The 72,089-nt window shown below is 44.0% G+C and overlaps 2 protein-coding genes across 2 annotated transcripts in view; both read left to right on the top strand.

Moving 5' to 3' along the window:
* Nucleotides 1-2,427, top strand: part of H2AZ1 (H2A.Z variant histone 1) — a 6,037-nt gene extending 3,610 nt beyond the window's left edge. The window contains exon 5 of the mRNA XM_088453217.1: nt 1,926-2,427. Coding sequence (XP_088309343.1) covers nt 1,926-1,987 — 62 coding nt within the window. The 3' untranslated portion in view covers nt 1,988-2,427. The remainder of the gene's footprint in view (nt 1-1,925) is intronic.
* Nucleotides 2,428-23,532: 21,105 nt separating this feature from the next.
* Nucleotides 23,533-59,355, top strand: DNAJB14 (DnaJ heat shock protein family (Hsp40) member B14). The gene is made up of 8 exons (XM_088453216.1): nt 23,533-23,926; nt 32,358-32,523; nt 38,053-38,198; nt 44,986-45,171; nt 47,842-47,936; nt 48,643-48,752; nt 54,130-54,302; nt 57,953-59,355. Exons 1-8 carry the CDS (start codon nt 23,794-23,796, stop codon nt 58,075-58,077), a joined length of 1,134 nt encoding a protein of 377 aa, XP_088309342.1. The 5' UTR covers nt 23,533-23,793; the 3' UTR covers nt 58,078-59,355.
* The last annotated feature ends 12,734 nt before the right edge of the window (nt 59,356-72,089 follow it).

Raw genomic sequence — 72,089 nt, 5'->3', positions numbered from 1 at the left:
AGGTACTAATTAAAACACCTGTGCTAAAGCATGGCTAGCCTTAAAATGTGGAGTGTAGTGGCAGTTTGTGAACCTCTGCTATAATGTGTACCAGTGGTTCCCAAACTTTCACTTCACAGCACCCTTAAGGGGGGCATCCACTACACGATTTTAGCAGGCGATTGAATGATAACGACGTCGTTATCGTTCAATAGTTTAAAAATCGTTTATAAATCGTGCATTGTTAGGTTAACGATCAACGATGCGCGCTCCCGCTGGTTGTTTGATCGTCTCGTCAGTCGACTGAACATGCTGGTCAATTTCACTTTATCTTTTAAAGATAGTTTGCAAATCTTTCAGACTGAACGATAAAATTTCAAGGGAAAATCGTTTAGAGCTTGAACAGGGAGTAGATCGTCTAGTGGATGTGCCCCTTTAGTTTTTCACAGCACCCCTATGCCAAAAGAAAATACCTAACTTTCTATCCTAACGAAGTAGCCTTTATAAATGATCTAAATAAAAAAACTAAAAAGTAAGATAATCCTGCAGATATTTGGAAAGATGAGACCCAAAAAGCAAGCTTATTAAAAAAGTCTGAATGATTTTCTCTCCATATTATGGTATGGCAATGTCAAAATCATTAGATGTTTGCAGATAATGCAGAGAAAAATCACTTCTAAGTTATCTGCTTTCATACATACTGATGTTGGTTTGTGTCAAATAGCACTGGTTAATAGTGCGTTTGGCACTTACCACCTCTTACATCTCCCCCCAGTGTTACTGACTATATTTAGCATTGGTGTAGGGTGGAAGGTGTTTTGAGGACTATGGTAATATTACGTTGTTATAGACATTTTAACTTAAGACCAAGTGTATAAGAAAAAAAAGTAAGTCTTATGCACTTTCTCTAGTTAAAATATCTATAACCATGTAATAAGTTTACCATGGTCTGTCATACACACCCCACACCAGTGCTAAATATAGAGATTATTTACTGATTAAAAACATGATAAGTAGGGGTGAAATATTAAATTACATATATTCAATTTTAATAAAGAATAACTACACTACCTCAAAACTTCAGACATACTGTATCACAATGTCACTAACCTATGTACAGGAGGGTCCAGGAGTCACACTAAGGTGCAGTCTACCCAGCAGGAGAAGAGTAGGAGGGAGTTGGGGCTGCACTGCTCTGACAGTCTGAGAGGCAACAGCACAGCATGGGGCAGTGGTGTGTGTAAATGGCCGCAGGCTGCTTAGAGAGGTAGTGCGCAGCCTGACCAATTTACTAGCTGAGCGGTTGTGGCGCAGACTTTGGGAACCGCAGATGTATGACAATGTGTGTCAAAAAAAATAGGGGATAGCCATTCTGTTTTCTAAATGTAATACATTACAAGATCACTTGCAGAAACTATTATTCCAGCTATACTGAAAATGTGCAATTCTCATTGGTCTAAGAATCGTGCTGATGCTTCAGCTTCCTTTTGTAGTGTGACCAGTACCAAACATCAGCTTGTACCCAGCTGCACTGCAAGTGTAGAAATTAAAACTTTCTCTGAATTAGTCTTATACTCTGAATGTTAAGTTCTTTCATAGTAGAAACTTGCACTTCAGTATGTTCAGCTGTTAACCTTATTTGATCCCATGGTCTTGCTTAAGTTGGCTTCTAGGGGTATATTTACTAAAGTGTGGATTTATAAAAGTGAAGTTGTTGCCCATAGCAAACAAGCAGATTCTAGTTCTCTACTATCCTGCTAGATAAGTAGCATTTGGTTGCTATGGGCAACACCTCTACTTCCATAAATATACTGTACTGCTATTGTCTGCAGTGCTAATCCAGATAAATTGGAGAATTGAAGCATAAAACCGTATTTTCTTTTCCCTGTAAATTGGCTAATTTGTGTGGTAATTGGTTTAAGTTCTAAAATGTAATCTTGTTTCAGGTGTCATTCCTCATATTCACAAATCTCTAATTGGCAAGAAAGGACAACAGAAGACTGTTTAGATGAACAATTAACTTTGCAACATGGCTATGGACTTAAGATTTACTTGACTTGTCATTGGAGTTACAAGAAGACATCTGGAATTTAATTGTAAACAATTAAGTTTTGGCTTCAAAGAAGCCAGCTTTGCATGGTCAGTTAGGGTTTTAAACTTTTTTTAAATTCTGACTATTTACTTTTTGTATGCATTGATTTTGTAATGGTTTTGTTATTGCTAGGTAATCTATTGAATAAATCTACAAACAAGAATGTCATTGTGATTCATTTGATCTATTCCCACTTTGAGTAGCTAATTGGGAAAACATAAAACATTTGGAGAGATTAAAAATGTTCCCTTACCACATGCTTGCTAGATTGCATACATAAAACGTAAAATGCCTCATAAATGATGTACCAATATTCATGTATTGAAATTAAATTTGCCTTTGTTGTAGACCTTTCATTACTGTGGTGTATAACTGATTTAAAAGCCCCAAAAATCCCCAATTTACAAGAAATATCAAATGGTATTGCAATATATCAAGTTGTACTTAATTGTGAAAATTGAATTATATTGCTGTAATCTGTATAAATCATGTAAACCACTTTTAAGGACATGCCTACTCCTGTTAAAGGGGTTATGTTGGTGTGCTATATAAATGGTAATCCTATAACTGACAGGAGGAACACAAGTGACTAGACCAGGCATTTTTCTGGGATTATGATGGTTCAGGGAAGGGGTACTGCATCTGAGTGCATCCAGGTACCTTCTAAAGATATTTAATTGATGTAACAATATTTCTAGAATCAGATTTTTAAATTTTTGTATAATTTCCAATGTGTTTAAACATAATAGCATAAGATGCGTCTCTAGAGGGTATGCAGTCGGGAAGCCGGCGAACCTAATCCCGACAGCCGGCTTCCCGACTGTCATATCCAGACAAGGGTGTGGACAAGAGTCGATATTCTGACTCCTGTCATTAGACATATGCCGGGAGCCCGGCATCCGGATCAGGGGGGAGGGTTAGGTTTAGGGTTCCGGGGGGGACTAAGGGTTAGGCACCCCCCTGGGAGGTTAGGTTTAGGCTAGGGGAAGAAGGGGGGGTTAGGGTTAGGCTTTCCCCCCGGGAGACTTGGGTTTAGGTGGCGGAAGGGGGATTAGGGTTAGGCAGCCTAAAGGAGAGTTAGGGGGTAAAATTAGGTTAGTACTTTTAGGACGATCAGTATTTCCTCTGCCGGAATGCCGCTGTTAGGATTCCAACTGCCGGGCATGGGTCCAGCGGTAAATCATACAGATTCCCTCTAGAATGCATATCAAATGTTTAACTAGTACAAAAAAAGCAAATGCCTATCTAAATTAAATGAAAATGCACACTTGGGCATAATCTGTCCTAGCAAAATAGTCTTGTGTGACATTCAGAGCTGATCAGTTTTTAATGTCTACAATAGCTTAATTTAAAGTTTAAAATTTGTCGCAACACAATTGGCCATTACAAAATACAGTTTCACTGGTTAACTTGTAGGAGATGCAACCTTGGTCACCCTAACTGCAGAGCCTTGTGGTTAGTGTTGGGAAAACTACTGCACTGCACAATCTGCCAATTGAAAACCAGGATGGGTGGGAGAACCATATATCAGTATTTAAATGGTCCTTCAGATAACATCCTCTACTTCTAAAGCTGGGCATACACTGCCTGATAAAATGCCTCAGACCGACAGACATTTTATCTGGGAGCCTGCCAGCCGCTGATGTCCGCGGCATACAGTGATTTCTCAGTGTATTCGCCTGACTTCAGAGCTCCGCTCCTGGGGGAGGAGACCTTTCCCTGTTCCTTCTAGGGGAAGGCACACAGGAAATGTTGGCCGTGACTGGGCATACACTGCCTGATGCGGCTGACAGTTTACCCCTTAAATATCGCATCGAACGGGCATGCTGGACAATCTGGCATACCTGACCGAGCAATATTTAACAGTCACCCGCACGCTACAATTTTAAGGGCGAACCAGATATTGGGCGGATCTCCTTGGTAATTGTAGTATGGCCAGCTTAAGGATTATAGCTGGTTTATTATATAAAACTAGGAGAGCCTTGGAGGGTGCTACATGCAAACTTTTCCCCCTTGGGCTAGGAATGTTCATCTCGAGGTGAACTATATAAAGATGCACATGACTTGAAGAGAACTGAAATTGGAAGTCTGCAAAGCCATGTGATTGCATGTGTTCCCTCCACTGAGATTCTCTATTTTCTCATATTTGTTGTATGCTAGGAGTTGAAAGCGGATTTGAACAAAGCCGTAAAGCAGCAATTTGATTTATAGATAAATTCCTTCAAATCTGTGCTCTGTCTGGCCTGGTATAGGAAGTGTCCTGTCATTTTGGTTGGTTTTTGTAAATGTGGTGGGAACCGGCATTTCCAAATAAGCCGTTATGCAAAGAATATTATTATCCTTTATTTATATGGTGCCACAAGGGTTCTACAGCGCTTTACAATGTACATAAACAAATGAGCACAAGAAAACAGTTATTAACAGTACAAACAATGCAGGACAGATACATGATCAATACATTGCTACATAACACTAAAGCTGCATACACACAACGATTGAGTTAATGAACGATTTTAGTAAACTATTTTCTACCTTGAAAAAAATGAACAAATCGTTTACTAAAGTTGATCTAAATGTAATAAACGATTTTTGCATATTAACTTAATGAAAATCGTTGAGTTGACAAGTCTGACTGAACTACAACCGTGAACGCGCATGAACATTAATCGTTCATCGTTTGACTCAGAGTGAATGATTTTTTCAAACGATATCGTTTAACGATAATCATTCAAACTATCGTGTGTATGCACCTTTTAGATAAGCAGCATGGTGTCGGCAACCGAGGGTGGGGTACTGTTGTATATTAAAGTATAATCAAGTGAAGGAGAAGCACATGAGGGAAGAGGGCCCTGCTTGTGAGAGCTTACATTCTAAGGGGAGGGGGCAGACGGGTGACGCAGATGGGCTGGATACAAGGGTGACCGTAATATAACATTTATGGAAAGCTAATTCTACAATGCACTTCTATAATTACTCTTAATTGCAAATGTTATTCCAAAAAGTATTTATTTAATTGGGTCTAGAACATATCTTAAATTTATGCAATGTGATTATTTTTGATATAACATTTATGTTCAAGGGAGTACCTACAGCAAGGATATTAATATTGAATTCTCCAGCATGGCTTCCTGCAAACTTGCAGTCTAATGTAGTGGATATTTATTGGTAGATGCAATTAGTTCGTACCCCTTCAGCTCTTTGAAACACTGTTTCATTCCTTCTGAAAATTAAAAACTATTGTCTCATGCTCGTATACCTGTATGATATTGCTATGTCGTAGAATAAAGCAATTACACTGAAAAGAGAAATGATTGCTTATTCTCCAAAGATATTCTAAAATACCTTGGACAGATATTTTGTTACACCTTAAGCTGGGCATGCACTATACAATTCTGTCAGATATCTGTCCAATCTGGCTGGTTGAAATGAAAATCTGGTAATGTATGCGGAGCAAATGACAATTGACCATTTGTTCACAACCACTGGAAAACACACATTTAACCAATTTGAACAATTTGTTTTTTTTTGTCTGTTTTCCAGTGTTTAAATCCATATGATCAACTAATTTGCTCCCATACATTACCAAGTTTTCATTCCAGCCAGCCAGATTGGACAGATAGCTGACAGATAATTGTATAGTGTATGCCCAGCATTTGATAAGGTAATAAAAAATTGGATTATAGATATATTTCAAACGCATCTTGAATTGGCATCACACATCTAAATCTAATCAGTCAATTTGCTAAAATGCATTCTGACAAACCACACCAGCTCTGATTTCAGACAAGAAGAAAAAAAAAAAAAAAAAAAAGATACTTTCAAAGAAAAGAACACCATATGTACTGTGAAACTTGGAGGCGGCTCACTTATATTTTGGGGTGGCTTTGCGGCACCTGGACAGGGTTGTCTTGTATCTGTGCAGGGCACAAGTAAATTTCAAGACTATTAAGGCATTCACTAGCAAAATACACTTCTCGTTGTCAGGCTGCTTATTCGAAGTCCCTAGGTAGCTCTCCTAGGGGTCCACAACACCCTAAACCCGAAGGTAGGAATATAAAGTAAATGATCATGCCAATAGGCCTATAATGGACCCAAGGGACACATCAACTCTATATAGATATGAATTTATTGCACTGTATATAGTAAATTTTGTGATCTAAATAGACGAGCAAATATTCAACACCTATATATAGTCAAAAGGTTTTTATAGGTGTGGATCATGCAGTATGTGTAAGGCATGTAAAAGTTCCACTTCCAAAATCACAGAATATAAATCATTGCAGACAAATAAGGTGTTCCAAATAGATGATTTTATTACGTGTCATACCAAGTATTGCATTTACTTACTTGAGTGCTCCTGTGGGAGCCAATATGTAGGCAAGACCACTAGAAGTTTGAAAGATCGCTTGGCTGAACATGTGAGAAATGTTAAAAAAGGCTTGGAATCACACAATGTGTCATTACACTTTAAAATGAAACATCAGTGTGATATCAAACATCTAGTATCTTTCTGTGGAATTCAGGTGGCCAAATCAGATTGGAGAACAAACAATAGGGATAATGTTTTGGCTAAAATGGAGATGAAAACTATTTATTTGTTGAGATCTTTAACTCCAAAAGGTCTCAACGTGGACTTTGAGATGAAGTGGTTTTTATAACACACTTTTAGTATTTTTCTGTCTACATTATTATGCATCGTTCTCTATTTTAATTATTGTCTTTTTATTTTTTACATATACATCTGTATCGCTCTGAGGAATATTGATGAATTTTGTCACCAAATTCTTAATATTGGAAGCCTCTTCATTATAATGGGACTTCCGTTTGGCATCTATATCGTATTGCGTTCCACTGTGGTGCGTTCCAAAAGATGGGAGGATCACCCTGATGCATCATAGAAATGTGTTGTCCGTGTGTGCCTGAGAGGGAACCATCCTCTCTACCCTGGTGGCAGGTCGGACTACATAAGGAGCGCACTGCCGGAATGACAACATCCGGTTGAGCCGCGATGATGACTTCCTGTCGCCGCGTGATGACCATTTCCGGGAAAGCGGATGATGAATAGGCTGTTTCCGCTCAAGCGACCAGATCAAGTTTTGTCACGTTGGTCTGCTGTTTGGCACGCAAATGAACATTATAAATTTAAGGAGAGATCCAAAATATGGACTGGATGCCAAAAATTAATTATTGTTTTTATTTTTTTATTTTTTTTAATTTTTTCATTATTATTATTTTTTTATTTTTTTTATTTTGTTTTTATTATGTTCTTATGTATGATTCAGTTGATTTATATTTTGATATATATTGTGGATGTACATGAATTCATATTAATGGAATGTGTGATTTATTAAGGGCTTTTTAAGGATTGATGCCATTTTTTACTTATCCAGAGTTTGTGGATTACTCAATATTGAGGTTAATCAATTAGTGTGAGTTAGGGTATATATACCCTGGCTGTTCAGTCAGAATTTACACCCTGAGGAAGGACCTATGGTCAGAAACGCGTTGGTGGTACTGTGGCAAGTTTTCTTTTTGCTGCTATTTTTTTATTCTTTTACTGGTTGGTTCTCCATACTCATTCATTTGGGGTTTCAGGAGAGAATTTCTATTACTTACCTGTAATAAGGAAAGAGGACTCTATGCTTGGATTTTATCTATTTTTTATTTTTTATTTGTTCCTGTATTGTACCAATAAACTTTGGACTTTTATATGATTTTTGGATCATTGTATTGAAAGGATTGCTTCCAGCTTTTGGAATGAGGAGTGCTCTGTTGGACCTAAAGAAACCCTGATGGGAACGTTTATACCTGGTCCCAGGTGAGTGTTTTTACATAGGGGAGGTCCAATTGGGAATATATGAATACCTGTATTTCCACTGTAAGCTGACGCAAGACAGATACCTTTATGTGAACATATTTCTCCATTTGGAGGTGAGTCGGAGGCGGAGGATTTTGAAGCCCTAAAAGGGGTCCATGTACTTTGGATTTAATTTCTTGTGTATCTCCTTCCACTTCGACAGAATCAATTAATAGAAGATCGCGCTTTTGGATCACTCTATTTTTCTCTGTGCATTTGACTTGGAGGTGTGGTGCCCCTAAGAGTGGACTAAGCAGCGGTTTGTGGGGCGCTGGTTGCCTTTACATTTTTTTGTATCTATATATAGTCTGCATGCAGAAAATTATACTCATGTAATAAAAGCAAATAGAATTAAAAGTGAGATATGATAATCTCAAATATACAGTCCAAAATATCATCCCAAATTATATATGAGGAGCACCAGCTCTGTTCTCCAATATTATGCAGATTAAGCTGTTCTTTAGTGTCAGTCAATCCTTGGGTGAAGATACAGGTTAGAAAGTGGCATATGGATATGACAATATATCACTTCAGGATTCTCTCCTGGTTCTGCCTGTCACCTCCAGAGCTGCCAAGAGAAATTCTGGGCCTAGATACAGCAACATCCTGTGGGACCACAGCATGTTGGGCATGGCTGCACCTTTTTGTGGGTGGGTCTAGCATGGCATAGCACCCAGCAGCTGGGACTAATGTATTCACTACTGTATTAGGATGGTGGGACAGTCCCATAATAGCTGAATTTTTAGCAGGATGTACAGTATGTAGATGCTAAAATGGAACACACAAAGTTAAACCACTACATCTCTCAAGTAACACATAAACAATCTATTTTCTGTCATAGAGATAGATGTATGAAGAATTTAAGTTTGCCATAACATCAGGTCATCTTATACACACACATTCCGCAGCACATATCCACTGCTCCAAGCTCCTTCCTCACTATCTACCCCATCTGTGTCACCCCTGTCTGTCTTCCCCTCCCCTTTAGAATGTAAGCTCTCGCGAGCAGGGCCCTCATTCCTCACGTGCTTCTCTTCCCCCTACTTATAGTATCTTTTACTCCTAATTCCCCAATTGGCACCTAACATTTGGTTGCTAAGGCCCTGCTGCTTGTGTTATGCAGCTATGTGCATAAACCATGTCCTTATCCTGTATTGTTTTATATTACTATTAACTGTTCTTTTTGTGTGCTCATTTATGTACTGTGGAAGGTGCTGCGGAACCTTTGTGGCGCCATATAAATAAAGGATAATAATAACTGTGTGTGTGGGAATCACTGCACACACTGTAGCGGCTCTCCTAGTGAAGGCGGCGGGCGGTGAATGCCGGGTCCCAGCCACAGATGAATAGCAGGCTGATTGGAGCACACATTGATGCACCTGCTTCTTGAGAAAGCCGTGTTATACGGAGAGGCGTGTGAAGTTGAAGGTGCGGGTGCTGTTCCTGCTGCACTGTGCTATACTTTCCCCCACTGTCCTTTGGATCAAAATCTCGCTCAGGATTTACCAGCGTGGACTTTTAATCTTTCTGGTTGACCCACCTAAGCTTGGCCTGATTCATTTACTCTGCTGCCGCATGTCAGCCGGAACACTGTAACTGTACCAGTTTACCAGCTACAGCGCGATCAACCAACCCGTGAGCGAAGCTCCCTTTCACAGTGTGACCATTGCTGGAGCTTCCATCTGCTGCCAGCGTCATTGCAGCGGGTCTGCTGCTCGCTGACACAGACAAATATTGGAGCGGCACGCTTCCACATTCCCAGCGAGACCCTTTCGGCAGCGCAAATCACCTGGAGCTGCTCCCGCTTGCCGTAGATTTGTTTGCTCCACACTTTTGTTATCCAAGGACAGTAATCAAGTGTGGATATTGGATACTTACAGTCAGGTCCATAAATATTGGGACATTGACAGAATTTTCAGATTTTGGCCTCTATTCACCACCACAATGGTTTAGAAATGAAACAAACAAGATGTGCTTTAACTGCAGACTTTCAGATTTAATTTGAGGGTAATTACATCCAAATCGGGTGAACGGTGTAGGAATTACAACAGTTTCAATATGTGCCTCCCACTTTTTAAGGGACCAAAAGTAATGGGACTATCAACTCAAAAGCTATTTCATTGACAGGTGTGAGCTATTCCCTCATTATTTCATTATCAATTAAGCAGGTAAAAGGTCTGGAGTTGATTCTAGGTGTGACATTTGCATTTGGAATCAGTTGCTATCATCTCTCAATATGAGATCCAAAGAGCTGTCACTATCAGTGAAGCAAGCCATCATTAGGCTGAAAAATCAAAACAAACCCATCAGAGAGATAGCAAAAACATTAGGTGTGGCCAAATCAACTGTTTGGAACATTCTTAAAAAGAAAGAACGCACCGGAGAGCTCAGCAACACCAAAAGACCCGGAAGACCACGGAAAACAACTGTGGTGGATGACAAAAGAATTATTTCCCTGGTGAAGAAAAACCCCTTCACAACAGTTGGCCAAATCAAGAACACTCTCCAGGAGGTAGATGTATATGTGTCAAAGTCAACAATCAAGAGAAGACTTCACAAGAGTGAATATAGAGGGTTCACCACAAGATGCAAACCATTGGTGAGCCACAAAAACAGGAAGACCAGATTAGAGTTTGCCAAACAACATCTAAAAAAGTCATTACAGTTCTGGAACAACATCCTATGGACAGATGAGACAAAGATCAACTTGTACCAGAGTGATGGGAAGAGAAGAGAAGTAAAGAAACTGCTCATGATCCAAAACATACCACCTCATCAGTGAAGCATGGTGGTGGTAGTGTCATGGCGTGGGCATGTATGGCTGCCAATGGAACTGGTTCCCTTGTATTTATTGATGATGTGACTGCTGACAAAAGCAGCAGAATGAATTCTGAAATGTTTTGGGCAATATTATATGCTCATATTCAGTCAAATACTTCAGAACTCATTGGACGGCGCTTCACAGTGCAGATGGACAATGACCTGAAGCATACTGCAATAGCAAACAAAGTATTTTAAGGCTAAAAAGTGGAATGTTATGCAATGGCCAAGTCAATCCCCTGACCTGAATCCGATTGAGCATGCATTTCACTTGATGAAGACAAAACTGAAGGGAAAATGCCCCAAGAAGAAGCAGGAACTGAAGACATTTGCAGTAGAGGCCTGGCAGAGCATCACCAGGGATGAAACCCAGCGTCTGGTGATGTCTATGCGTTCCAGACTTCAGGCTGTAATTGCCTGCAAAGGATTTGCAACAAAGTATTAAAAAGTGAAAGTTAGATTTAGGATTGTTTAGTTTGTCCCATTACTTTTGGCCCCTTAAAAAGTGGAAGGCACATATAGAAACCGTTGTAATTTCTACACAGTTCACCTGATTTGGATGTAATTACCCTCAAATTAAATCTGAAAGTCTGTAGTTAAAGAACATCTTGTTTGTTTCATTTCAAAGCTATTGTGGTGGTGAATAGAGGCAAAAATATGAAAATTCTGTCAATGTCCCAATATTTATGGACCTGACTGTATATCCTACATTTGTGAGTATATTATCTCAGCATTTAATTAAAAAAAATAAGAGTCCAGAGATCTATCAAGTTTAGTACACACGAGCAATACTGTGTCCTTTAAATGTGTTCAGCATCCATGGAACTTTAAGAAAAGGCTGACCTTTTAGATTTGTGTTTCTGGACTGATACTAGTAAATTTGCTACTTTGTTTATCTTGAGCTCCCTTACATAGTATTGTTATAACCATTGCTAAACAGTACAACCTTTGCTTCTGTGAAGGATCTGATTGCTCTTTATATCTATGTTATTTGTATTTTGATATGTGCATTGTTTCATTTTAATATCATCTATCACATGTACTCCCGGGAGCCATTTATATTGTGGATGAATTTATAAATTTATATATTAAATATTTTTTTCTGGAATATGTACTTCTTGTATTTTTGAGCGCTACTAAGTACTACACATATTCTTTGGTTCAATTTGATTGGAGCATTCGTCCACGCTGATAACTACAGAGAGCTGGCAGCAGCAAAAGTTCAGTCTCCCATATGTAAGTGCAGATGTAGGGAGTTGCAACTTTAATCGACACAGACTCCCACAAGGATATTATTGGTCAAGTATGCAGGCTTTCTCCGGGGACACCCTTAACGCGTTTCTTTCTCACTGAGAACTTCTTCAGAAGGCTAAGTTGCAGCTCATGGGATGCCAGATGGAGGCTGTGGGAGAGGAGTCGGAAGATCCCCTCTCCTACGAGAATACCTCCCAGGGCCGTATCTACCCATTGGCCAGGATGGCACTCACAAGGGGCGCCGACCAAAGGGGGAGCGCCATCCGGCAGTGCCACCAGTAGCCAAGGGGTTGACAAGTCCCCCAGCCCCACAAGTGTAGGGCAGACCGCAGTGATAGCGGTCTGCCCTACACCGTTTACAAACACACAGCTGCCGCCGCCGGCTGTGTGTTTGTAATAGCAGCCAGCTAATGAGAGTCAGACAGACTCTCATTTGCTGCTGCATCGTCCGCGGAGGGAGCCGGCTGGAGCTCACTAATGAGCTCCATGTGCCGGCTCCCCCCGCAGCATGTGATGGGAGAGATGTCATACGTCATGATGTCTCTCCCATGCAGTAGAAGAGCGTCCGGGACTCAGAGCAGACAGCAGCGGTCGCGTCAGGAGCGGGGATCAGGTAAGTTGAATTTTTTGTTCTTTGTGTGTGTGTTTGTGTTTGTGTGTGTAAGCCTGACACTACAGGGGGGGCACTGAAATAGGGGGTGGCAGCTACTGGGGGCACTTTATGGGGGGTGCACATTACTGGGGGCACTGTCTAGGAGTGGCCACTACTGGGGGCAATTTATGGGGATGGACAATACTGGGAGCACTGTATAGGGGTGGCCTCTACTGGGGGCAATTTAGGGGGTGGGTGGCCACTACTGGGGGCACTGGACAGGGGTGGCCAATACTGGTGGCAATTTAGGGGGGTGGCCACTACTGGGGGCACTATATAGGGGGGACTACTACTGGGAGCACTGTATAGGGGTAGCCTCTACTGGGGGCAATTTACTGGGTGGGTGGCCACTACTGGGGGCACTGGACAGGGGTGGCCAATACCGGTGGCAATTTAGGGGGGTGGCTGTGATCTGCACCGATAGCCTTTTACAGGAGCTTTCTGTACTGTTTCTACATGATACATAAAATTATGCAGAAATTGTAGTTTCTGCATAATTTTATGAAAACCCACCTTGATAAATAGGCCCCATAAAGTGAAAATACATTTTGACAATGCACATGTTTCCCCTTAACTTGATTTCCTTTTTTTTAAAAAAAAACTACCAGTAGGGAGAGTACTTATCAAAGTCAAAAAATATGCAGTCTAGGCTAGTGTAACCCAAACTCTGCCCATAGTTGACTTGATAAGTACCTCATTTTGATTTAACAATCTTTGCTCAAAGATAGATATCATTAAAGCCTGGACTGTTGAAGTGCCTTCAGGACCGAGTTTGGGAAACAGATTATTTCCCAGAACAAGGTTTTCCCAAATTTGCTCCCTCAATGCACCCTAACAGTCTAGGTATTAAGGATATCCATACTTGTGTACAGATGATATAATAACACTGATTGGGGTTCTAATTAAGTCACCTGTGCTTAAACATGGATAGCCTTAAAACCTGCACTGTTAGGGTGCCTTGAGGACCAAGTTTGGGAACCACTGCCCCAGAACATCAAAAAATGCTGCAGGAGGGTTAGTCCCGGCAGCAGTGTCCGAGATTGAAGACTTTTCTTCTCAACACCATTCCTCTTCAATATTGACTGATTGGATCACCAAATGATTGTTGTTAAGAGTAAAGCTAGTTCATAGACAATGAATGAAAATCAGTCAATTGATAAAAGCCTTTAATAAAAAAAATAGACTACTTATTATTACATATAAGGATCTCACTATAGTACAGCAATGTGTGTATTAGAGTAGACATGAACTGATTAGAACAATTGATGAACACAGAGATCCTTTGCTATAACAGCAATGTTCATAAAAGGAAAAATGGTTTGTAGACCAGACAGTGACTGAGGCATGGCCATGCATAATGGGGCATGTTACGTGGACATGGCCTCGCAGGATGCCCTGTCTCTGCATGCCTATCGAGCAGAGTACCTGGAAGTGGAGCCGCGCAAACGGTCCAGCCCATCAATCCAGCCCAGAGAGCGGAAAATAGCCTTCCAACTGGTATTCCTACTGCTATATTATAGTCATGATAGTATCCTGCCTAGCACCACTAGGTTCAAGGACAGCAAGGATATTATCTGTGTTGAATTCAATAGCAAGTCTTCCTGCAATCTTGAAGTCTAATGTAGTGGATTTTTATTGATAGATGCACAAAGGGAAGAATTTATATCACTGCTACAGACTGAAAGTATCATAATCCCACAGTGGCACAGTTGCTAACATGGCTGTCAGTGCATTATCTGTGTGGAGTTTATATGTCCACCCTATGTTTCTGTGGGATTCCTGCCTCCATCAAAAGCTTACACTAGTGGTCTAATGTCACTATGTGGTAGAGAAAGAGAATGGAGATGAATATCCAATGGGACAGAGATTGATACAGAATGAATGATTGAATATTCTCTAAACAACTGCATAATACTGTATGCTGGTAGTTTATCATCTAGTGATATTGTTGCCATCTGCATAGTAAGCCCAGAATTGTCCTCTAAATAAAGGTCACAGTAAGATATCAACAGTGTATCAACCATTTATAACAATTTCTTACTAGGAATACGATGATTTCCAAGAAGCTTTAATTCATCCAAAGCAAGTGTATATGGATCGCAACCAGAAGCTCAATAGATCAGTGACTGGCAGTACTAGCACAAGATGATATTGAAGTACACTATACACTAGGTAATGAATTATACTTGGTGCTGGTAATGAGGCATATTTGAGGATAAAAGCTGTTTATTTTGCCAGGAGGGTTATCAATACAGCAGGTGTGTACCCCTAGATACACCCCTGCTGTCTTTATAACCCTCCATGGGAAGCCTAAAGTCCCGGTTTTCTTCAAAGTGTGTGAAAGGAAATGAAAACTTGATAAGGATAAATTCCACAATCTGGAAGCACTGTTTGCAACAAAGAGTAACTCCCAATTAATAGGTCATCATTTGTTGCATCACACTCTCCTTTGAAATTAAGAGCATAGTTATAGTTTTTTTTTATTTAACAGTAAATGGAAAATAAAAAAAAAGCTGTTGGAATGGTATAAGTTAAGTGTGTGTGGTCTGGGGTACCCGGACAGTGCCCTGCACTGCTACCCATGCTTACACCCTCACTACGCCCCTGGCCGCCAGCAGCTGCCTGGTCCCAGAGCACATACCACAGTAATAATCAGCTGCCCTGATTTCTACCGCCTGGCTGCGGGTGGCACCACCGGGTGGCGCCCCTGGCGAGTGCCATCCTGGCTAAGGGGTAGATACGCCCTGGCAAGACACTGCCAGGCAAAATGGGCGGAAGGTGTAAGAAGAGGTGGTAAGTGCTAAATGCACTAATGGCCTGATTCAGCTTTGGGAATAGAGCAACAATTCTTATGAACGATATGAACGATAACGATATTGTTGAATGATATATCGATCAAATAGTCTAGTGTGTATGAACTTAACGACGAATGATGCACGTTCCCACGGGTCATTAACGATATCCCCTATCCCCAGTCGTCTGTACATGCAGGTCAATCTGGGGATATTGTTAACGATGCCATGCTGCCGAATGCAGCATGGCCTTGCTCCCCCCAGCCATCGTTGCCAGCATCAGCAAGTGTGTATGCACCCCCGCCGGGTCCGTCGCTGACGAGTTCGCTCCCTATACACATCTTGCAGTGTGTATGGGGCTCAGGGGCGGGCTGGGCCGGGGGGCAGGGTGCCATATGCCCCCCGGGCCGGTACACTTTTGCTTCAGTAAGGACCGGTGTCACACTGCATGCGGTATGCATTGCAGGATGGCGCCAGGCTGCCATTAGGTTACAAGCACCCAGCTCTGGCTATCCCCGGGTCTCTTAATACCTCTTTCTAAGTGTTGTCGGCTCGGCTCCTCCTCCCGCAGTCCCTGCCTGTGCACTGCAAACTGAGCCCCGGCCAGTGCTGATTGGGAGCCGGACTAGCCTCATCACATGTTCAATAGAGACGGAGCAGACGAGAGGCCCCAACTCCTGTCCTCATAGCCCTAAGCTCCGTCTTTCACTGACGGCTGCAGCTGCTGCCTGGGCTGGGTGGGCACGCTAGTCTCTTCTACCGAAATGGAGCCGCACCGCCAGGGAAAGGCAGCCACCTCGTAAAACACATGAGATCCTCCCAGTTCCCAGGAGCAGCCAGAGTCAGGAGGCTGCTGTGTTAGCGTGTGTGCTGCAACGAGTATTCGGGGCCAGGCAGAAGGTACAGCAGCAGGGTCAGAGCTCCGCTCTCAGTGTCTGCCCCCCCATCCCTCCTCTACCAGCTCCCTGCTCCTATTTCACTACCCACCCACCTAGAACCCCTCAGCCAGTCACAGTGATCACCCTCATTCAGCCCAGTGTCCCCCCCCCCCTCACACTCCTAACTCTCTGGCTCCTTTCCATCCTGTCCACATCCCTCCCCATCCAGTCCAGTGTCCCCCAACATCTCACTGAAACCAATTGCAGTATCTCTCCCCTTACCTCCCAAACCAGACCAGTGTCCCATCTAACTCCCCCCAACCAGTCTAATCATATCCCCCCCACATTCACCCCAGTGTCCCTCCTGCAGCCTACCCCTATCTCACTGCCCCACTTCCAATACAGCCTAGGACCTCTCCATTCACAATGCCCCCCAATTCAGCCCAGTGTCCCCACCATTTCACTTACCCCTATCCCCGTTTCCCACATTGCCAGCCCAGTGTCTCCTCCCTTAACTCCCCAACCAGCCCACTGCCCCATCTAACTGCCCCTCATCAAGAAACCCCAGTCAGTCCAAGCAGTGCCCCGTCCTACTCAACAATGGTATATAAACCTTGTCCTTGTTCTGCAATGTTTTGTACTGTAATTAACTTTTTTTTGGGGGGGGGGGCTCATACCGTTTATGTATGCTGTTAGGTGCTGCAGAGCCTTTGTGGCACCATATAAATAAACCATAATAATAGACATCAGAATCCTGGCAAGGGACTTAAGATAGGCATCGAAATAACGACATCTATCTTAATCCCGACGCCGGAACGCCGAGGATGCCAGTCCTTAGCATTAGCTGCGGGGGGGGGTGGGGGGTATGGAAGGGTTAGGTTTAGGGAGTCTAGCGGGGTTAGAGTTAGGTTTGGGAGGGAGATTAGGGTTAAGCACCTCTAGGGGGGAGGGTTACGGTTAGGCACCCCAGGGTAGATGTTAGGGTCAGGCACCCCCCGAGAGGGTTAGGTTTAGGGAGCGGTAAAGGGGGTTATGCACCACTAAGAGAGGGTTAGAGGGGGAGAGGGGTAGGGATAGGGTACTTACCTGACCTGTCGGGATCTTCTCCCTTCTGGCTGCCGGTGTCGCGCTACGAACCAGCGGGACTTCATTCCCATTCCCCTCAATCAGTCTCCCTCCTACTCTGCTGTATGGATGCATGTGTGTGTATATATACAGTATACTGTTTGTGAATGGTCTGCAATCACACTTGGAGGGGAGGAGCTAGGGGTATGGCATCTGCCAGGTAGACAGATAAGGGGAGTGACTAGGGGTGTTTCACCCATGGTGGGGGGGTGGCATTGGGGTTAGGGATGATAGGAGGATGAGTTCCACCACCTCCTTAGGACCACTTTAAGCACTGCCCAGCATTGTATAATGGTAGGAATGGTTCCTGTATTGTATATTGGTAAGTAGAATGGTTCCTGCATTGTATATCCGGCACTAGAGTGCTTTGAGCATTTTGTAGGGATCACTAGAATGGTTTCTGGTTTGGGATGGGGCTGGTCGTTGTATTTGTTTATAGCTCTTTGATATAACATTTTTTCAAATATTTCATTGACTAGTTAAAGCACACCCACATTAGATAAACCACACCTACAGAGGCTATTATCATGTGTCTTTCCCCGTTGCAATGCACTGGTGGAAAAACGGGCCACTTACTTGTGTCTGCCCCCAGGGTAAAAGTTGCCCGCCAGTCCCTGATGGGGCTTAAGAAAGAGCAAGTAACTGTGCATCTTGGTAAAATCATGCTAAAATGTAGCATGTGCAGAGATTAGATTTGGGAGGGGTGTGTCTAAAATAAATAAATAAATCTAAAATGCAGGGTAAAACTAAAACTGTTCAGCATTTGTGGGCTACAGGCAAAAGCAGCCAGTATTTACCTCACACACAAAAATAATAAATGTGTTTGCACCCCTGGCATTGCTACATCATTTGTCCAGGTACACAGTTACTTGCTCTATCTTACTCTATTCCCAAACCTGAATCAGGCCCTATAACCAGCACTATTTGACACTTAGGGCAGAGGTTCCCAAAGTCCGCCATTACAGTCCACGTTTTAGGGATATCCGTGCTTGAGCACAGATAACTTAATTAGTACCTCAATCCATTTGATTTAACCATCTGGACTGAAGCTTGGATATCCCTAAAACGTGGACTGTAATAACGGACTTTGGGAACCTCTGACTTATGGGTATATTTACTAAAGTGCAGGTTTTTAGAACTGGAGATGTTGCCCATAGCAACCAATCAGATTCTACTTAACATGTATCTAGCAGCTTCTAGAAGATAATAGCTAGAATCTGATTGGTTGCTATGGGTAACATCTCCACTTCTAAAAACTCTCACTAAATATACCCCTTAGATTGAACCTCTGTATATAAGAAAGCATATAACATAGAGCAAAATCACTTTTCTCTACGTTATCTGCAAGTATCAGATGATTTTACCGTCGCCATATCATTGTATGGTTATGGAAATCATTCAGATGTTATTAAAAAAAATGATAAGCGCAGTTTTGTGGCTTATCGCTTTTTCCACACTTGCCAGTATGTGTACTACCCTGCGTGCGGCGGGCGGCATCCCTAGGGGTCTCAAGCTGCTCACAAGAGCTTGAAATGTTTGCAAATTCTTGCGCTTGCGCAGTGGAACAAGCCAAGAGATAAGACACATCAGCTGAGGGTCTGGCAGCTGAGATGTTAATAAATCTTGGCGTTATTACTTCCTGCTTCACCTCGATAAGAGGCGAAGCAGGAAGGGCTATAGCAGCACGAAAAGTGCTGCTATTGTACATCTGCTCCTGGAATTGTTGGTTACTCCAATTCACAAATGTAGTAACACTGCTGGGACAGAACCTGGCAGAGTAAACTTTTGCTGCGGTCATTAGTGTTAAAACTATAGCTTTTAGCAGAATCGGGATTACATGCCACCGGACCTAAGCCCGGCGGATGTAATACCGACGCCAGAAGGCAGAAGAGTGAAGATCCCAACAGCGTATTTTAACTATTCCTAACCCTTTCACCCCCTAACCCTCCTTTAGGGGTGCCTGACACTAACCTCCCTCCCTAGTGCCTAACACTAACCTCCCCCCAGGTGTGCCTAAACCTAAACCCCCCTTCCCGCACCCTAAACCTAACCCGAACCCCCCCTTTCCCTAGCATAACCCTAACCTTCCCCGGGTGGGTACCTAACCCTAAGTTCCCCCGGGGGTCACTAAACCTAACAGCCCCCATCACCGGACTAAGGGCCTGATTCAGAGCCGCTCGTAAGCGGCCGCTCGTTCGCTCCGAGCGATGTTCGCACATCTGCGCATGCGTATGGGTCGTAATGCGCATGCGCCAACCAGTCATTGCGGTCGGAAATCGTGCGCTCGCAAAACAGCGAGGGCCTGCTAATTTGAGTGACAGAATGAGGCGTTTGTGGGTGGTAACAGAGGAAGGTGCTTGAAAACGGGGAGTGGAGATCCGAACGCAGGCGTGCCAAACGGTCAAAATGGGCGTTTAATGGGAGTGCATAATTAGTAAGGGAGCGTCATCGACCACGTCACTTGGTTGTCTTTTAGCCTGAACTGCTCGCAGTGATTGCGGGAAGTAAACCCTACCACAAGCACTGCGAGCAGTTCAGACGCCTTTCGATGTACTTGATTAATCTAATAAATAGCGGAGATGACGTATGATGCGAACGGCCAGGGGGCGTGTTTACAAAATAGCGAGCGCATGTTTTGTTCGCTCGCTCAGACATAGAGGCGTCAACAGACCGCAAAGAGCGAGCGCTCAATTTAAATAGCCGGCCCCTTTTTCTGAACGACCGTTCGCAAATAGCGCCCGGCTCTGAATCAGGCCCTAAGTGTTCTACTTACCCGTCAAGGATGATCGGGATGGCAGGGGATTACGCTGTCGGGAAGCTGGCGGTCAGCATTTCGACCGCCGTCTTCCTGGCCGCATACCCTTTAAGCATTAAACGGGACAGCTGTTTATTGGAGGATCGCATTCACCAATAGGCCCAAACCTGGATTAGCATTTGCAGTTTGGTACATAGAGGTCACACCATAGTCTCCATTAATAAAGAGGACTGCGGTTTGCAGCGCTAATCTGCCTTTGACATGAGATTTCTGTTAAATCTCCTTCATTAGTATTTATAATGGTGGTTCAATAAATAAGGTAACAAGACCTCTCATTGCGTAAATTTATTCAACTCGTACATATATGTATAATTAATAGTATGACTTTGGAACTTATAGTCCTCATACTTGTCTAAGCATTTGTTCCAAAGGTACACCAAGGCATAGAAGAATCAGTGTCAATCACCTGAAGCCAGGACATGACGGCTTGCTGAACTTCACCGTCGGTTGCGAATCGCCTTCCAAGAGGTGCTTCTTCAATGGTCCAAAGAGATGGAAATCACTAAGTGCCAGTTAAGGCGGTAGGGAGTATGGTCCAGTACCTCCAAATTGTCATCTGTGGTGGCTGTGCATTGGTCAGATCACTGCTCACCTTGAAATTCAGTCCTGCGGTTATCAAAGGCAGTGCACCAAACCCAAACCTGTTTCGGTGACATGGCATTATCACCCAAGTTGGCAATGAAATTCAGCTGCTGATGTGCCCTTTAGATGCAGTTTAATATTTGACCATGTTTCCGCCAGCCCCTCCATCTTACAACTGATGTTGGGACCAGGGCCGTAACAATTTCTGTTTGCCGGGTGTCTGCATGGTACTTGCGGTGCGCCCAGCTTCTTCCAAGCAGTCCGGAGCTCCACCTCCCAGAAAGATCCCTGGGTCGGCAGCAGCTGGGTAGTGGGGCAGAGGCCAATAGCGGTTGGGGAGGGCAGGACAATGGCTGAACGATGCCAGGCATGGACTGGAGGAGTGTGAGGCTGTGAGCAGGACAGAGGAGGACACTAGCGGCTTCAAAAGCGTAGGTAACTGTCATCCCCATACCCCACCCAACGGCCGCCCTCCACGATCACCCCCCCATGAACAGCAGCACCTTCAAAATCTTCCTGATCGCACCCCCCCCGCCCTGTGATCATCACCCACAGGAACAGCAGCCCCTTTAGTATCTTCATGCTCCCACACACACCCCTCATGTTCACGCCCGCCCCTCACCCCGTGATCACCACCTCCCCGACCAGTAGCACCTTGACTATCTCCATGCGGTGTTATTCCCATTTAGACATTTTTATAATTACTGTCCCGGTTGCACTAATGCCCAATGTTATTATCTCTTTTTTTATATGAGACCAGTGTGTGGCATAATGCATATAAGTGCACTACTAATTTGTGGCATAATGTATATAAAGGGCACTACTACAATGTGGCATTATGTGTATAAGGAACATTACTACTGTATGGCATAACGTGAATAAGGGGCTCTATTGTGTGACATAACATGAATAAGGGGTACTACTGTGTGGATTAACGTGAATAAGGAGTACTACGTAACATGAATAAGGGGCTCTACTGTGTGACAATGTGAGTTTGGGGCTCTACTGTGTGACATAATGTGAATAAGGGACTCTGTGTGACCAGGGGCGTAGCAAGGGCAGAGCCAGTGGAGCTCATGCTCCAGAACCTGTTGGGGGCGCCAGCAGGGCAGTTTCCCTGCCGCATCCCTTCTCTGCTCCTCTGGCAGGCTGGTCTATCTTCCCAGATAGCCCGTACTGTGTGTGAGATGGACTGTAGTGAGGGGTCGGGCTGTGATGTCAGCGGTCTGTGACTGTCGACATCAAATGTTGTGTCTGCACCCCATAATGTCTTGCGATCGGCATTCTGGAGGCGCAATTTTCAGCATGGCAAAAGTGTCTAGAGGGGAACTGAAGTTCCCTTCTCTAACCAATGGATCACCGGCTGAAAGCACTCAGAGTGGGCAGATGTGTATCATTAGCCTCTCTGAGTGCTGCTTCTTGTTCAGCGGGGACTGACTGATCGGTCACCTCTGAGCTGCCTGTCACACGCTCTGCTGAGTATATATGGGATGGGGAGCAAGTGGGGTTGGAGGATCTGTAATCAAAGTAGGCAACTGGCGTGAATGGGGTGGGGGAGGAATTATATTACTGGGGAATACAGGAATAAGCCACAGGGGTGGAAACATATCATTACAGGGGGTCGATTATTAAAGGGAACTCTATAAAAAAATAATAAAAAAAATGCTCAAGAATTGGGGTATAATGAAGAAAGGGCTTTCTAGAGACAAATCCACAGAGATGAGCAAGACACCCACTGCTGGTGTGGGGAGTGCCGTGACATGCACTTGCTCCAGGTGCTGTGGCTCCCTACTACGCCTGTGTGCGACGTAACATAAATAAGGAGTACTATATAGCGTGACATAACATGCTTAAGGGGCTCTACTGTGTGACGTAACGCAAATAAAGGCAATACTGTGTGGCATAACAGGAATAAGGGGTACTACTGTGCCGGAGTAATGTGAATAAAGTTGTACTACTGTGTAGTGTCATTTGAATTAGTACTATTGTGTGCCCATGCCCCCACGCTCTGGCCCTGTTTAAAGTATGGGGAAGGGGGGCCAATGGTCGAAGCTCTTTCTGGAAGAGGGCACCAAAATGTCTAGTTACGACTCTGGTTGGGGCAGTATGACTGATATGAGACGCAGTCAAATGGTTTTGAGCGGAAGCAGTCTACCTGCTCTGGCCTGGCGGGAAATTAGAATGAATGAAATGGAGAACATTACACACATGAGAATTCTTATTACCTTACTTACTGAACCACCCTTGTACTCTTAGTACATAGTGGGGATACATAACATTATGCAGAAACTGTAATCTTTGCATAATTTTATGAAAAATATGCCCAAATGGCTTTAGTGGTGTATACTGGTTGGTCCTGTCACCAGAATTACCAGAGAAACTAGTTGCTCTTTGCACGTTTGTTTCGCCTTAATAGTTTGTCGTGCAAAGCCTGACAGCTACAACGTAGCAGTAATGGGCAACACACTCAAAGCCGCTACTTGTGAAAAGCACTCAAAACTAGTGCTAAATGTCACTATGTATGATAAATGGTGTTCCAGCCAATCAGCTCGCAACTGTCATTTTTCTAAAAGATGACAGTTGGGAGCTGATTGGCTGAGCACCATTTATCATATATAGTGACATTTAGCACTAGTTTTGAGTAATAAACTCGTTGATAAATGAGGCCTAGTGCCTGTAAAACCCCGGACGGCTACGGCCCGTTTCATGCCCGACCGGTCGAAACCGGCAAATGTGAAATAGCCCTAAGAGAATAGACTACAAGCACGCTTTTCCGGGCCGGCACGGCAGCAGCTGGGTGTAGCAAGATGGCCGCGGTGCAGCAGTGTGTGTGAGAGGAGGAGCCGCTAACCATCACTCCTTCCCTGCCTGCTCTCCCCACCAACTGAGCTGAACGTACCCGCCGCACACATAGCCGGGGCTGGAGGAGGAGAGGAGCCCCGGGATCATGGAGAGCAACAAGGACGAGGCAAGCCGGTGCCTGCGGATAGCTCAGCTGGCGCTTCTGAGCGGAGACCAGGAGAAAGCCCGGAAATTCCTGAGCAAGGCGCAGAGGCTGTACCCGAGCAGCGAGGCCCAGGGTGAGGAAGGGAGGGTGGCCTATGTACTATACTCCGTGTATCTATCCGTATTATTAGCGTCACGGTGTCATTCCGGGTATGTACGTAGTGTGTACGCATAGAGTACACTGCTGGCTCATGTCTAGTTGTCTACTATGGCGGGGGTTGAGGAGGAAGTGGCATCATGATGGTATCTGTCACCGTGCTGTGTACTAGGCTATGTGAGTGAATTACCGCTGCACTGACATATCTGATTATAACCTATAGTGAAGTCTTAAGCCACTTTTATACTCTGGTACAGAGTACATAGAAGTATGACATAAAGGCTTGTATAGCTCTAGCATTACAACGAATACATTTAAGTGTCAATACTGGAATTAAATGCTGCTTGTCATGTTTTAGTATATTACCTCACAAATGCAAAACGTGAATCATTCATCCTGTTTTGCATTAGAGCATCTATTTTCAAATGTTTACATTGTATTCAATTAGTGGTGATGTGCGGCTAAGATAATATGGAACTTTTTGCCACTTCTTTGGGAACGAGGGAAAAAATGTCAATGTTGTTGGTCTTGAGGCACTGGAGAAATGGTTGCAATGCTGCTAATTAAATATTCCCATAGGGGTTGATTCAATTATACTCGCCCCGCGAGATTGTGCAAGTTAGTGTGGCTATATGCTGCACTTAAGGTTGCTCTAGACTCGCAGATTATTGTTCACTATGCATGCGCACAGTGTGAGCTTCCCGGAGCTGGCGGAGGTTGCGAGAGAGAGAGTTCGGAAGATCTCTCTCCTCCTAAAGGTGCATATCCGCTGTGAAATGAGAGCATGATTACGACAATGTAATTGTGCTGTCATTTCACAGTCTGTGATGTGCCTACACTGAACGTTCAGTGTAGGCACATCTATGATCCCCATACATGCTGAACCTGACGTGATCGTCAGGTTGACCAGCATGTACGGGCGATGATAGATGTCAAAAACAACCAGCGGGCACGTGCATCGCTGGTCGTTTTTGATGTTTACATGGCCGATCGCGGACGATTAACAAGTGATTGAACGATAACGATGTCATTATCGTTCAATCGGCCTGTTTAATCGCCTAGTGGATACGCACCGTAAGGCTCCATAGGCTTAAAGCAGTTTACATGATCTGAAGATGGTGTAAACTACTGGGTCCAAACTCCAAAAAGCTTCACTTTTTGGAGTTTGGTATATAAAGGTCAGATCGTAGTCCCCATTGATAATAATGGGGACTGCGATCTGCAGTGCTAATTAGCACTTTGCTGGAGATTTCTGTGAAATCTCCTGCATTGTGCCATTAGGACATAGCTTCAATACATAAAATTATGTAGAAACTGCAGTTTCTGCATAATTTTCTGTAAAAAAAAAAAAAAAAAAATCCCAGCTTGTAGGCCCCCTTGTAAAAAAAAAAAAAAAAATTGCACCAGTGGCTTTCAATAGACTGTTTAACCATCAGGTTGGCTGTGTACCCCACCAGAGATTTTCATTGTGGCTCCTGATGACTTGCATAGACTACCCCATGACATTTATGATTTTTTTTTTTTTTAAAGCTATTGCACTGTGTGCATATAGCACTGATACTGTATACAGCAGGTATAACAAACTCAAAATCCCAACCGGGCCAAATATTTAAGGTCTAAGAGTGTGTGGGCCGCAAGAAATAAAAAGTCTTGTATGCAATTTTGAAAGGTCCGTATAATGGGAAGCCGATTGACGGAATCCCGACTGCCGGCTTCCCAACTGTCTAATCCCGGCAAGGGTTAAATGACAGGTGTCGAGATCCCGACGCCTGTCATTTTACCTACGCCGGGAGCCCGACACCCGGCTTACCGATCGAAGGTAAGCTGGGCGTGAACACCCGTGCGGGGGGGAGGGTTAGGGGCTCCTGGGCGGGACTTGGGGAGGGGGGGGGAGGTTAGGGTTAGGCACCCCTAAGGGAGGCTTAGGGGGTTAGGTTATTTTATACTTACCTTTGGCGCAGTTGGGATCCTCGCATCTGCCAGGCTTCCGCAGTCGGGATTTAAATCATACCGATCCCCTTATAATATGTGTATTTGGGCCCACACTGTCCGGCCACATAAAATGTGCATTTGGGCCGCATGTTTGACATTTCTGGTATACAGTATATGTTGTCCTCTTCAGGTAGATACTTGAACTGCACTGCTCTAGCAAGTTAAATGATCAGTTACTGTACATTCAGCTTGTGAAAATAAAAGCTGAACTTTCAGATCTTTTTCTGACCTGATTGTATTCTTGTGGGAGAATTTCTGGGTGGTGTTATTTCTGGGTGGTAAATCACTGAAATTTTGATTCCTGCATTTAGTGACTGTTAATACCTGTCTCTGAGTGGACATGCAACTGGAAAAAATCTTGGAGCAGTGAAGTGTGGCAACTGGAGCAGTATATTTAAGGGTATACAATCGGGAAACCAGCTGCCTTAATACCGACAGCCGGCTTCCCGACTGTCCTATCTCGGCGAGGGTGAAATGCCGGGCGTCTAGATGTAGACGCCTGACATTTTCCCGACGCCGGGAGACAGGTGCCCGGCATCCCGATCGAAGGGATGCCGGGCGCCGCGAGCGCACAGCTGCTGGGGGGGAAGGTTAGGTTTAGGGCACCCAGGGGAGGGTTAGGGTTAGGCACCCCCAGGGGGGACTTAGGGTTAGGCAACCCCTGGAGGGTTAGGGTTAGGCTAAGGGGAGGGAGGGTTAGGGTTAGGCACCGCCGGGTGGGACATAGGGTTAGGCACCATCGTGGGGGACTTAGGTTTAGGCAGCGGGGAAGGGGGGGATTAGGGTTAGGCACCCCTAAGGAGGGTTAGGTTAGTTTATACTTACCTTAGCGACGATCGGGATTTCCAGCGCTGTCGGGCTTCCGCTGCCGGGAACTCTGCTTTTGTCGGCCAGGCGCTGCCAGGAATCATACCGATTCCCTTATGATTATTTTTATCCTTTATAATGCACAGCATATTCTCAAGTAATGTACAGATGGAGAATCCAGTAACATTGTGAGACAAAATTACAGCTGCCTTTTAAAATTGGTTCTTTTCGGATTAGTATATATATGTAATTTACAAAATAATTTGCTCTAGATATAACCAATAAATGTTTTTGGGACAATTCTAGTCACTGCTGGAGATGTTATCTTTTTAAATACACAAATGTCCTGACCAAGATATTTGAAAAGGCGGAATTTTCCCAACGTGTGTCTCGGCATCCTTCCTCTTTACCAGTGTGTCCTATCTTACCCCCCTCCAGTTCCACCGCATACTGGCCTGGATGCAATCTCCTGGTCAGCATAATATATCTATACATAGTTGATGTGCATTTTAATTATACATGCCCTCTAGGAGAACGATCCACCTCTGTTGCAGATGGATGACATTATCCTGATACTGGAGGCCTTTATAATATAGATTAATACATATTTATAGAATATAGTTTTAACCTCTCCTAACAGATTAGGAAAGATTGGCTCTTTTTCTATGTGGTTGTAGTAATGAATGTGCGTTTTTGCTGGTGTATGGAACCCGTGGAAGTGGAGGTCAGGCTTGTTGTCAACAAGCTGGAGAAAGTCGGTGGATTCAGGGGTCTTGTTGTTCTTATGAAGTGATTAGAACACATTTTCTGTGGCAGCGATTTTAATAAAGCATTTTTATTTGTCTCATGCACCTCCTACTTTCACCATCCTGAGATGAAGTGGTCAGCCGATGGTACTTGCACCTCTCTCATTACTAACTAACACATTTGAAAAGATCCACAGGTGGAGCTAATTATATCACTTGTGATTCTGTGTGAAGACCTGCAAAACATGTACCGTTGGTAGCTCTTGAGGACCAGGGTTGGCTACCACTGCGTTAGGTGTTCTCAACATGAAAAAAGTAGTAAGGTCTTCAGAATACTGAATTACTTTGAGCTATTTCTGTTGGGTTGAATGGAAACACAGCTTCTCTGGCACCTTTTGAAAAAAAAAAAAAGCTGCTTGCTCGCAGATCATTTTGTCCATCTCATAATATATATTTATGTGTAAGCTGGTGCTCTGCCCTAAGAAATATTTGTTTTTCTTAAACTACGCTGACTACTGGTTATCATGTTTTTATTTTAAGTATATTTATCTTATCTTGTTTTGTGCATATTTACATATGGATCTATTTCATGTATATTTGTCTGTAAACACCATACAATCTTTCAAGAGCTACTGTATTTTGATCCAGCAAGTTCATGTAAGCTCAGACTAGCTGATACTGTCTGTGCTATATGGAATGACTTGACTCCTAAATTAGTAATAGGACCTGGTCCTTTTATTAATTGAGTAACACTTTACCGAGACCCCTTCTTGAGTTCTGTTGAATTGCCTTAGTTCTTAAACTGAGTATTATCATATGAAATAAAGCATTCTTGTTTCCTCTGAATTTAAGTGTTTAAAGTGGTTCGCCACAAAGCAAATAATTTAATGCTTATAATGTTCTGTTAATATATTTTGTGACATATATAAATATAAGCTCCACACTAACTAAAGACTCTTTAGTAATGTCTGTTCTAGCTTTGGTTAACATTTTTTTGATAGTCCCTGTACCAGTCATGTAGTGATGAATACTTTGTTAATAGTACAGCCTAAGTAAACTAGCAGGACAAAGGTAATAATAACACTCTTGGGGAAAAAAAAATTCTGGTTTAAAACTTCCCAGTCATTATCGGCACTGCTATCTATAAGATAGTAGCGCCGACGGCAGGGCCATGTACGAACGGTCATAACGCATGACCGTTCGGCCGGCTGTAGCTGTCGTTATCGAAAGCTACAGCCTGGCGTTAGCCTATCCCCACAGCAGGGACAGCGCTGTCCCTGCTGCGGCGGCTGCCGGCTCCACGCGGGGATCCTGCGCATGCTCAGTGGAGCCGGCCGGGAGAGAGAGACAGCGCATCAGCACTAGGCTGATGCGCTGCTGTCTCTAGCGGGTAGCGCCGGAGGGGGGAGTTAACGCTCCCCTTCTCCGGCCGATGAGATGCAAACAGCGCAGTGTATTGAATAGCTGCGGGAGCTCCCTCTAGCTGCTATTCATCATCGCACTGAATTGAATTCAGCTGGTTGTGTCACAGGTAGAGGCTTTGTATTTCCACCTATTGACATGGAATAGGAGCTGTCAATCAATTCAGAGTTTTGGAGCTTCCACAGTGCTGATGTTATCAGTACTGCTCCTCAGTTGCAGCTGCTACTCAGTTGAAGGAACACAATGGTAACATCGGTGTTTTAGTACATAGACCTATTCATAAGGTGCGTACACACTACACGATATGCTCCCTGAGCGATATCGTGTAGTGTGTCCCCGGCAGGCTGTGCTCAATGTCGTTCATGACATTGAGCACAGCCGCTGAATGATATCATTAACGATATCATTCAGCACCAGGCTCTCTCCCCCATTCCCCGACATGCAGCAACCTGACGAGGTCGTCAGATTGTGCTGCATGTTCAGGCGATGGACAATGTCGGAAACGACCTGCGGGAGTGCGCATCGCTGGTCGTTTCCGACATAAAAGTGCGCGATTTGTGCACTATTACTGAGCGATTGCACGATTACGATGTCGTAATCGTGCAGTCGCTCAGTAATATCGCCCAGTGTGTACCCACCATTAATCCGCAAGGTATAGCAATCAGGAAGTCCTTTTCACAGGACACCAGAGTTGATGCAGCGTCTTAGTACATTCACCTGCTCATAAATCTGCAGTGTATTTTGTCAAGCTCGTATACTGAAAACAGGATATTGCTTATTTTAATATGTTGTATATGTGAATATTTTTATTGTGTGGTTTTGCAATACAATTTATGTAAAATAAATTTTAATTAATTGGTATATATTGAGGCTTTTTTACACAAACAGTATATTTTAGCGCAGTGTTTATTCTTTTTCCTGGTTACATGTGCAGCTGGCAATTACTACTTTTTCTTTAAACTGCTGCAGAACTATACCTATGGTCTCTGGTGACACTCAGCCGCTAGGCTCTCCCTGTTTGCATTAATACTCCTATTATGATGTCAATTAAGTCTCTGTTGGCTAAATGGTATGTTGTGGAGATGTTTATTTATATCCAGTATGGAAAAGAAAATGGACTCAAACACCTTAATTAAAAATTGAATATAAATTTAATCTTTTTCTAAATTGGTAAATGAGGTAATTCTTCTCAACATGTTCTGTTTACTGTAATGTATTTATAAATTATATTCAGTGTAATGTATCTATAAAATCTAAATGCACTTTCATTTTTGTAAATATATGTACATAGGCTTATACTTCACTCCTCTTTTTGAAGAGTGGTTTTGTGTCCCTGGTACAAGCAACATGTGTGCTTTTGGCGCATTTTTGGATTCCAGAAAAGCTAACTTAGTTGGCAGATAGAGAATAAATTCAGTTGATGATACATCCAGCAATGTTGTTTAAGGTCTCAAAAGATAATAATGTTGCTGGCTTAAAATGGCATGGTTGGGTGGCCTATTCATGAATGTGGTCTTCTGAAGGAGGAACCCCCACAATTCGGGTAATAGTCTGGCAGATTAAATTTTTCCAATAGAAGTATAGGGTAATTGAACATTTTCAGGTTTATGACCATATTTAATTCGGTGCAAAAAATCGCGTTTGTCGAAACCCATTCGCCAATGCGAACTTTGCACAACAACCTACGTACCGCGCTATTCAATTGCTGGAGTGTTCACGTGCGAAAACTGCATAGGCAGAAACAGGCGAAAAGTTTTCACCACATCAGAGCAGGTGATAAAATGCGCAAAATCTCCATTATTGGCTAAAAATGTAGGAACTGAGTTCAGAACCCTTTGGACCCCCCCCCCACTAATGACTAGTTAGGCAAAAACAAATTAAAATGAGCTTAATTCCCCCTAATAATGACATGTAATTTTTGGGGAGAAAATGTAGAAAGTGTTGGAAACTGGGTTTAGAGTATTGGGTCAGGTATTTTGGGGGCCGTATGGATGGGACAGGTGTTTTTAGGATTGCGGTTGGCGGCAGCAGGTGTATTTTTTAAAAAATTTGTAAAACTGCACTTTATATACACAAAAATATACTAGCACCCATTTTAATGTACACCCATAACTACAACAGTTATTTTTTTCCAAAAGAAATGGCTTTATATAATTTTTCCACACTTATGCAAATATGCATATAAAAGCCATTTGACTCAACTTAAGAACCCAAGGGTTATTTATATACTTCTATATTGATTTCCAGTGTCCAAAATGTGCTGTACTTTTCGCTAGTTTCGCCATGCGCAATTATTGCACATATGCGTTTTCGGGTGTTTTGCAATTGGATAGGGGAAAAGCGGGAGCGTGCATTGAGAAAGTCCTTGAAAAGCTGGCGAATGCGGCAATAACTTCGCCATGCGAACGTTTTTCACCAAACTCAACTTTTCGCACCTAATTGAATATAGCAGTGCGTTAAATCTTAAGCTGGGCACACACTAAGCTATATATTGTTCTGATGTGGATCACTCAGAGTGTACGGGTGATTTCGCCTCCCCATACGTCGTTCGTCACATTTCTGATCTGCTGTGCATGCACGGCAGATCCGAAGATCCGGCGGCCAGCACTATGTTACCAGATACGGCGGGGGACTGATATCAGGCAGTCATACAGCAGATCGTGCAGTGTGTACGGACCGCCCGATATATCGTGCCGCTGGATACACACATTGTTAACATTGTTCATTTACTGGACTTGTGTGTTCAATCGCTAGTAATTTCTGCACCTCTCCTGTGTTTTGGTTGTTAAATTCTAACTATTCAGTCTTTGAACCAAATATTTATTTTGAAAGTAGACATAGTACATATCTTAAAATAGTTTTAGATTGTATCTTCTACATACACCATCCTCTTAAATAAGAGAATCAATTAACATGTCATCACCGGCCGATTTACCCTAGTTAAAAAGACAAAAGCAGTCTTTAAAGTTTCAATGCAACCCTTCTCTCACTACTTCATTAAAAAAAATCACATGAAAACCATCTTCATTGGTTCTTCATTTGGGTGGAGGTCACAAATACAATGCTGTCAGCGGGAGGAGGTGGACCGCATACCATAGGGCACACATCTATTAATAGGTACTGGGCAATTATAGCCACCAGTAGTAGGCTGTAACTTTTAAGCCTAAAATAAGCATTTATATTAGAGAATTGACCTTAATGCCATATTATTTTAAAGTTTCATAACCTTTTTTGATGCTTATGTTTCATCTTTGTTAGTCATTTATTTCATTTTAATTGATCTCCTTTCGTAACTGTAATGATTAGCAGTTGACAGTACACAGTACTTATGCATACGAAAAAGTAGAAACCTTTTTTGGGTAACATTTGCAAATTTAAACACCTTATTTCAAAGCATTGATGATGCACTCATATGATTTGGTTGTCCTTATTTTTCTTAAGAGCTGCTAGATACACTTGAAAAAGATGGCGGCACAACAGGAAATGGACCACAGAGTGCAAAATTGTCAAATGGAATGGAGCAAAATATGCCCAATGCAGAGAAAGAGACCAACTCTGGAGACAGTGACAAAAGTTTCACTAAAGAACAGATGGAAGATGTACAAAGGTAGTCTACTTATTTTTCCAGTACTTTTGAAAAAAATAAAATAAATGAAAGTAGCAAACATTTTGTTACTCTGTAGCACTTTTTCACAACTTTTAATTACTATAAATATTATATCTGCTAAAAGCTATTTATCAGTAGCACTGTTCTGTTAAGTCCACCTCTAAACCAGGCCCTTTGAGCAGTGTATTTTACTTTTCACTATGTGGGGTGATTCATTTGTTTTGGACGCCGCCCGTTGGGTGTCTATAGGATTGGGCGCCAGATGGAACTATTAAATTCTTGCTCCGGTCAGATGCCTAAAGCTGCAAAAGGAAACATTTCTTCTTGCAGCCTCCTGAGGAAGTTAAACTCATATGCTTTCTATAAACCACAATGACACAATGTACTATAGAGTGAGGGTGAAAATATCACACTCATAAAGAGTAAACAAAATCTTTGTTTCACCATGCGCAATGGTGGAGGGTCCAATAAAAGAGTTCCAAAGGATTCTTCGTTGAGACCCAATGGTTGGATGGTGTTAAATCTCAAAATCCATTTCGCTTCCAGTCTAGAAAGGGCTGCCATTCTATCACCTCCCCTAGGTAGGGGGGGGGGGGTATGATCAATTATTTTATAGCATAATGCAGATAATTTGTGATTCTTTTGTTGAAAATGTTTAGCAACTGGCTGATCCATTTCTCTACCATTGAGGGCTGTGCGTATGGCAAACCTGTGCAAGGCACTTAGGGCCTGATTCAGACCCACTCGCGAGCGGCTGTCCGCTCGCAAGTGGGTCGATGGTGTGCACTGAGCATGCGCACGACGGAGGGAGCTCCGTCATGCGCATGCGCCAGACGCGACGAGCAAAGGAAAGTCCTTCGCTTGTTGTGTCCGATCAAAGGGGGCGTGCTGTCAATGTTGATTGACAGCACGTCCCCTTTGGTAGGCGTGCCGGGGGCGTGCCTCCCTGACGGGGGCGTTCCCACGGGAACGCCTCCCGTCAAAAGCCGGCCCACTGACATCACTGGTGATGTCAGTGGGAGTGATTTTGGCTCTGATAGAGCCAAAATCACTCCGGAGCTTGCGGTTGAAAACCACAACCGCAGGCTCCGGCTCGCAATTTCGATGGTCGCGATGGTCTCGACCATCGCGGCCATCAAAATGCACGCTCGTATAGCCTGTGGGTGGTGACCCACAGCTATACGAGCGTCCAGAAGGACGCTCCATTTTCATGGAGGCCGGCCCTCATTCAGAGCGTGCGCTCTGCTCAGAGCGTACGGCTCTGAATGAGGGCCTTAGTCCCTAAGAGACACTAAAATGACTTCATCAAGCTTCTGGTCTGTGGGCAGAACCCGGTTTGCTGGTCTACTGGCCCAGGAGAGTAGGCAAATATGCTCCTTGTATCTGGCGAAGTTGAAGAATGGCCATGTTTTGGAGCTGTTCCCTGCTGTTTGTATCACAATGATTTTCATAATTTTAGGCCCTATGTTAGAAGGAAACAACAGAACGACACACTAGGACGACTGCGGCTGGTCCGCTGTCCCATCTGACTATTGGTAAGTGCATACTTTCCAATCGTCAGCCCGATGTGTTGTGCCTGTTGTCACAATTGACATGTCCCAGCCCAGTTGTAATGTCAGCCACCGGCGGCCTCTGCAGCAAGTGTACGGGCAGTCGGCTGACCACCTGTACACACAGCATGATGTGCCGATATATATGCAGATATATCGGTCATCGGTTGTGCTGCAGAGCCAACACAAAATGTCTGTGAACGACTGTCACTGCTACATACCCGCCGACGCTCCCACGATATATTGGACGTTCAATTGAATGGCCGATATATCGACCAGTCTGTACCCAGCATAAGCTGCATCCATTTCGAGCCTTTTAACTACTGTCAACAGGAAGATCATTCACCACTTTACTCGCTAAAGAGCAGCACGCACATGAAACAGTACATGCTTAATTTCAGGTGCGCACCGCTATTTAGTGACCTTGCTGGCCAAATTTTATCTTGGAGTTCAGTGATCTCTGAGGTGTGAACTCTAATACAGGTTGAGTTTCCCATATCCAAAATGCTTGGGACCAGGGGTATTTTGGATATCGGAATATTCCGTATTTTGGAATATTTACATAAAATAATTAAATATCTTGGGAATGGGGCCCAAATATACACACAGAATGCATTTGTTTTATATACACCTTATACACATAGCCTGAAGGTCATTTTATACTATATTTTTAATAATTTTGTGCATCAAAAAAAGTTTGTGTAGATACATGAAATTCATTTGTTTCATATATACCTTATACACACAGCCTAGCGTTCCCGCTAGGCTGTTTTAGCGGGGCACGGCGCCCTGCCCTCCAGAAGGAGGGCAAAAAGCGCCCTGCCCTCACAGCCTGCGAGTGCCATCTTCACCCGCGGGACGCAGTGTCCCGCGGGTGGAGAAATGTGCGGTGACCCGGCCACCGCCGGAGAATAGACGCCGGGCGCATGCGCCCGGCATCTATTCTCACTGTCTGCAGCGCTTGGGGACTGCCCGGCGTGTCCGTAAGTGCCGGGCAAGCCCCCAAGTATGACGAAAAGGGGACGCGTCTTATAGGCACGCCCCCTTTTCATGTCCACACCCCTTTTCCAGGCGCGTGCACAAAGTTGCCCTCTCTAGCTCTGGCGCCCTGCCTGCCGCTGGAGCTAGAGTGAACACTACACAGCCTGAAGGTTATTTTATACTATATTTTTAATAATTTGTGCTTTAAACAAAGTTTGTGTACATTGAACCATCAGAAAGCAAAGGTTTCACTTTCTCAGTCATGCTAAAAATATTCCGTATTTCGGAATATTTGGATATGGGAGACTCAACCTGTAGCTGTATCCACTTTACAGTGGGTTTAACTAACTGCACCTGTATTTTATCTATCTGTAATAAAGAAATGTGCAGTTAAGTTGTTGGTGCCCTTTTGGGTATTGGCAGTTGTAATACATCCATAGGTTGCATAATTGGTGTACTTTCTGCTGCAATCATCTGCAAGAAACATTATACTTATATACATGTTTAGGGGTGTTTTTCACCACTTCTGTATGTTAATATTAAAGTGTGTGACTTCAATATGAGCAAGTCATTCTGCCACAGCATAAATCATGCAATTGGCAATGCTCTCTTAACTTCGGGGGGAATTGGCTTGATACGTTTTTTGCCCCTATTGTATTTTCTTGTTTGTCTAAACATCCAAATTCCATTATTATTACATTGCCCTGCATAAAGTACTTTGTTTCTTCTGCAAATACTATTGCCAGTTTATAAATCAATATATTAAACTAACGTACCTGACCATTTCTGGGTCCCATCATAATTTATGCTTTAGAGCTTCCCTGTATGCCCCTCAGACCTCCCCACATACTATTACACATACCCATAGAATGCCCATCTGATACCCCCAATAGCATCAGTTTTGTAAATATCGGTTAGACTGCAGTCCCCATTGACATTAATGGGGTCTGCAGTCTGCTGCAGTAGTTAACCTGGGCACACACTAGACGATATATTGGACGATTTGATGTTTTGAGGCGAATCAGAACACATTGTCCAGTGTGTACACACTATTGCGCACTCCCGTGCGTCGTTATCGCATCTTCAGAACTTTCTGCCAGACCAGGCGATATGTTAACATTTTACCTTAACGATCTAACGTCCAAACGAAATTAATTCCGTTTTTTTTGAAGGATTACACAGTGTATACGCACTATGTCGTTTGTTTTGGGGTTCAAGGGAAACCTGGATGATTATCGCATCGTTTGTACATCGTCTGGTGTATACCCAGTTTAGCCTTCTGCAGGAGATTTCTGTGAAATCTTTTGCATTAGACTGTTCTTACATAGCGGTGATACATCAAATATTAATGTATTTACTGTAGTTTCTGCATAATTTTCTGAAAAACATGAACCAGTAAATACATTTTAAAATATATCAAAAAGATTTTCTTTTTCCCTCTTACCTTGGAATGAAAATGCTAAAGTAATTCTCCGCTTCCAGCTGTGCAGTCTTCTGTGTGAGCTGGATGGGGGCAGCTGCACTCATGCTGCAGGTCTTTATGGCTCCCCATCATCTTGATGTGAGGGAGGCGGAGATGTGGACAAGAGTAGGAGGCGGGGAGCCGGGGCGCAGGAGTAGGAGGCGGGGAGCCGGGGCGCAGGAGTAGGAGGCGGGGAGCCGGGGCGCAGGAGTAGGAGGCGGGGAGCCGGTGAGAAGAGGATTAGTGGAGTCAAAGATTATAGGTGGAGGGGAGCTGGGGAGAGAAGGAAGAGGCAAAGATAAGAGGCACAGCTGGGTGCCGGATATTAAATGTTGAGGGAAGCCACATACAGGGGGTGGTGGAGGTGAGTTGGGGACTGGAGGAGTAGGCAGGGACAGGAGAAGGGGCTGGGTGCTGAGTATTAGATGTGGAAGGGAGCCACATACAGGAAGAGGTGGAGAGGAAGGAAAGCCGGGGACTGCTAGGGCCAGGGGCGTCACGGTACTCTCCGTCCTCATTCGCAGCAGACACCTGCGCTGTCTTTAGAAAGCAGACAGGGAAGGAGAGAGGCATAGAGCGGGGACGGGGCCTCGCATCTGGATTTAACGGCCATTTGTTGCCTCTGACAATAGACAGCGCCGTGCAGTCCATGCAGATAACAGCTGCCTGCCCGTGGTGCTAAAAATGGGACTGGCCCGGGGGCATCTGTCACCCTGCCCTCCAGCCCAGTCTGCCCCTGGCTTCTGCTCCTCCCTGTGAGGTTTCCTGCTCCTAAGCCTCCATAGGCTGCTCATATGCCTTTTGAAGATGCTTTGGTACATGGGGCTGAGATCGTAGTCCCCATTGATAATAATGGGGACTGCGATATGCAATGCTAATTAGCACTCTGTGGGAGATTTCTGTGACATCTCCTGCATTGTGCTTAAGTACATAGCAAGAATTCATAAAATTATGCAGAAACTGCAGTTTCTACATCATTTTATGGGGAAAAAAAAGCTTTGTACATAGGCCCCCAGTCTTGTTTTATTACTGTTCCCAATTGTAAAGCACTGCGGCATATGCTTGCTCTGTTTAAATAACACGTTGATTATAAGTGTCAGAATTATTAAAGTTTGTTTCAGTAATTGAAGCTTATGCACACCTCAACTGAAATATAATAGTAAAGTTTATGTATTGCTGTTCTCCAATAGGACTCTGGGCCTGATTCAGAGTTGTACGCTAAAGCAAATGGATTTACGAAGTATGCCGCATAGCAAATGCTAATTTATGCTAATGCCTCAGCCAGTAGAATTTGCATTGAGACACCCAGCGGAATCCTGTGATTGTAGTCTCCTAGATATCAGGGATGCTATGTATACAGGGAGAGTAGCGATTCTCCTATAGGAACATAGCCAGTGTTATCACAACTAGCATGACTAATTTGCTTTACTGTTCCTTGTCATTCTGGGCTCAGTAAACATTCTGCAAATGTGTTGTATGTGTATATTTTTACAATGTGTTCATATGTAAAATGTTTGGCATGTGTTTGATTTGCAGGCTAAAGAACTGCAAAACATTTTATGAAGTACTTGGAGTGAGTAATGATGTGGGAGAGGAAGACTTGAAGAAAGCCTATCGGAAACTTGCGCTAAAGTTTCATCCAGATAAAAACCATACTCCCGGGGCCACAGATGCATTTAAGAGTAAGTGCAGTTACATTTTGCCAGTCTGTTTGGGCTTCGCCATGTGATAAGTCACATGATCAAATTCCTGAGAGGCCCTGCAGTGCAGAACTACTGTAACAGCATCAAATTCTCCCTCGCAGCAAGATCTTAAAATAACTTATTATATTTTATGCAGTCATTTTGGAAAGGGTTTTTTCAAGGACTTTGAATGTAATACTACTCGTGGAAACGTGCAGCAGAGTATTTTGGGTACTGAGGGCCTAATTTGCTTTCAGTATGTCTTAGACTTCAAAATCTAAATCCCACTTGCAAAGTAAGGTTTTCAGGTCTCATTTCATGTACATAAAGCTAAAATAGTATTATTTTTACATTATTATGGTTTTAAAGTGTATGGAATATGCCTTTACTACCTTATTGTGCATCTTACACATAAGAAAAACAGGAAAGCTGTTAGATGGTGTAATATATTTAGTATGCATGATAAATGATTTTGGTGATGTAACGGAATGTGGTGATTACTCAAACTCCGTTATTAATGCTTTTTATGTTTTGTTTTGTAAACCCAGAGATTACAGTTCAGTCTGACCCAATGACAAATGTGTCCTCTGTGTGTTCTATGTTCTATCTGTTTAATGCATTTTCTTGTCTATTTACTTTAATCTAAATTTTGTTTAAGCTGCAGCTTTTTTGAAATAAATGAATCCATTAGTAAAATTTTAAAGTCAAATGTTGCATCCAAGGACATCCATTTAAAAACGAGTTGGTATCATTTTTAGAAGACTGTGGCATTGAATGTGTACCTCTCTGAACTTGTGCCATTTCCTCCAGAGTCTTCCCCTCTGCTCCTCTTAGCTGGGACATGCGCAGTGAAGCCCTGTCTGGGGGGGTCAGTAGCAGGACAGAAAACCAAAACAGGGTTTTTATTCTTCGGGATCCATAGGGTCCACAGGATCTACCTTGGAGTATGTAGTTGGAGTGATCCATTGCACCAAACAGCTTACAGCTTTAAAGCTCACAGCATGCATTGGTCCTCCTCCCTATATACCCCAACCACAGGCATTCAGTTTTTTTGTTTGGTGCTTGGCAAATTCAGACACACCAGTTATAACCGCAAGACTGCTTAGGCAGTCCCAGGCTTTTTTCTTTCTTTGATTTTACCTTAGTTTTGTAAATTACTGAGTTTAGCGGTACTCTGTGCCCGAATAGGAAGCATATACTGTGACTCCTCCTCCCTCCAACGATACCGAAACGCCAGTACCGCTATATGTCCTGGGGATTTCTGCGGGCCCTCGGCAAGGCTTAGCTAGCGGCATCGCTGGAGTCTGGACTGCGATCGGATTCACGGAGATGGCAGGTAAGGCGATTCCTCATTGTCGGGGAATCGTGCGCTGCAGTCCTGGCCTCCGGTGTAGGAGACACAGCTGCGGGTGAAGGTCTTGTTTAACGTGGCCTCACTAAGGCGGCCGGGACCTTATCGTCTGTCGCCGGGGATGGGTAGTAGACGCAGGCCCCTATGCATGCGCATAAGAGCACAGGAAAGTGGATGGACCCACATCATCATGCCCCAATACCATCACAACCCCAGCAAAGGCTATAGATGTCAGTCACTAGTGATGTCAGTAGGAGTGATTTTGGCTCTGATAGAGCCAAAATCACTCCAGGGCTTGTGGCTGGGAAACCCTGTCGCAAGTCCGATGGTCGCGATGGTCAAGACCATCGCGACCATCTTTTTGGACGCTCGTATATGCTGTGGGTGGTCACCCACAGCTATACGAGCGTCCAGGAGGATGCTCCATTTTAATGGAGGAGGGCCCTGATTCAGTGCGAGCGCTCTGGGAGAGCGTCCGGCTCTGAATCAGGCCCTAAGTTCCAAAATCATTTAACCCTAGGGCAATCCCATAACAAATGACAAAAATCACAATCAAGAGCACAACATTTCGGGCAGTTAGTTGGAATTTTAGTATCAATACATGCAGTAGAAACAGGGGACCGGTAAGATCTGTGCAAAATAAAATAATGGATTTGTTGGAAACTAACACAAGGGGAAGTATGTCTTATAGAGCCCAGTAACTGAGACCATTGTTCATCCTGAAGGGAACCCAAATCTAATTCCCATTTATTCCTAAGGGTAAGAAGGGCATCTGGCAAATTACGAGAAATAAGATCACTATAAAGATAGACCGTCTTTCAAACAGGTAATTGAACGAGTGCAAGTTTAAGAAGAGAAGGTGCTAATAAAATAGGATCAGATCCAAACTGAGCGTGCATGGCGTGACTGAGTCGAAGGTATCTATAAAAGGCCGTACGAGGAATGCCAAACTCCATACGCAAATGATCAAAGGAGTGGAGCACCCCATTATGAAACAAATGGCCAAGGGTTTTGATACCATATGAAATCCAAATGGACTCTGGGCCTGATTCAGACCCGGTCGCAAGCTCTGAGCGCTCGCAACCGGGTCGATGTTTGCCCACTGGGCATGCGCACGACGGAGCCGGCTCAGTCATGCGCGAGACCCGGCTAGCGACGGGTGCTCCGTCGCTCCGGGTCTCGCACCAAAGGGGGCGAGCTGTCGATGGTGATTGACAGTTCACCCCGTTTGGTAGGCGTGGCCGTGGGGTGGCTTCACAAACGGAGGCGTTCCCAAGCGAACGCCTGCCATTTGTGGGCGGCCCCATTGACAGAAGCCCTTTGGGGCTTGCATCCACGAGACCCTACCACTAGGGTCTCGTCGCAAGCCCGATGGTCGCGATGGTCTTGACCATCGCGACCATCAACCTGGCCGCTCACTATAGCTGTGGGTGGTCACCCACAGCTATGCGAGCGGCCAGGAGGCCACTCCAAAAAAAATTTTAAAAACGCCCTGATTCAGAGCGAGCGTCAGTCTCTGAATCAGGCCCTCTGATCCCAGCACTCCCAGCTCAGAAAGACCACCATTAAACCAGAGGGAGACATCTGGATCCACACCCTCATTCCCAAATAATCCCTGAGCAAAATGCCAAACCAGTCGAGCCTGTTGAAGTAAGGGGGGAGATCTACCCTGCAATTTTACAGAGAATAAAATTTGTAAGGGTGCTAAAGGGGAGCCCGTTTGCCCACTAAGAAATCTTGCCAGAGCAGTGTCGGTACCAGCAGATAACCAGGGCACCAAGTGTGACAGTTGTGATGCCATATAGTAAATGCGTAAATTAGAAAGGGCCAGCCCACCTGAAGATTTAGATCTACAACGCGTAGAGAGAGCAGTCCGTGGTCTTTTATCCTCCCCACACAAAAGATAGAATAGAATCAATATGGGAGAAAACTTTTTTTGGTAATAAATACAGGGGAATGCTGTAAAACATAGAGGTATTTAGGCTGAATGGACATTTTAAATAAATTAATGCGACCTGTGAAAGTTTCTTCCACACATGAATCTTAGGTTTAAAAGCCGAGGTAATGGGCAACACATTAAGTTCTACAAAATCAGCAGGGTTAGGAGAAATGGAGACACCCAAATACTGAAAGGGCAGGGAGCCATTCAAAGGAAAAATACTAGACTTGGACCAATTAACAGCAACCCCGAAAAAAAAACAAAATCCTGAATGTCAAAACATTCCAAAGCTGGGCCCGCATTTGCCAGGAACAAGAGCATATCATCTGCATAAAAAAGCTATTTTATAGCTGAATCTGAGTGAATGAGACAAGCCAGGGGCTCGATAGCTAGTGCAAACAATGCAGAGGATAAAGGGCACCCCTGGCGAGTTCCACGCCCAAGTTGAAAAGAAGGAGACACAACCATTCACCGACACTCTGGCTGCCGGGAAAGAGTACAAAAGACGCACCCAGCTAATAAAACGAGGGCCAAATCCAAACTTGGACAAGATCTTCCATTAATACTAACATTCCACAGAGTCGAAGGCCTTGGCTGCATCTAAGGAGACCACCACTTCTTCAGAAGCATCCCTATGGGACAATTGCATATTATAAAATAGGCGCCTAAGATTTTGAGTAGTGTATTTACCTGGCATGAAGCCGGTCTGGTCAGGGTGTATAATAGAATTAATAACCGAATTAAGACGATTAGCCAGAAGTTTAGCCAATATTTTAATATCAGTGGTAAGGAGGGAAATAGGTCTATAAGAGTGGATGGAAGGGGTGCGAGCAGAAATGTGTGAGAAACCCCCTGTCAATCACCAGAACTTTAGATGAGTTTAGCCGTTTTACACGGCTAAACTCGGGGCGAAGAGGGCGATAATTAGTGAGCGCCCAGAACAGTTGAATTGCAACACTGGGCGCTCATTAATTATCACTCCTAAAAAAACATTTGAATCTCCCCCAATGGGTTGTTACAGTGTAGCAAGAGAACATGTGTAATGCTGGGCATACACTACAATTATCGGGCCGATATTCGCGGATCGCCCTGATAATTGTGGTCGACCAAGGGTTAAATATCGATGGGTCGGGCATGCCGGATATTCCAGCATGGCCCGTCTGATGCGATATCTACAAGTTAAAATGTTGGCCGCATCGGGCAGTGTATGCCCAGCCGTGGCCGACAGACAGACAGACATTTCCCCTGCTCCTTCCCTTCCTTGGAAGGAACAGGGAAATATCTCCTCCCCCGCCGGCGGAGCGTAGATGTTGGGGCCAATACACTGTGAGATGTCTTGCAGTGTATTGGTGCATACACACGGTCAGATTTTTCTTCAGATCTGAATGATAACGATTTTAAAAATCGTTCATAGCTGAAGGAAAATCTGACACATCTGACATGTTTGTCAGATGAACGATGCGTGTTCCCGCTTGTCAGATAACGATATCTGACATCTGATGTGGCTTGCAGTCAGATTTGGATGATTCTATTCATTTTAATGCAGTCAAAAATCGTTCATAGTTCAAATCGTTCATCAAATCGTTCAGATAGATCAAGTCGTTCATCTGACACATCTGACAAATCTGACCGTGTATGCATCTTAAGCCTCAGATATCTGCGGGCTGCAAGGCTGCCATGTAAGATGTCTGTCGGTCTGACAGACATTTTATCTGGCAGTGTATGCCCGGCATTAGCTGTCTCTGAACTGTGTTGAGGGGTGGTGTAATCAGCTGGTATAGCCTGTTGTTGTTGTTGTTTGCCTTGTATGTTTGTAATATTTTATATTGGATTCTGTAAATTATAGGCAAGCAATGAAGGGAAATGTTTCTTAGATATGTGTAACAGGATTTTGGTACAGATTGAATGTGGGGAGCAATGGACAGTGGGCTTGAGTGGTACGGTTTTTTGGTGTATTGTCAACAGAAATAGCGATGTCAAGGTAACTTCTAATATTCTTAGCTTTGTATTTTCATACATCTTCAACACATTAAAAACACACAGGCCGAACAACACCACGCCACATGGGACCATGCTCTCAGGCTTTTCGAACCTCCTACTCTAACGTTCCTAATTAATCTATATTAGTTATTTGTTTATTTTCTCTCCATTTTACTATGGCGACTTCTATTTAAGTTTTCCCAATGTACAATAGAGACCCGGATTCGGCCTCTTTCCCACTTACCCTGTCCCCCATCTTATTCTGCCTCTTTTACTTCCTTTTTCTTTTCTCTTCATTTCTCCCCTCTCTCTCTTACACATTTTTCTATTTCCTACTTGCTCTTTTGTGTAATTCATACTATTATTTACAATTTATTTTCAAAGTATGTGCTGTGATATATAGCAATTTTTTATCTTTTAATGTTTTATTTTCAGATTTATTTTTTTTTGCTATATGTGTATTTTGGATACTTTATTACCCTATATTTTTATCTGTGTAATATGCTAAATATCTCTCTTATCTATGCACATATTGTTGTACCTTACTTACGTAAAATTCAAAATAAATTTCGTTAAAAAACAAAACACACAGGCCGTATGGTTAAATAGTACACTTACAAATGCTGTTTTCCACCCCTATTCTTTTGTGAAGCAGGTTCCAATCAGACTTTTAGGGAGCAAATCCACTGCATTCAGTGGCTGCACAGTGCCTTTGACATGGTGGCACTTTGCAATCACTACATCTTTTCCCTTTTACACCATAGTGCACAGACAACTTGGTGATGTTGGGGTACCAAATTCTACCGTGATGTGCGCAGCAGAACATCACAGCCACACATCATAAAGGATTGAGCATGAGCCCCAAAGTCAGTAAGCTGAAAGGCTGACTTTCCCATAGGGCAGAAGAAAAAAAATAAAATCTCTGGATGTTAGGGATGAGGAAATAATAAACTCTTTGTGACAATTTGGATTCTTCTGAAGTTAACAGTTGCATTAAAATTTAGTGTGTAGACTTTTACATTGCCTATTTATTTTACACACTTTTCTTATCTCCTTTCTCTGGTTACATTCAGTCTGCACACATCTTTCCTGTACTTTCCATTCCTATAACTGCTACACTGTTCGTATAGGAAAAGGCTATTTTCTGTGGCTGCTATTCCATGCAGTCGCTTATTATTTCTTGAAATATTCGCTGTTTTACTGCTGCTGTATACTCCTGGTTGTATTCTCCCCACTCCTGCACTGTATAGGCTCTCAGCTGGGTGGAAGCTCCAGTGTGGGTGTGATGGAACTAAGCATGTGTGCTATATAGCAGCAGTTCTAAAATTTGGGGATCTTGATATATACAGCCACGAGGGATTGTTTTATGCTGTTTACAGACATGTGATTAGACTTACTGTAACTGTCTCATCATGGTAAATGATTAATACCTTTCACATTGTAATATTATACATCTCCTTGATTGGATATGAATCTAATTCTCTTTGCAACAACTTATTATTTTCCCTTTGTTACAGAGATAGGAAACGCATATGCAGTATTAAGTAATCCAGAGAAACGCAAGCAATATGACCTAAGTGGATGTGAAGACCATATACAGGGCAAGCAGAGAAATGGTGGCTTTGACTTCCAAAGAGGATTTGAAGCAGATATAACACCTGAGGATCTATTTAACATGTTCTTTGGTGGAGGTTTCCCTTCAGGTATATTTAGTTATACTCTCTTAATTGCGGAGGATGAGCAGTGCATAGTTTTCAGCTGTGCTCATTCAGTGATTATTGTACAGCAACGTTGCAGATCTTTCTATTCACTTCTATAGTGTACAGAGAAATAAATCTGCAGTGTTAGTGGACACAAAGATAATGTCAGTGCTTCAAGCTAAATGTTAAACTTGAATGTTTAATAGTGTTAATTAAAAGTTGCTAGAGGTGTTTCACAATGGTAAAATATTAACTGCCAAAGGAGAAGATGTACCCACCCATTTTCCACTGCGACATCTCTTGATTTATCACAAATGACAATACAGGACTTAATAAAATCAGTAAGAGTTCATGTGAGACCTACAATTCAGTGAGTAAAGGTGCCCATACATCTGCGACGGATCGTCGTGATGCAGGGATGCGATCAGAAATTTCCGATCTCCCACCATTGATGTTCTATCCGTCGCCAGATCGCTGACATTTGACATGTTAAATGTCTCCGATTTTGACGATCGCGATCATTTTTTGATCGCGATCGTCAAATCTCCAAAATCCAACATGTTGGAATTCTGCGATCCTGCGGTGCCGGATTGCAGGATCGCGGCAATCCGTCGAAGATGTATGGGGCCCATTATACTCCACCTTGTTGGGCTTTAATGTTACGGCATACATATCTATACAGTAGGTGCCATCTATTCAATTGCAATTGAATCGTATTCCATTCAAAATTAGTAATTGGATATTTTATGGATTTTCTTTGCAAGCTTTTCATCAATCATTGTCTGCATTAGAGACAATGGACCTGATTCAGACCTGCTCGCTAGGATGCGATCGCTCGTTGCTGGCCGATATTTGCGTTCTGCGTATGCATCACATTGTGCGTGCGCGAACCACTGCGACAGATCAGGAAGCGCTCGCTCAGCATAGACAGCCCAGTTGAATGAGTGACAGGAGAGGCCGTTTGTGGGTGGTAACAGGGGCAGGCCACTAGAAACGGGGGAGTGGAAGTACGGACATGGGCGTGCCTGTGTGTTTCAACGCCGTTACATAGGCGTGCTTAATTAACGAGGACCGTCATTGTACACGATGTGCTCGATGTACCAATGTTTTCATGCACTTCCTGGAGATGACGAGCGCAAGTGTGCGTCTTATGGCTGGTGGGCGTCTGCATACACAGTGATCGTTTGCCAAGACATAGTAGGCGTGCTAATTCCTTGCCGAGCGATCTCCTGCCATGCTGGGCGTGCGCTGGATTTGCATACGCTGGGAGCGAGCAATCACATCTAGCGAACTGGTCTGAATCATGTCCCAATATTTTATTATGTAGTTCCTTTGTCTAGGACAGTGGTTGTATGTTTTTTTTTTGTTTGTTTTTTTATGCCATTAATAAATAAAATGTACTATTTATATTTATCCACTCTTTTGGTCATTCCTACTTTATAATACAGCTCACTGTGGGCGGGATGTACTAAGGTTGCGGTGAACATTCCGCCAGTCACCGCAACCTTACTAATCGCATATGTGATTTAGTATTGCAAAGGACAGCTCTTGCGATAAGAGTTGCCCTTTGCGAAGCAGCCGACCCCGCCCCTCCGAGCCTCGGGAATTTTCTGCTGGTGACTTGTGCAGGAAGTCCCGGGCGGCTCCTCCCTGTACCCGGAAGAAGATTAGGAGGAGGCAGAGGACCCAGGAGGAGCATGGGCCAGCACGCGGGACTTAGTACATTTGGAAATGCGGTAAAAACACAGAAAACTGTGTTTTTACCACATTTTTCCTTTAGTACATCCCGCCCACAGTGAGTAAAAGGTTGATCATTATATTGGGTGAAGCTGAGACTATTTGGACAATCCCAAAACACTGTATAGCTCTCCTTTGAGGAGAGTAAGGGACATCCTTGTCACAACACTGTGTCACAGACACATTTTATTAGGTTATAAGCAAAGTTGTAGCTATACCCTACTCCAGCGCTGGAGACATTCCTATTTTTTTTTTCCTGTTATTCCATGGGTTTGAATGAGAATCCCTCTTCTCTCCTTAGCCTGTAGGAGTAAGGGTATCCTATTGTTTGTCGCCCAGACATCCCCCATTCCGTACAATAATTGTTTATTAGGCATGTAGGAAAATGCAGTTGGCAGATAACTGCTGTCATCAGGTTGCCATTAGAAAGCCCAAGTAAAGCAGGAAGAGATCCTGATGCTGATTGGCCATATTGGTACCTATTTGTGCCTTGAGTGACAGGATCACTGACCAATTTGGCGGGATTGGCCGAAATGGGGCCAACAGATTGTTCATGTCAAGTAGTAAGAACTATAGAAATAACTTAGACCAACCAGTGGGATGACCTGCGCTCCAGTGCTATTTTCAGGCATGTAATCTTTGCTAATAAACAATTTTAATGTATTATTTTTACTTCAATAGTGTACAATACTGTTTGCTCTAAAATCATTAATAGTGGGAGTAAGGAAATTGGGCTAAGCTGTAGGAAATGGCCACTTTTCTTCGTGTCCGTTTTATAACCGTGGAACTGTTTTTAAGAATACACAATTATGTTTTTTGAGATAAGACTTTCCAAAAAAGTTTGTTCAATAAGTAGAAACTTCTGTTTAATGGGCCATGTAGAAGCTGCATCTCTTTCAGTATACACAACTTGCCTATATATTCTTTTCTTACCAGCAAGTGTTCGTACCTTTTCCAATGGAAGAGCAACACACAGTCATCACCATCATCAACATCATAGTGATCAAGATAGGGAAGATGAGAGGGGAGATGTAAGTATGGCTTTGTATTGTAAATGTCACACTATTAATACATTATGTTAAACTAATGATTACGATTTAAAAGCAGATTGGAAATCTAAGTAAAAAAAAGAAAAACACTTCTTAACATTTGAGATACCCCAAACACAGGAACTTTTACATTTGGATATGCTTTTATTATATTTTGCTCAGGAATTTTATGGATGTGTGGCAATATTTTATCTTTTTATGTGATTATCTATATATGCAATGTGTGTTTGATTTTTATGTGTATGTGAAATTTGCAATTTATGTTTTCAGGGATATTAAATACGGTCCATTAACCCGCCATTTGCGCTCATCTCTCTTTCGTGGTTTCTTTAGATAATTATTATCTAACATAATTATTTTATAATTGAAGCGTTTGACCATTGAGCCAGATCCTATCATTTACTCTGATGACACCAATGCATGCCATTGCTTAAGTAACCAAATTAATATCCTCTAACCCTTCCGGCGGCCCCTAACAGTCGGCATTTTGAGAATATTGACATTTCACATGTCAACATTCTCAGGATGGCAATATGTCGAACTTTATTGACATTAATGTTGACATGGTAACTGTCAACAATTTAACTGGATGCCGTTTGTAGGACTTACTTAAGAACTCTCCCCATAGTATTTTGATGAAGCAATACATTGGTGTAATTTCTATTTATTTTTTATTTTTTTCCCACAGGGAGGTTTCTCCATGTTAATCCAACTACTGCCTATAATTTTATTGATACTTGTGTCCTTGCTAAGTCAATTAATGGTCTCCAACCTACCATATAGTTTGTATCCCAGATCGTAAGTAAAGTTTTTCTTTCTATAAAAATCTTACATGCATGTATAGAAGGATTGTTTATTATACTTATCTTACCCACTGTATATACAGTTAATACACCCACTTACAGTAAATTAGCATTGAACACATCAACATTTTTCTCAGTAAATATATTTGTAATGGAATGTTCACCAAATGTCAGCAACAACTCATGCAATCCACACATGCAAAGAAATCAATCCATAGATGTCCATAAATTAAGTTACGTGTAATAATGTGAAATGACACAGGGAAAAAGTATTGAACACATGAAGAAAGGGAGGTGCAGAAAGGCATGGAAAGCCAAGACACCAGCTGAAATCTATCAGTAATTAGAAAGCAATCCTGCCCCTTGTCAGTGCAAATTAGCTGGTTCAGTCCCAACTGATGGCCTATAAAAAAGGTGTCTCATTACCAAGGTGTCACACAAGAAACATCTCATGATGGGTAAAAGCGAAGAGCTCTCTGAAGACCTTCGCAACCTTATTGTTGCCAAACATACTGATGGCATTGGTTACAGAAGGATTTCAAAACTTCTGAATATTCCAGTGATCACTGTTGGTGCTATAATCCGGAAGCGGAAAGAAAATAATTTCACCATAAACCGTCCACGACCAGGACTGAAAAGAATTATCAGAAGAGTTGTCCAAGAGCTATGGACCACTTGTGGAGAGCTTCAGAAAGACCTTGAATTAGCAGGTACAATTGTTTAAAAAAAAAAAAAAAAAACAAGTAGTAATGCACTCAACTGCCGTGGCCTGTATGCAAGATCACCGTGCAAGCCTCCATTGCTGAAGAAAAAGCATGTTGAAGATGGTTTAAAGTTTGCTGCACAATATTTGGACAAGCCTATGAAATACTGGGAGAATATAGTCTGGTCAGATGAGACCAAAATTGAACTCTTTGGGTGCCATAATACACACTATGTTTGGAGGAGAAATGGCACTGCACATCATGCCAAAAACAGCAGATCAACAGTGAAGTTTGGAGGTGGGAACATCATGGTGTGGGGCTGTTTTTCAATATATGGTACTGACATTCTTGATAAAAATTTGCAGCCACCTACCAGGATCCTGAAGTTGAAATGAGGGTGGATATTTCAGCAAGACAATGATCCAAAACACATAGCCAAGGACACTCTCAATTGGTTTCAAAGAAAATAAAGCTGCTAGAATGGGCCAGCCAATCACCTGACTTGGAATCCATTAGAAAAATCTATGGAAAGAAGTAAGAGGTCTATTTACTAAGCAGTGTTAGGAGACAGAATGAAAAGTGATAAGGTGCCAGCCAATCATCTCCTAGCGGCCATCTCACAGGCTGTGTTTGAAAAATGACAGTTGGGAGCTGATTGGCTGGCACCTTATCACTTTTCACAGTATGCAGTCGGGAAGCCGGCGGACCTAATCCAGACAGCTGGCTTCCCGACTGTCATATCCCAGCAAGGGTCTAAAGACAGGCGTCGATATGCCGATGCCTGTCATTAGACATACGATCGAAGGGATGCCGGGCGCAGATAGCCACGGGGGGGTTAGGTTTAGGGTTCTCGGGGGGGACTTAGGGTTAGGCATCCCGCCGGGGGGTTAGGTTTAGGCACTTAGAGGGAGGATTAGGGTTGGCTACTGGGGAGGGTTAGGGGGTAGAATTTGGTTAGCTAATACTTACCTGAGGACGATCAGGATTTCCACTGCTGTCGGGATTCCAGCGGTAAATCCAGCGGTAAATCATACCGATTCCCTTTTTCACTCTGTCTCCTAACACTGCTTAGTAAATAGACCCCTAAAGATCAGAATTCATAGAAGAGGCCCACGGAACCTTCAAGATTTGAAGACTGTTTGGGTGGAAGAATGGGCCAAAATCACACCTGAGCAATTCATGCGACTAGTTTCTCCATACAAGAGGCGTCTTGAAGCTGTCATTACCAACAGAGGCTTTTGTACGAAGTATTAAAAAAATTTCAGTAAGCGTGTTCAATACTTTTTCCCTGTGTCATTTCACATTATTACACATAACTTAATTTATGGACATCTATGGTTTGATTTCGTTGCATGTGTGGATTGCATGGTTTGTTGCTGACATTTGGTGAAAATTTATAGGAACACACAAAAATATATAAGTAGCGCTGATATATTTCAATTGCATAAATTACATGAACAAACTGTGGTATTGAGTATAATCAAAAGGTTTAATGCATTAAAAAAGTATTGCTACTGTTTCCAATGTTGGATATAAACAGTAAACATATGACATTAAAAACATGAATTCTCACCCACAACCTCAAGTCTGTGATAGCCCATTCATATGTAGCCCTTGTGGGGTAGCAAGGAATGCCAAAAGTGTGTGGAGACTATCTGTTGAATGGTCTTCCAGGTTGCCGCTAGAGGGATGTCCCTTTATGGTGTTAAATTCCAATTGGTGGGTCCGCAAATAATGTCCGATGTAGCACATGAAGGCTGCTGAATGTCCCTTATAGATGTTTTAAATCCAAATGGTGGGTCCTCAGTTGATGCGGCATATGGACAGCAATAGCTGACTGCAGCCAGTGTATATATCTCTTAAGTCGCTTAATCCTTATAACCCCGAAGGGTTAATTGTAGGCAAGAATGTCCATGAATAATCCAAAGGAAGTATCCAAATGGGGATCAGTAAGGTAGGGGTGATATCCAAAAAAGTCCTGACGCGTTTCCCTGCATCTAGATGCAGCTTTATCAAAGGCATGTGTGGATTGCATGAGTTGTTGCTGACATTTGGTGAAAATTTCATTACAATAGCCCCATTACAAATATATTTACTGAGAAAAATGTTGATGTGTTCAATACTTATTTTACCTGCTGTATAAGTACAAGTTTGCATTTTTCTTATAGTTCCTACTCTCATTTAGAAGGATATTTTAGAAGCATTTCATTTTACATTGAGCTGGGAACATGGAAAGGGATGTCTGCAGTTAAACTGATTCTTGATTAATAAAGGCAACAATAGGAGCCTTCTCATCTGCCTCAGCCATCTTACCCTTCCCATGCCCTTGGTTCATGTCCCCTAGACTAGGGAGTATATTTACTAAAGTGTAGGTTTTTAGATTTGGAGTTGATGCCCATGGCGACCAATCAGATTCTAGTTATTATCTTCTAGAAGGTGCTAGATAAATGTTAAGTAGAGTCTGGATGCTATGGGCAACATCTCCACTTCAAAAAACTTGCACTTTAGTAAATATACCCCTAGGCTTCCTCATATCACCCGCACATACAGCTGCAGTTTGATATGTAGCTGTCAAAATTGAATGGATAATAGATGTTGAAGCCTTCAGAAGGCTAAATTGTGGCGTTAAGGTGAATATCTACTACACGATAAAAATTAATGAATGCGACAGCGTTATCGTTCAGTCATTCATTAATCGTGCAGTGAAACGACCAGCAGAAAACGACCAGCGATGCGCTCTCCTGCTGGTCGTTGTTAGCATCTGGCATCGCCTGAACATGCAGGCCAACCTGCCGATATCGACAGGTTGTGCATGTCGGGGACGACATATCGTTGTGCACAATATCCACTGCACAGTATGATGAGCGATTACGATGTTGTATACGTACAGTCATTCTACACTCGTGTAGTGGATATGCACCTTAAGCAGAGAAAGACAAAAAAACTCTTGTATGCTTAAAAAAAAAAAAAAAACAGAAACATTTTAGGAGGATTTTCATTAGTAGCAAAAATTATGCATCTTCTTAAATGCATCTGACACCATTAGCCTGCTAGCAATATAACTGATGTTCACTAATACAGTAGCTTCTTCATTTGTAAGAGTATCAAGTTTGCTGAATAACATAATAACTGCTATTAGGAATTCAGTCAATCCAAAAAAAATAGATCCTACCAAAGACCTATTCAGCAGCTTTTTTGCAGCATTAACCAACTGCCTAAAAATCTGATTCTGACTTAACTCAAGATGACTTCTGAAGAGCCTTATTATTTAGAAATCCCTTCCTAGAAGACCATATATAGTAGAATTTGAGCTGTGCTAATCTGCGAACACATTTTCATTGTTTAGATTTTGAACATGAAGTAATGCAGCAAATTGCCTCTCTTATACCCCTTTCAGACATACAACCCGGGAAATTTCCTGCTCAGACCAGGGAATTTCTCCTGTGCAAATTCCCGGGTATTTGGTCGAGACCCCCCTTTCACACTGCAGTGTCTACCCGGGAAATACCCAGGTAGACCCCTTTCAGACATAAGCCAGGTTTTTTAGTTTTAAATATTACCTGCCTCTCCTCTGCTCTTCCTAACCTACCCCTCTCCGGCTGCTGCTGATGTTATCATCATGCAGCAGGCAGCCATCCAATCAAAGTGCAGCCTCTATTAAATAGTTAATATAATAACTCCTATCTACCCTGGTGGTCCAGCGGGAGTGCGGGCGGCCCGCTGTGGCTGCAAACCACCGGCGGTCTCCAGTGCCGGTGTGAGGACCCGGCCATGGTCGCTGACTCGTTTGTCAGCGCCACAGCCACCGGTGCGGGGGGTGATGAGCAGCAGCGCAGAGCGTCCTATAGGACGCTCTGCACTGCCCACTCATTGTTATGGGCAGCAGCGCAGAGTGCTGTCAACTCATTGTAATGAGCAGCAGCGCAGAGCGTCCTATGGGACGATCTGCGCTGTCAATATAAAAGCTGCTTGGTGCTGCCCGGGAGTAGTAAATTCCCGGGTAGCACCATTCAGACAGAAGCAGGGTAATTTCCCGGGACTTCAGTCCCGGGAAAAACCCTGGTCGATTGCAGGGGCGGCTACCCGGGAACATGTTTCCGGGTAGGCACCTTTCAGACAGACTCGGGTACCCGGGAATTTGGCCGAGGCAGGCCAAATTCCCGGGATTCTCGAGATGTCTGAAAGGGGTATTAGTGGTGGTTGTAATCTCAGGCTGTGGCTGTAATTGCTTCCATAATTCATAAGCCCCAAGTTATGAACAAATGTTGAGTACACTTCTAAAACTGATGGGCTTGTTCTTGTACTGTCTGTGCTCTGTTGACCAGACATGCATTCAGACACTTCAAAATGTTGCTTAAAATAGAGTATTTTGATAACAATGGAGATACTATAGTATATACACAACACATATTTTAGTAGACCATACACTATATTCCTGCATTTATCAGGCATTGACACTGAAAGCTGATATATAAACTTATCAGTACAAGGAACAATAGTGTTCCTAATTTTTTTTACCCAAAGTATGTGACAGACATGACAGCAGAGGCATTCCATAGTACATTCTGATCTTTGCTTCCTGTTTAGTGGGAGTATTGCTTAGTTCCTGTATCTGTGGAGAAACAATGCAGTCATTGTCAGTCATGTTTGTGATGACTCTCTTCACAGGGGTTTAGGTCAAACTATAAAACGTGTGACAGAAAACCTTCAGGTATCTTATTATGTCAACAAGGACTTTCAGTCTGAATATAGTGGTATGATGCTACAGAAGCTGGAAAAGAACATAGAAGAGGATTATGTGGCTAATGTGCGAAATAACTGCTGGCGAGAAAAACAACAAAGTAAGTCTGTTACCCGTATTCACGTTGCGGTACAATATTATGCAGGTTTGGCAGTAGACTGTTTGCCAGAATGGCAATTACTTTTTGTTGTATTTTAATTTCCAGGGTGTTTTTAAATACGAACATCATATACGTAACTCCATTGAGAAGTGTTTGCAACTATGCATGTTCACAGCATCTTGTACAGTATGTTTATTCAAATCGGCAATTAGTTGCTACTTTGTCAATGGTCAAACAACTTTTTCCCTCTCCATTTGTGTTTATGTATGTATAATAATTTTTTTTTGTTAGGGATTTTTTTACACAGTTGTCCTTTGGAGGGTTGCCCCAAGGGTTCTGAGTGGTTTCTCCACCTTTGCACCCCTAAATAAAAAAAAATACACTTCTTTTCTCCTGCTATTCAGAGGCGAATCTTTTTCGCCTATTACATTGCATTGACTTTCCGCGTACGCAAAAAGCGGATGAAACTGAATATGGAGATAAGTTTCCGCCTGTCGAAAAGTCGCAATTGGCGATACTTTTTCGCTTCTAATTGAATACGGCCCTATGTTTGCAAATATATGTAAACTGAGATCTCTGCCTTACTATTATCATGTTGGATGTAACTGGTCCATTATAGTGTGCTGGGAGAATTGTGTTTTTTCTTATCTTACCCTGCAAGCCAAATAGAGGTGCCGCTCCCTTCACCAAGCGCCCTGAGAGGCGGCACTGCTCGTGCACCCCTAGTTATGGCTCTGATTGCACATATCCAATCTGCTTTGTGGTCAGTGATGTCAAATATATTTCAAGCTGTGAGGCTACAACCCCACACCGCTGTTGTGAGAGAAGGTCCTCACATCTCAACAGGTGATCTTGGAGAAGATAAGGTGATTATAGAGAATACAAAGGCAGCTGCTGACTATTAAGCTCAGCAAAAATAAATTTTAGCATAAAAAACAAACAAAAAACTATATACACATATAAATATATATATATATATATATATATATATATATATATATGCATGCATGCATGCATGCATGCATGTCAGGTCCATGAATATTGGGACATTGACAGAATTTTCAGATTTTGGCCTCTATTCACCACCACAATGGCTTTGAAATGAAACAAACAAGATGTGATTTAACTGCAGACTTTCAGATTGAATTTGAGGGTAATTACATACAAATCAGGTGAATGGTGTAGGAATTGCAACGGTTTCTTTATGTGCCTCCCACTTTTTAAGGGGCCAAACTAAACAATCCTAAATCTAACTTTCGCTTTTTTATACTTTGTTGCAAATCCTTTGCAGGCAACTACAGCCTGAAGTCTGGAACGCATAGACATCACTAGACGCTGGGTTTCATCCCTGGTGATGCTCTGCCAGGCCTCTACTGTAAATGTCTTCAGTTCCTGCTTGTTGTTGGGGCATTTTCCCTTCAGTTTTGTCTTCATCAAGTGGAATGTATGCTCAATCGGATTCAGGTCAGGGGATTGACTTGGCCATTGCATAACATTCCACTTTTTAGCCTTAAAAAACTCTTTGGTTGCTTTTGCAGTATGCTTTGGATCATTGTCCATCTGCACTGTGAAGCGCCGTCCAATGAGTTCTGATGCATTTGACTGAATATGAGCATATAATATTGCCCGAAACACTTCAGAATTCATTCTGCTGCTTTTGTCAGCAGTCACATCATCAGTAAATACAAGGGAGCCATACATGCCCACGCCATGACACTACCACCACCATGCTTCACTGATGAGGTGGTAAGTTTTGGATCATGAGCAGTTCCTTTCCTTCTTTTCTCTTACCATCACTCTGGTACAAGTTGACCTTTGTCTCATCTGTCCATAGGATGTTGTTCCAGAACTGTAATGGCTTTTTTAGATGTTGTTTGGCAAACTCTAATCTGGTCTTACTGTTTTTGTGGCTCACCAATGGTTTGCATCTTGTGGTGAACCCTCTATATTCACTCTTGTGAAGTCTTCTCTTGATTGTTGACTTTGACACATATACACATACCTCCTGGAGAGTGTTCTTGATTTGGCCAACTGTTGTGAAGGGGTTTTTCTTCACCAGGGAAATAATTCTTTTGTCATCCACCACAGTTGTTTTCCATGGTCTTCCGGGTCTTTTGGTGTTGCTGAGCTCTCCGGTGCGTTCTTTCTTTTTAAGAATGTTCCAAACAGTTGACTTGGCCACACCTAATGTTTTTGCTATCTCTCTGATGGGTTTGTTTTGATTTTTCAGCCTAATGATGGCTTGCTTCACTGATAGTGACAGCTCTTTGGATCTCATATTGAGAGTTGACAGCAACGGATTCCAAATGCAAATGTAACACCTAGAATCAACTCCAGACCTTTTACCTGCTTAATTGATAATGAAATAACGAGGGAATAGCCCACACCTGCCCATGAAATAGCTTCTGAGTTGATAGTCCCATTACTTTTGGCCCCTTAAAAAGTGGGAGGCACATATTGAAACTGTTGTAATTCCTACACCGTTCACCCGATTTGGATGTAATTACCCTCAAATTAAATCTGAAAGTCTGCAGTTAAAGCACATCTTGTTTGTTTCATTTCAGTACCATTGTGGTGGTGAATAGAGGCCAAAATCTGAAAATTCTGTCAATGTCCCAATATTTATGGACCTGACTGTGTATATGTGTATATGTATATGTGTATATGTATATATGTGTGTGTATATATGTGTGTGTGTGTGTTTTTGTTTTTGTTTTTTACGCTACAATGTAATAGCGGGAGAAAAGAAGTTCATTTTTTTTATTTAGGGGTGCAAAGGTGGGGAAACCACTCAGAACCCTTGGGGCAAACCCTCCAAAGGACAACTGTGTCAGAAAATCCCTAACAAAAAAGAAAAAAGTGAGGGACACCCCAAAAAAGTACTTTGAATTTGGGGGCGAAAAAGTACAAAGTGGGGGTACAAACTTAAACAGTAGCTAAATAGAATTTTGGGGGGGTCTGCAAGTATGGGTGAGGTGTTTTTTTGATTGCAGGTGTTTGCTTAAGGTGCGTTAAGTTTTTTTAAAACTTCACTTTAGCGACTTTTAAATATGCTTGCACTCATTTTCAAGTTCCCCAAATTTGACAGGAATACCTATTTTCTCCAATAAATACTACTTTATGCCATTCTTCACCACTTGTGCAAAGACGCTATTTATACACAATTGTACCAACTTAAGTATCCCAAACATTTTCGTTCAGGCTAATCGGACACTACTACATTGATCCCCAATGTTTCTGGTGTTTGTGCAAGGTGTAGGAAAGAGGGGGAGGGGTCTTCTGTTTGCATCTCGGCTTCCTGGTCCTGGCTCCCTCTTTGTGACATGTCACATGTGCAAGGGGCCACCTCCCAGGGTGCATTAGTGCCCTGTTACAGTACTGATGAGTGTAACAGGTACCAGACACAACTCCCTATGTTTAGTCATACCCCAAAGAGTGTTTTATGCTATGTCATATACATTCTCCTGTGCTAGAAGCAATAAAGCAAATATATTTTTGTAGGTTTCCTTGCCACGGCTTATGTTGTCTCTACCCAGTTTTTTTCTTGTTGCACGGTGTATGATTTGAGGTGAAAAGAATGTTGATCTGAAAAGTGAAATTGTCACTAAACATGCATTTTACTACTCTGAAGAAAACTTTTTTCTTTTCAGAAGCTGATTTAATACACGCAGCAAAAGTATATCGGGACGAAAGACTGAGAGAAAAAGCAGAGACAGTATCTATGGAAAACTGCCGAGAACTTCGTCGACTAACCTCAATCTATCGAGGTGGATGAGCCAACCGTAGTCACTTTAGTAACGTACATACTTTCATCCCCGTCATTTAGGAACTTTTTACATATCATAAGCATCAATGCGGGGAGCAAAACGTGACCCTTTCTTCAAGCTAATATGGCTCCTCTTAAACTTCCTGCAGAAACTTGAAGTTCACAGTCCATGGTTTTGTTTTTTATTTGTTTTTTGGTTGTTTGTTTGCCTTCATTCCATTTAAATGGTAATTAATACAGGAGTGTAAAATGTATATATAGCACTTTGAACCATGATTTTTTTGGGTTCATGTGTCATGTAAATATTTCACAAAATTGTCATATATGTGTGTGTATATAAGAGCTCATGGATTTATATGGAAATTGTCACTTTTTCTTCCATTAACTTTCAAAACCTAATTCATAGGAATTGAACACCAAAAAAAAAAGTATTTTATTGAATTATTTCAAACTAATTGGCAATTGAAATACTTCTGTCTATTTAACTTTCCTTTTGATTGCAATATTAAATAATTCTCATGTTAAATGGGAGAGAGAGACTACAAGCACTACTCTGCAGTTGGCTCTCCTTTCCAGTACTACACAGTCTCCTGCACCATATTAAAATATATTATTGTTTGTATGGGTTGCGGCCTCAGAAAGGGCAATTCTGCCTTCCTAACTACTGTATATGATGTCATTTTCAGTTTATTTGTAAAGTCTGGGGAGTATATTTACTAAAGTGCAGGTTTTTAGAAGTGGAGATGTTGCCCTTAGCAACCAATCATATTCTAGCTATTATCTTCTATAAAGTACCAGATAAATGTAAAGTAGAATCTAATTGGTTGCTATGGGCAACATCTCCACTTCTAAAAACCCGCACTTCAGTAAATATACCCCTAGGCCTAGAATTTTTTAAAAGCAAAATGTGATCTCGCCTCATTAGATTGAAATTTGGGTAAAATACACATTTACTATGCTTAGCTGGTGTAAGGTGGGTTCTACAAAAAGAGATACTGGGGCAGCAGCATCATATTTCTGTACATTCCTTTCTGTGTTTATTTTTATTAAAAGTAAAGTAAGTCAACACCGTTTTAAAAGTTAATCTGTGAAGTAAGTCTTTTTATTTTAAGTAGGGTTGTTTGGCACTTTAATAAGGAGACTGATTCTTTACAATGTAGTGCTTGTGTTATACATAAACATACATTTCTCTGCATTCGTCAGCAGGATAAACAACATCTGTCTAAACAGGCAAAGTAATAAACTGTAAAAGTAAAATAAATCTTGCTTAATTATTGCGCCATACCAGTTAATTGTCTGATTTACCTGTACCACACAAGTCATATTAGCTTACAGATACTGAACGTTTCTTACGAATGTTGCTGAAAAATGCAAATCTGCTGTAAAACAATAGCAACCAATTGGATATTTGCTTTTTATTGTCTGTCTTTACTGAAGATAGACAATGCTTATACGAGTAAAAGCAATTGGTGACTGAGGGTATAATGCAGATTGGCACCTTTTGGGTCAAGGTTGGCTAATAACCCTCACTGTGCCTTTTCCCTCCCCATGTGTATACATCACTTCTCCTTCAGCTACATCATATTTCCGTGTGATATTCTGTGTGCTTTTTAAACACATTCCATCATTTAAAACACAATTCTGTTGATGTGTTTTATCTTTTTGCCAGTAGTGACTCAAATTAAAAAAACAAACAATTCCTTGTGTGCTTTTGTTAATTGAGTTGACGTAATTGTGTTATAGGCAGATGTGCAATAATTTATCTATGCGTTATAAGTATTACATGTGTTTTTTTTGTCCCTTACACAGATTGCAAATAAAATCCATATCACTTTGAAACTTGTCAAAAAAATAAAGGGAGGAATCAGAATGGTGTACACCTTAATCAGGCTATCTAGCATCATCGGAACCTTTTAGCCTTACCAATTACAAAAAATGATAACCAAATCTTTCCAGCATCCTTTTAGTACCATCCTGTTTGATAAAGAAAACATTGTACTTTAAAAAATAGAAATTGTTAAGTAGGCCTGTGGTTTTCCTATTTGTATTATTCTAGAATAAATTATAGCTGTGCTGCAGCTTTCAATTAGCTAATTAACATGCATGCTCTAAAAAGATGGAAGATTCCTACATGCTCGGAATGACCAAGGTAAATACATACTTTGTACCACAAATAAACCTTGTACTAATCCCCGTTCTTACAATAAAAGTACATTGGTGGGAGTTCCCAGCATTCATGTATTTGCACATCCTATTGTGGCTGTGGGATAATGCCGATGCTTTGCATGAGCAGTACATATAAATGTTAACTAAGGTCTTGATTCACAGTTGTATGCTATTTGCATCGCTTCTGTGCCATTGGAAGTGGCAGAAATACAAAAAAAAGCTAATTGTGAAGGAGGCATTTGAAGGCTTAAAGATGCCAACTGCTGGCATTGCAGAACTGAGTGTTGCGTCTGAAGACACAGCATCGGATCACCATCGGACAATTACTGACTAAGCTGAAAATGCTCAGCGGGCACCAGGAAATTTTGCATCTTAAAACGCAGACCCTGGCCTTGGCACACCTACAAAATGGGGATGACGTGCTGCGGCTTAGGGAGCACTGCGAGCATTCTCGCAAGCACATGCGCAGCCAGATCCTGCACATGCGCCTATCGGCCAACAGTTGTACGCAAACCATCAGGACAAAGTTAAAAATACAAATATTGAAACAGATGATGATAGTACAGTTGTAATTGATATATGTAATAAAGCATTGTACATTTTTTCTACTAATAGCTCAACATGTCCAAATTTGAGTTAATCCACTTCCCTCCTTCCAGTGTCACTGCCGGTCTCCATTGAAACCTCAAGCTTTCCCTGGTCTACTATGTCCATTGCTTTGGTGTCATGTTTGACTGGACCCTCAGCTACACTCCACACTTCCTGCCTGTCATCTTTGAAATATTACCAGAATATGCCCCTTACCTAGGCAAGACATTACAAAAAATCCTATGTATTCTCTTATACCATATTGCAACCTAATATTATTTGGCCTTCCCCTTACCATCTATGTCAGCTACAATCCTTTCTAAATGCCACAGACCGATCTTTCTCTTACCAAGGCACATCTGCTGTACTGCAGTTCCCTACACTGGCTCCCCATAAATTTTAGAATTAAGCAGCTCCCACTCTCCTCTTTAAAGACTGTACTAACACCAGCCCTAATACATCTATGACCTCATTCACAAGATACTCTTCCTCATGGCCTCTTCAATCTATCTCTGACTTGTGCTCGCTTGTTCTCTGATTACCACCTCTTCTGTTTTCAAGATTTTTCTGTCACCCAGCCTTTAACTCTTCACTGTAACCTATTCTACCCCACTGCATACACTCCCTCTGGGTGCTTCAAGCTACCACCCGCTCCACGTAGAACATTGATTCTTCTGTAGGTTATAAACTCTCTGTTTAATGATTGCATCTTTCCAATGAACCTTGCATCCCCTTGTACTGTTTCTATATATATATATGTTATAGTGCCCAGCACTGCAAAGTTTTTCTGGAACCTTTACAAAATGAAGGATGATGACAAATAAATTCAAAATGTTAAAGGCAGTTCCTCTTGAGTCGGCTGTCAACAAGAAGTGGAGAGAGTGAGACTTAGGGCCTGATTCAGACCTGCTCGCGAGCACATAGCGCTCGCAACCGGGTCGATGGTGGCCCAGTGCGCACGCAAGCCCCGTAGCGAGTGAGAACTTCACTCGCTCCGGGGCTCGCAACAAAACGGGGCGGCTGTCGATGTTGTTCGACAGCTCGTCCAGTTTTGTAGGCGGGTAGGGGGGGTGGCTGCACAAACAGAGTAACGTATGGGAGTAAATGATGATCAGCAATTTGCTCCTAAATGCCAGAAAACCGATGAAAATGGTCATCCAGACAAATTCGTTAAATGTTTGATCTAAACAATTTGTTCAAACAACAGTTTTTCTCCATTTTCCGGCATTTGGGAGCAAATTGCTGATTGTCATTTGCTTTCATACGTTACCAGATTTTCATTCCAACCAATCAACTAGTTGGCTGGTTGGATGTAAGTTGGGCTAGTGTGTGGCCAACGTAAGGCTCTGGGTGAATTGCAGGCAGTAATGAATTAAACCACCTAAAGCTGGCCACACATCTAAAGATTATCTGTCCAACCAGCCAACTAGTTGATTGGTTGGAATGAAAATCTGGTAACGTATGAAAGCAAATGACAATCAGCAATTTGCTCCCAAATGCTGGAAAATGGAACAAAACTGTTGTTTGAACAAATAGTTTAGATCAAACATTTAACAAACTTGTCTGAACAACCACTTTCATCTGTTTTCTGGCATTTAGGAGCAAATTGCTGATAATCATTTACTCCCATACGTTACCAGAGTTTCATTCCAACCAATCAACAAGTTGGCTGGTTGGATGTAAGTTGGTCTAGTGTGTGGCCAGCTTTAGAAGTAATGTTACTAAGTGGCACTTTTCAAAGCAGCTGCTTCAGTTTTGAAGGCTGAAATCAAAGGGCAATAATATTAAATACAAAACAAAGGCATTTTTTGTGGTTAATATTATTGGCCCTTTAAATCCAGCTGCTAAACCAGCCTAAAGATGCGCTGACTTTGAAAAGTTCTGCTTTGTAAACTTACCTCTTAGTCTGTAGAGGTAATAGTGGTCCAGAACCCAGTCACTGACATACCTGGGGGTAGATGTACTAAGCTCTGGAAAGTGATAAATTGGAGAGTGATAAACTACCAACCAATCATCTCCAAATTGTCATATTTCAAACAGCCTGTAACATGACTGGAGCTGAGTGGTTGGTAGTTTATCACTCTCCAATTTATCTCTTTCCAGAGCTTAGTACATCTCCCCACTGGCCACAATATCCTGTCTGTTGGTTTGTAGTCAGCAAGTCTATTCCCACGTCTCCTTAATACTGCATAGCACATGACCATTTCAGGTGCTAGTAATGACAGCAGCGGTGACGGTCCAAGAGAGAATGGTTTGGATCGATACACAACATACCAGGAAAGTCTTTCCTTGGGAACCCAGTATTCTAATGACATGACATTCACCAGAAATGGGAGGGAGTCACCCAGAGAGTTAGCACTATGGCCACTCTAGCACTTCAGTCAATAATAACCCTTCACTTGTTTACACTTCAGTGTACCACTGCACAATATAAATATCCTTCAGATTTTCTACTTCAGGGTCCGTAGGGTATCCACAGGATACCTTGGGGTATAGGTGATGACGTCAGGCATCGGGCACCATAGAGTTAAGTTTTCAGTCCTCCCAGGATGCACTAGGGTCCCCCTCCTATACCCCGCCCCCGAGCCAAGGCATCTCAGTTTAGTTTGGTGCCCGGCCGGAGTCGGATGCACCTGTTGGAGTGGGGGCCAAGAAGAGCCCCTGAAGTTTTCTTCAAGCAGCTGTGGCTGCACATCTGGAAGTACAGCATGGACAGTCAGTCCTGACGTCCATGCTGTCTTCCCTACACCCCCACTGGTACCAGAATGCCGGTACTGATCCGGGGATGCTGGTAGGCATCTGAGGTCACAGCTAGCGGTGACCCCAGATGTTCAGGACCATGGCCGGAATCAAGGGGGACAGCAAGGTAAGCAGCGGGGTCTCGCGGTGGGTCCCCGCTGTTACATGGTCCAGAGACCCCAGGCAGGGGGCTCCCTGGGGACTGGCTGCAGCGTGGAGCCAGGTTCTAACCTGCGCTTCCACTACCCCCCTGGGACAGCTGGACCGCGGCAGCGCGGTAGCGCTGCGGCGTCCCAGGGGTTAAATGCATGCCAGGGGAGCGCGCCTTCCCTGTCTCACAGCCGGCGCCTCCCCCGCTGCACACAGCCCTCTGCACACGCTGACTGGTCCTGTGTCAGCACTCCTCCCCCAGGCCGGCCTCCTCTCTGCTCCTCGGTGGCCATCTTTTGAAGAAGCATGGAGAGCTCTGCTGGACGCTGAAGAACGGTGGCATCGTGGTCTGGGTCCCCCTGCATACCTCTCCTCCTTTGGATAAGGTCTGTGTATGCAGCGCTGTGTCCTACCAGGCTCTGAGTCTGTGTAGTTGGGGATCAGCGCTGATAGTGCAGGAATTGATTTCTTTGCATTGTATGTGACCTATGCTAGCGTCTGCTGTCTGTACTTTCATTTTCTATCTGTCAGCATTTAACTGTCCCTGTTCTTTCTGCTAAAGCCCTTGCGGTGCGGTGCTTGCAGGGTGGTCTCACACTATACTAACGAGTATCAGTGAGAGGGGTCACATACTTACCATTATGTCTGAAAGTGATTTTCCTCTCCAGCTTTTATGTACTACATGCAAGGTACCTATAGCGGAGGGGGACGGCAGTGCGGAGGGACTATGTCGACGGTGTTATTCGTTGACGCGACCGATTACGGTCACGGCTCCGGTACAGGAGCCGCCCTGGGCTTGTTTTGCCAAAGCGCTTACAACCCACGTGGGCCAGTTAGCTCCGCAGCCTGCCCTCACTCAGATGGGTTTGTCCCAGCAGTCAGTGGTTTCGTCACCCATGCAGGGTTTCCCAAGACAATTGATGGTACCCCACAGTCTCCCTATTTCCCCTCCTCAGGTCTCTCATGAGCCTGCGTGGGTTAATTCGTTAACAAGCTCTGTACAGCAGTTGTCAGAAGTGTTGCAAGGGGAGTCTGTGATGCGGCCTCACAAACGCCCGGTGGCGTCTCTGCTCCTTATGAGGATGACGACGGGGAGATTCTGGATCTTTCTGACCAGGAACCTTCCTGTCCTAAAGAGTCGGACGCTAATTCTAAGGTGTATATACCTGGCCTTATTCGTGCAGTCCGTACTGCTTTAGTTATTGAGGATGAGGAGCCTCCAGTATCAAAGTCCAAGTATGCCTTTTTCAAAGATGTTAAAGGAGATACCACAGTGTTTCCTCTTTCGGGACAATTAGTTGACCACCTGGAGGAAGCGTGGAAACAGCCAGGCAAACGATATCAGCCTCAAAGGCGTTTAGCAGTGGCGTATCCGTTTGCGGACTATTTTGCCAAATGGGAATCCCCGCCTCAGGTGGATTCTCAGGTGACACGCCTTGTCCGTAGTGCCACATTACCCATGCCATCCATGTCCTCCCTTAAGGATGCTACGGACCGCAAGGTGGAGATCTGCCTGAAATCCGCCTATTCCCTTGCGGGGGGGGGGCAGCGCGGCCGGCTATGGCCATTTGCTTGGTTGCCCGAGCTATGGAGCGCTGGGCTGATGCGTTGGAGGCGTCCTTCGATTCCGACTGTTCGGCTGAGCAGACGGAGTTGATCAGCAATCTCCGGGATTCGGCCACATATCAACGAAGCGGCCTTGGATATTAGTACCCTGGCGTCTCGAATTTCTTCGGCAGCTGTGGCTGCTCGTCGCACCTTGTGGTTGCGATCCTGGAAGGCGGACGCTGATTCCAAAAAGGGTTTGGAGGCGTTGCCTTTTAACGGAGAAGTTCTCTTCGGTCCGGACCTGGACAAGATTGTAGCCACGCTGGCGGCAGCTAAATCGGCATGTCTCCCGTTGGCTGCTGTTCCTTCTCGTTCAGGTACTCCGTCCTTTCGGTCTTATAGGGCCCTGGGTAGGCCTAAGACACAGTCCTTTCCCCGACCGGCTGGCCCCAAGAAATCGGCCAAGCCCCGGAAACAGGCCTGGTGTACCAGACGTCCGGCCCCTAAGCCAGATGACAAGCCTGCGGCCTGACGGTCCGAGCCTCCCTTTGGGGTATCCCAAAGTGGGAGGCCGCCTGCTGCAGTTCGCCCGGTGTTGGTCGGTCACCACGACAGACACTTGGGTTCTCGAGGTGGTCTCACACGGGTATGCCCTCTCCTTCTGGCACAGACCCCCGGCTCGATTCTTCACCACGGGTCTACCATCAGACCGGAACAAAGCCACGGAGCTGCGGAAGGTTTTGCACACTATGCTCCAGGCTGGAGTTATAGTGCCGGTTCCATTCTCCCAGAGGGGCCAGGGTTTCTATTCCAATCTCTTTTTGGTGCAGAAACCCAATGGGTCGTTTTTGTCCGATTCTCAACCTCAAAGCTCTCAACAAATCTTTGCGGGTACCGAAGTTTCGGATGGAGACCCTACGGTCCATCATTCTGGCGCTGGAACCTGGGGACTACATGGTGTCATTGGAAATACGGGACGCTTACCTGCATGTCCCTATTCTTTTGCGCCATCAGCAGTTCCTCAGGTTTGCAATCCGCAGCGACCACTTCCAGTTCCGGTCGTTACCTTTTGGCCTGGCGACAGCACCACGTGTTTTCACCAAGGTGATGGCGGCTATGGCGGCTTCCCTGCGGCTGCAGGGTGTCCGCATGTTGCCGTATTTGGACGACCTTCTCTTAGTGGCAGGATCTCCGGAGCTCCTTCTCCGACACTTGGACCTGACCATTGCGCTACTGCAACGGCACGGCTGGTTGATAAACTGGCAGAAGTCCACCCTGATCCCGTCTCAGCGGATTCTGCACCTCGGATCCTTATTGGACTCGGGACAGCAAAGGATCTTTGTGACGGGGGAAAAGATCGCTGCCTTACAGTCGAGGGTGCGCAGTTGTCTGCAGAGCCGCCGGGTGTCTCTGCACTCGGCGATGAGGTTACTGGGCTCCATGGTGTTGGTATTCGACATGGTGGAATATGCCCAGTTTCACTCAAGACCTCTGCAGCACCTGATCCTGTCCAAATGGAATGGACTGTCTCAGTCTCTGAAATCCCAGTCGATAGTGCTCACTCCGGAGGTTCGCCTGTCCCTTGCCTGGTGGTTGCAGACGACACATCTCAACAGGGGTCGTCCGTTCTGGGTGGCGAATTGGGTCCTGTTGACAACGGACGCCGGGGCTGGGGAGCAGTTTCGGGTCCACACTTGTTCCAGGGCAGGTGGACTCCGGCGGAAGCGGAGCTTCCAATAAACATCTTGGAACTCCGAGCGGTTTTCAATGCTCTCCAGCAGGCACATCGGGTTCTCCAGGGTCGCCCAGTGCAGGTCCAGTCGGACAACGCTACCACCGTGGCCTACATAAACCGGCAAGGAGGAACCCGAAGTCGGGTGGCTCTCGTAGAGGTGTCTCGGATCCTGGTATGGGCGGAGCGCAATCTTCCGGCCATATCAGCAGTCTTCATCCCGGGAGTGCTAAACTGGGAGGCGGACTTTCTCAGTCGCCAGGACGTTCATCCGGGGGAGTGGTCCCTCCACCCGGACGTTTTTCAACTGCTGGTGGACAGGTGGGGTCTTCCAGAGATCGACCTCATGGGGTCCTGGCACAACAACAAGTTGCCGGTATACGGGTCTCGCACGAAGAGGCGTCTCTGGTGGATGCTCTGTCCGTCTGCTGGAAGTTCCGGTTTGCTTATCTCTTTCCTCCGGTTTCCCTTTTCCACGGGTAATCCGGAAATTCAAACAGGAAGGAGGGACGCTCCTGTTGATAGCTCCCGCATGGCCCAGACGGCACTGGTTCTCAGACCTTCAGGGTCTGTCCGTGGACAGTCCTCTGCGGTTGCCGCTACGACCGGACCTTCTGTCACAGGGTCCTTGTCTTCACCCGGACCTGACTCGGCTGTCTTTGACGGCGTGGCTGTTGAGACGGCCATGTTAAGGTCCAGGGGGTTTTCCAGCTCTGTAGTGCGGACCATGCTAAGAGCTCGGAAACCGTCTTCCGCGAGACTATACCATCGCGTGTGGCATACGTCCTTGTTTGTCCTCTATGGCTTCCGTAAAAAGGGTTGGCCTGCTTCAAAGCAAACTTTGGCAGCCTGGATCTGTATGGCAATTTCTGAAGCTTATCTTCATGAAGGCCTGCCAGTTCCTCCTTCTGTGAAGGCTCATTCCACTAGGTCTGTGGGTCCTTCGTGGGCAGCTCGACGTGGTGCCTCTGCAGTCCAGATCTGCAAGGCTGCTACGTGGTCCTCTGTCCACACCTTCGTGAGGTATTACAGGTTTGACACCTTTGCCTCTCAGGATGCTTCCTTCGGGTGGCGGATTCTCCTTTCAGCACAGGAGCGTCCCCACCCTTAAAGGATACTGCTTTGGGACATCCCCAAGGTATCCTGTGGATACCCTATGGACCCTGAAGTAGAAAATATGAGATATGGTAAGAACTTACCTTTGTTATCTCTATTTCTACGAAGTCCATAGGGTTCCACAGGACTCCCGCCCTGTCGTACCTGTGCTGCAGATGGGCTTTACTCTGGTCACCGTTTTTTCCGTCTCCCTCTGGTGAGAATGTGATTCTTGTGTGTGTCCAGATCTTTTTTCTCTCTTCCTTCTCCTCCTCCGGCCTATGGCTTGGTAACTAACTGAGATGCCTTGGCTCGGGGGCGGGGTATAGGAGGGGGACCCTAGTGCATCCTGGGAGGACTGAAAACTTAACTCTATGGTGCCCGATGCCTGACGTCATCACCTATACCCCAAGGTATCCTGTGGAACCCTATGGACTTCGTAGAAATAAAGATAACAAAGGTAAGTTCTTCCCATATCTCATATTATTTCTACCCTGATCATCAGACTGATCAAAAAGGGGCAGTTGTGGTAGCGGTGTGACAGATATTGGAAGGAAATTCCTTTTTTCAGGTTAACCTCAAATATGTAACCTCCAAGACCTTAAATGCCACATCAGAGCTTAGTGTCTGATGCACCTATGGTATTTCTGACTAGCTGTGGTGAACATCTTTCAGAGAAGTAGAAAGGAAAATGATATATGAGATACAAGATGTTGCAAGATTAGGCCACGCTACCTATATGTTCTTCCAAGACCATTTTACTGAATCCCTATAGATTGTTAATTTCTACTTCAGGTTCCATAGGGGGTCCACAGGGTTGACCTTTGGGTATAGCTGGATTTGGATCCACGGGCACCACGCAGTTAAAGCTTTGCTGCTCCCAGGATGCACTGGGTCCATCCTCCTATATACCCAGCCACAGGCACCTCAGTTTTAGTTGGTGCCCGGCCGGAGTCGGGTCACCCTAGCGCAGGGGGGCTATTGGAACAGCCCTAAGCTTAACTTTTAGTTTAATTCTATTTTTTCTTTTTTAACACTATTGAGTGGCAGCTTCAGACTGTCCACTGGACGTCTAAGCTGCCGCTTCAAACCCCGCTGGCGCCGCAACACCAATACAGATCTGGGGATCGCGGCAGGACCCCAGAGTCTGCACTAGCATGGGCTCTGGGTGCTCCCTGGACTGCTGCCGGACGCGCCGGGGATAAGGTAAGCCGCGGGTCACTGCTTGCGGTGACCTGCGTGTATTCATACCTTTTATATGCAGTCCTCTGCCTCCGGTCTCAGGGGATAGACCGGAGGCGCTAGTGAGTGGCAGCGGGCTCCCCCTATGCAGGCATACCCCGCCGACCGCTAGACCACCAGGGACATTGTCTGTAAGCGGGAATCGGTGTCCGGGGGTGTTAAACACTAGCCAGGGGAGAGAGCCTTCCCTGTTTAGCTCTGTGTTCTGGCACTGCTGAGCTGCTCCTCCTGCGGCCACTCCCCCACTGAGTTCTCCAGCGGCCATCTTTGCTTGGGTGGCCAGCGCAGCTCTCTCCAGGGGTGTGTGGTCGATCCCCCTGTGTACCTCTCCCCTCCTAAAGGTGAGTGTACACAGCGCTATAGCCCTCCCAGACACTGAATCTGGGGGGTTGATTGTAGTGACAAAAGTGCAGGCTGTTTTTACTTTCTGCATGGTATGTGACTTTTTTATAGTGCTGACTGTATCTGCTGTATTTCTACTGTCAGTCTATACCTATCCCTTTCCTTCTCCAGCCCTGGCAGGTGTGTGTGGGAAGGGCTTTTCAAGGATCTCACATATATAAATTCACGTATTTGTGAGGTCTGTCACATACTGCTGTGTGCTACACGTTGCCATATTTGTGGACTTGTGTGCTGCACACTTCTGAGCGCCAGCTTCCCGGATTGTTTTGCTATATATCTTTGGGTATATATCATTATATCCATTGGTTAGCATGTCTGATGATGAGGTTGAGCACTCGGCGGCTCCCAGTCAGCTCACTTGTAGACGCTGCGCTGCAGTGGGGAGTATGGAGGAGTTAGCGCAGGATGGTGTGTGTGCCAGGTGCCATCTTTTACCGGGTCCCTCTAATCCCGCAACTTCGGGACAGGATCCGCCTTGGGCGATGTTTTCCCAAGTGCTGGTTTCCATCGCGGACCGTCTGGCAATTCCGACCTCCCTCCCCCATAGGGGCTTAACACAACCAGCCATCCGTTCTTCTCTGGGTGTACCGCAATTGTTACAGTCTCCCCCTGGGCCTCAGACAGTTCATCCATATGCGGGGTTCCCTATGTATGTGCAGTCTCCTATGACGCAGCAATCCGTCAACCCTTTTCAAGGTCACCCGCAAGCTAATTTTCCGTGGGTTGATGTGTTCTCCAATTCTGTACAGAGTTTGGTTACCTACTCTTCGGCTTTTCAATCCATGTTGCATAGTGACAAGCCTCTCAAGGCGTCAAAACGCACTGTTCCGTCATCCCAGTCTGCGCAGTTATCAGACTCTGATGCGTCCTCGGATGAGGGCGAGTTGCATGAGGATTCTGATTCAGATTCCCCTGCTCAGGAAGTGGAGACTAGGTCTACCATTAATGTCCCAGCGTTAGTACGGGCGGTGCAGTCCATTTTAGATATTGAGGATGCTCTGGCCCCTAAATCCAAATTTAAAGCAGGCAAAGGTGATGTCGGCTGTTTTTCCTTTACCTGACCAACTGACTGATCATATGGCGGAGGCCTGGCAGTCACCTAGTAAGAGGTTTCAGCCGCAGAAACGTTTGAGCAGTAGTTATCCATTTCCTGCTAGTCATTGCAAGAAGTGGGAAACTCCACCGGCGGTGGATTCTCGCGTCACTCGTCTAATCAAAAGTGCTACAATGCCATCTATTTCGTCCTTAAAGGACCCCACGGTCAGGAAAGTGGAGACTTGTTTAAAGTCCATTTATTCTCTCTCGGCCCGTCCGTACATGGCCATCTCTTGGGTGGCTAAAGCCATTGAGAGTTGGGCCAATGTACTGGAGGATACGCTTCCTGAGGAAGCTTAGGAAGTGCAAAGAGCATTAATTGGTCAAATGAGGGATGTCGCTTCCTATATTGGGGAAGCATCTTTAGATGCTAGTCTCCTCACTTCTAGGGTGTCTGCGGCAGCGGTCTCTGCTCGCAGGTCTTTGTGGCTTCGTTCTTAGAGGGCGGATGCGGATTCCAAGAAAGGCTTAGAGGCCTTACCCTTTAATGGGGAAATTTTGTTCGGTCCTGACCTTGACAAAATTGTGGAGACCTTAGCAAAGTCTTAAGTCGGCATTTTTACCATCAGCTGCTGCACCTTCTAAGCCTCGGACATCAGACTTTCGGTCCTTTCGGACTCAGGGTAAGTCCAATGGTCAATCTTTCCCTAGACAGTCCTCAAACAAGACTGTCCCTAAACCAAAAAAGCAAGCCTGGAGCACTAGACGTCCGGCTTCCAAACCCAAAGATAAACCTTCAGCCTGATGGGATGGGCCTCTCTCTGGGGGATCCCAGAGTGGAAGGCCGACTTCTTCGCTTCGCCCAATGCTGGTGCAATACAACCACGGATGCTTGGGTACAAGAAGTGGTCTCCCAGGGGTATGCCCTGTCCTTCCGGTACAGACCCTCTCAGCATTTCTTCTGCATGAGCCTTTCCCTCGACAAGTCCAAGGCGTTGTTGATCCAGGAAGCCATAGAGTCCTTGCTGAAAGCAGGGGTAGTTGTTCCCGTTCTGCCATCTCAACGTGGGACGGGTTACTACTCTTCTCTATTTCTGGTTCTGAAACCAAATTGGTCTCATCGGCCCATTCTCAACCTAAAATCTTTGAACAAGTACCTCAAAGTGCCTACATGCAGGATGTTCATTCTGGCTATGGAACCGGGGGATTATATGGTCTCCCTGGATATACAGGACACCTACCTCCATGTTCCTATAGCCCCTTCACACCAGCAGTATCTGATATTTGCTATACAACATCTTCACTACCAGTTCCAGGCTCTACC

The sequence above is a fragment of the Taudactylus pleione genome, unplaced genomic scaffold (genome assembly GCF_031769625.1).
Source record: "Taudactylus pleione unplaced genomic scaffold, aTauple2 ptg000573l, whole genome shotgun sequence".
In the NCBI taxonomy this organism is placed as follows: Eukaryota; Metazoa; Chordata; class Amphibia; order Anura; family Myobatrachidae; genus Taudactylus; species Taudactylus pleione.
Note: the sequence above shows the minus strand (reverse complement) of the source record. Positions and strands in the feature narration are given on the sequence as shown.

Bases quoted from the DNA above. Each gene is read 5' to 3' on its own strand.
- DNAJB14 (XM_088453216.1), top strand. From the start codon at position 23,794: ATGGAGAGCAACAAGGACGAGGCAAGCCGGTGCCTGCGGATAGCTCAG. The intron at 32,524-38,052 runs GTAGTCTACTTA...TTTGATTTGCAG, and splicing joins CAGATGGAAGATGTACAAAG to GCTAAAGAACTGCAAAACAT. The intron at 48,753-54,129 runs GTAAGTAAAGTT...CTCTCTTCACAG, and splicing joins TATAGTTTGTATCCCAGATC to GGGTTTAGGTCAAACTATAA.